This window comes from Salvelinus sp. IW2-2015, linkage group LG5 (assembly GCF_002910315.2).
Source record: "Salvelinus sp. IW2-2015 linkage group LG5, ASM291031v2, whole genome shotgun sequence".
Lineage (NCBI taxonomy): Eukaryota > Metazoa > Chordata > Actinopteri > Salmoniformes > Salmonidae > Salvelinus > Salvelinus sp. IW2-2015.
This window is the reverse complement of record NC_036844.1, coordinates 11,803,659-11,862,562: the sequence shown is the minus strand read 5'-3', so window position 1 is coordinate 11,862,562 and position 58,904 is coordinate 11,803,659. Positions and strand designations below refer to the sequence as shown.

Sequence of the window (58,904 nt, the reverse complement as noted above, 5' to 3'; positions counted from 1 at the left end):
TAAAGACTGTTGACATCTAGTGGAAGTGCAATATGACCCCAAAGACACTGTATATTGGATGGGCAAACCTACAAACCTCAGATTTCCCACTTCCTGGTTGGATTTTMTCTCAGGTTTTTGCCTGCCATATGAGTTCTGTTATACTCACAGACATCATTCAATTTTTTTAGAAACTTCCGAGTGTTTTCTATCCAAATCTACTAATAATATACATATCTTAGCTTCTGGGACTGAGTAGCAGGCAGTTTACTCTGGGCACCTTTTTCATCCAAGCTACTCAATACTGCTCCCAGCCATAAGAAGTTAAGAGAACTACTCTATTGGCGTACTGATCAAGTCACTTGAGCTATTTAGTCAAACAGAGGGTAACACTCTAGTAAACTTCCATTTAATGTATGATCTTATCTTAGTAACAATACTCRTAATACTGAATCATATACAGTGAAATATATGACGTGGTAAAATGACACACATTTCTGTCTATGTTTCCTGTTTGTCAGTGAGGCCCTTCAGTGACTTTTTCAGCCAGCGCATGGGACTGCAGAGCGAGGAAGGAAATGCCTGTCTGAAGCTGATAAGCCAGTCTGAACAAGAGCCTTTCTACTCATATTTGTACATATCTTTACACGTCATCTTCACATATCTTCTGAGGGAACTGTTGCCTACAGAACAAAGTGTTTTGCTAACAAAAAGCCCCCTGCTCTAACTATAGGAGGCAATTAGACAYAACCAATAATGTTTTTACAGATCACCAAAATAGAAATCTAGAATAAGCCCACTGATCTAAAGTGTTGTATTTTTTTTTTTCTTTTGCATTTTTGTTATTTCACTGTGAGTTTCCATCAGGCCCCAGCAGCTCCCAGGTGTGACCCTGTGGCACGTCTTGTTGTTTCTGTGCCTCTGACGCACAGGATGCTAGCTGACAGGAAAGAGATGAGTCTATTCTAATCATGTCTGAATGACCCTACCAGAGAGACCCAAACCACGCTGTCCTATAGACATTTCTGAGACGAATGATTCTCACATGTTACAGACAGGTAATAAATACAATGTTTTGGGTGAATACCGTAGGACATGGGGGTGTAATTGATATATGACTGGATTGGGTGAATACTGTAGGACATGGNGTAGGACATGGGGGTGTAATTGATATATGACTGGATTGGGTGAATACTGTAGGACATGGTGGTGTAATTGATATACTGTATAATTGGCGGACTACAGTGACTCTTAGCGTTTCCCTGACAATAGAGGGTGTAGGGGGTGAGTCCCAAAGACCCTCCCCATTATTGATTAAGGGGACCTTAAGGTTCACATGTTTTGCTGCAGATATTGTCTGATTGCTGATTTCAACAATAAGCCAATGATTGACAAGGAACAAGGAACCTACCCCGACAAGGGCTAGCCATTAACAACACACATGTTTTTAACACCCATGATGGTGCCACGCGTTAAAAACATTAATGCTTTTAGTGCTCTCATAATACAATATAACGTATGATGTTATGTTACAGCAGTGCTGGGCGCACCTGGCCTGGTACGTTCTGTAATACGAACCCGAAGTAAGTAATCAACAAGGATTAAGCAGAAGGATCCACAGGTTCTCTTGTCTCTGCCTTCCTCATTTGACCACTAAGGTCCYTCAGATCAGATTGTATTACAGCCTCTCTGGTCCTGATGACATTCTGCTAGTCTGTATATTACTATTGACTGGGGAGTTTTGCTATTTACCACTTAGTCAGTTATCTGATGTTGATTTASGGTTTTATGTTATTACACAACATGGCATGGATTATGTAGCATTGCTATTCACATCATCAATGCATTGATACGTTCACTGAGGTTTATGAGTGTCTATTGCATTCAMCTGTATATTAATTGGACTGCGTTTTCGTAGAGATATGACTGGGTTTGGCCTGGCTTGATTTTAAGGACAGAGCTAAGTATCTCCAACAGAGGGCAGTGTTGCCCAATTGGCTTTTTATTAAGGCTGACTACAAACTGATAGCTGTTTCAATGATGCACCATCCATGTTGGTCAGCACTGTGTCTCTTTCAGTGGCAGACATAATTGGTCAATTTGGACGTTTTCCCAGTGCTACCCCATTCCTGGTAGTCTAGCTGGTCATTGCGTGCCTGTTATATAAACGTATTTAMATCTGGGCTGCGTCTCAAGCCAGGAGAGTTATCCCCTGGAATGATCCKTAGCCAACTAAAGTATGCCAGGGAGCTAAGCCCTCTGGGATACGTGACAGCATTAGTGCAGAAACAGGTTCTATCACAGCTGTCCAAGTGTCTGAGCTCTGTAGAGGGCAGTGAACAAGGACAGAACCGAGGGAACTATCTATAGGGAACCGCTTTCTGGAATGGAACGCAGCGCTGGCCTCGTGCCATAGAGTTAACCCCTGTGCTCTGTGTTGTCATGGCCAGTTTCCTGCCGTCTCCCGTAGCAAGAATYAGCTGGTGTTAGTGTTGAACCAGTCAGTGGTCTTCTGAGCAATGTGACCCAAACACAGGGTACTGTTTTGAAGTCTAGCTGCACCTTCAGTGGAAAGAACAGAATATGACGTAACACACACATGCAAGCACCACACTCAAACTAAAACCCACAAACTGAATATATAACTTTACTGTGATAAATGCAACACATTTTTGGGGACAGTTCCACCTCAATGAAAATCCTAATGTTATCCCTCAAATGCAGTAAACCATGAGGCCGATTAATGTGAAGAGCTCCACTGCCTAACTGTAGTATTAATGTGACAGAGTCAACTCTAAGCTGTAGTATTAATGTGGAGAGCAACTCTCACAGTACCTGTGAGTATTAATGTGGACAGAGTCAACTCTACAGCTGTAGTATTAATGTTGACAGAGTCAACTCTACAGCTGTAGTATTAATGTGACAGAGTCAACTCTAGCCTGTAGTATTAATGTGACAGAGTCAACTCTACGCTGTAGTATTAATGTGACAGGAGTCACTCTACCTGTAGTATTAATGTGAGAGAGTGTTGCCACTGCTACGTAGTATTAATGTGAGTGAGTGTGCACTGCTACTGTAGTATTAATGTGAGAGAGTGTGCACTGCTACTGTAGTATTAATGTGAGTGAGTGTGTGTGTTCTTGTTTGAACCCAGGGAGTGTGGTTCTGTGTTTTTACGGCCTTCTCACTGCCCCAGGGTAAATGATCCATGCTTCCCCTCTCCCTCCCACACACACTCCTATTCCATCGCCCCACACACACACATATAACCTTTCCCTCAGCCCTCACACAGCACCCATGAATAGTCCCCCATACAGCCAGGCCTAGCTCAACATGATCTGATAGATGAGGATTCACTGATGATTTACTTGCAACATTAAAGTACTGGTGCAGGAAACTGCTTAAACATGTCTCTGTTATTTCAGTTTTTTAGGAGTTTGTAAAGTCTTAATATTTCAATGATTTCACTATAAATTGTACAATTGTACAAGGATTTCTTGAACATATGTCTTTCTATAAGGGCACAAGGCGAGACCCAGATGCAGACACAGGAGGCAGATGGTTGGAGTCTTAGATGTTTACTCATTCAAAAAGGGGTAGGCAGGAGAATGGTCATGTACAGGCAAAAAGTCWAAACCAGTTTTGAGTCCAGTAAGTACCGAAGGGCAGGCAGGCAGAATAGTCAGGCAGGGGGGAATGGAGTCCAGAAAACAGGCAAGGGTCAAAACCTGGGASGACTAGCAAAAGAGAATAGAAAAAGGAGTACAGGGAAAAAAACACGCTGGTTGACTTGATAAACATACAAYACGAACTGCCACAGAGAGACAGGAAACACAGGGATAAATACACTGGGGAAAATAAGCAACACCTGGAGGGATGGAGACAATCACAAGGACAGGTGAAACAGATCAGGTTGTGACACTTTCTCTCTCTCTAATTCTGGATAGCCATCTTTGTGAATATCTGCCTTCCTCTATCATTAGAGGAGTGTTCAGGTCAGATTGCTGTAAACAACTCAGGCCCGATGCAGTGCAGACAGACAGTAGTTGTTCAGTACTGTAACTTCAGCAACATTTTAGGATTGGTTGAACTGGCCTTTACACCTCATTTCCTGTCTCTAGCTGGAACATGTCATGTGATCTCCGGGAAATAGCGGAAACCCAGACCCATGAAACAAAGACAGCCACCCTAAACGCACGCCACGCACGCACGCGCCGCACACACACACACACACACACACACACACACACACACACACACACACACACACACAGAGAGAGAGACAGTGCAGAAAGCTCTGTCTGGACACAATAGCATCATATTTAATCTGCCTCTCTAGACAGGAAGGACATTAACAGATAACACCAGATGGACCCTGGTGCTGCTGTAGGTCAAAGTTTGACTATCCAGCCTCTTCCGTAAAGAACCATGTTTTTCTTACATGTTTACTTTGCAACTGTCTGTCTCCTACTAACTTTTCCCAGCAGTGGTGGCAGTTATCATGAACATGTCAGATCTGAGAATCCTTAACCAAACTAGAAGGCAGAACCCACCTACTGTTACTCAATTATAAGCCATCACTATGAGTTAATTGCAAACCAGATTCCTGGTAGTGTGTCTAGGGTCACAGTTTCGTTCTCGTACAGTGACTTCATTACAAACACTGCTTGATTATTTTCTTGCCTTGTGTGGCTGGGAATGGTTTGATAAATAAAAAAAATAGGACAACTATTTTGTGTATGCCACAGATAATGACCATAAGAAGTAAAATATTTCAACATTGTTGGGCATTTCTGGCCAGTTGCCCTCAAACAGCATTTTTGTTATTTCCATACTATGCTGAGAAATAATAATTTGCTTACATTCTGTTCAATCCTTCAGACTGAAGTTGACAACGAGACTTTCAGTAACACCACAGCGAAAATAAGATTGGCACGGCTTTGTCACACTGAGACAACATCAGACATTCTTATCCAGAGTGCATTCACTTTTATACTGGTCCCCAAGGGACTCGAACCCACAACCCTGGAGTTGCTAGCGCCATGCTCTACCAACTAAGCCACACGGGAGCCATATGAGACATCTTTGTATATTACGTAGAGAAAGGTCAAGGTTAAGGCTTATCCTTACACAGCTACTTCAGTAGTGGACTCAAGCCTTCACGGTCAGACTGTTACGCAACTTTCCCCCCCAAAAAATTAGAAGGAAGGCGAAAGAGAGAGTTGTGGTACTTCATAATCAAAGGCTASGTTCCAATGTACTGTACTAGCATACCACTTTAAGGCATCCCCAGTACATTGCTCCATTTTAAGAGCCAGTAGGTCTACTATGGATATTGGAAAATAGCCTTGCCACGCCTCCAAAGCCGAATAGACTTCTATAAACAACAACAGGGTAACCACTAACCAGTGTCTAAGTAAAAGTTACGCAAGTGACTTAGTCACTTATTAACTCTGATATAATCAATGAAGTCATCTGTGGATGTGGATTAGATGGACTGGATAGAGAGTGGACTCTGACCTATGGATAGAGTGGAGGCTTATGTTACCCTACAAGGAGAATTTAGTCATATCCAGTGCAGGGTGTGCTGCAGCGCCGTCAGATACAGCATCTCAAATAAAGATGTATTCGTCACATACACAGTTTACAGCAGGTATAAGAGGAAATGTGCTAGCTCCCTCAACAACGCAGTAACAATAAAAACAATAACATTAATAAGAAGAGTAAAACATAGCAAGTAATAGAAGTAATAAGAGCGGTAGTATGCATAATAATGGACTGTATTAGCAAACTGATTTGCAATATAAAGTGAGCAGTGACCTTGGTCACGCAGTTGAATAAATAGTATATATAGAACAGCAGCATTGACTGTCTTGTGTGTGTGTGTGTGTGTGTGTGTGTGTGGTGTGTGTGTGTGTGTGTGTGTGTGTGTGTGTGGTGTGTGTGTGTGTGTGTGTGTGTGTGTGTGTGTGTGTGTGTGTGTGTGTGGTGTGTGTGTGTGTGTGTGTGTGTGTGTGTGTGTGTGTGTGTGTGTGTGTTTATGAGTGGTTGTGTGTAAATGTTGGTTGTGTGGGTAGTCAGAACATCATACATTGGCAATTTTGTAGGGCAATATTGCCGAGCAATGTTGCTGGCAACAGAGTGGTGTATGAGACACTGGAGCAATGATGAGCAATGAGCAACATGGACATGAATAATAGATTTCATATGAATCAAATCAAACTTTATTTGTCACATGCGCCGAGTTACTTACAAGCCCTTAAGTAAAAATTGAAAATAAAAGTAAAAAATAATTAAACAGCAGCAGTAAAATATACAATAGTGAGGCTATATACAGGGGGTACCGGTACAGAGTCAATGTGTGGGGGCACCGGTTAGTCGAGGTAATTGAGGTAATATGTACATTTAGGTAGAGGTTAAAGTGACTATGCATAGATAATAAACAGAGAGTAGCAGCAGCATAAAAGATGGGTCTGGGTAGCCATTTGATTAGCTGTTCAGGAGTCATTACGGCTTGGGGGTAGAATCTGTTAAGAAGCCTTTTGGACCTAGACTTGGTGCTCAGTACCGCTTGCTGTGCAGTAGCAGAGAGAACAGTCTATGACTAGGGTGGCAGGAGTCTTTGAAAATGTTTAGGGCCTTCCTCTGACACACCGCCTGGTATACAGGTCCTGGATGGCAGGAAGCTTGTCCCAGTGATGTACTGGGCCGTACGCAATACCCTCTGTTAGTCCCTTGTGGTCGGAGGCCGAGCAGTTGTTATACCAGGCAGTGAGCAACCAGTCAGGATGCTCTCGATGGTGCGGCTGTATAACCTTTTGAGGATCTGAGGACCCATGCAAATCTTTTCATCGTCCCTGAGGGGGAATAGGCTTTGTCCTGCCATCTTCATGACTGTCTAGGGTGTTTGGACCATGATAGTTTGTTGGTGAGCTGGACACCAAGGAACTTGAAGCTCTCAACCTGCTCCACTGCAGCCCCATCGATGAGAATGGGGGCAATGCTCGGTCTTCCTTTTCCTGTAGTCACAAATCATCTCAATTGTCTCGATCCTCGTTGTTGGTGATGAGGCCTACCACTGTTGTGTCATCAGCAAACTTGATGATGGTGTTGGAGTCGAGCTTGGCCATGAGTCATGAGTGAACAGGGAGTCAAGGAGGGGACTGAGCACGCACCCTGAGGGCCCTGTGTTGAGGATCAGCGTGGCGGATGTGTTTGTTACCTACAGTACTCTTACACCTGGGGGCGGCCCGTGAGGAATTCCAGGATCCAGTTGCAGAGGGAGGTGGTTTAGTCCAGGGTCCTTAGCTTAGTGATGAGCTTTTGAGGGCACTAATGGGTATGAACGCTGAGCTGTAGTCAATGAATAGCATTCTCACACAGGTGTTCCTTTGTCCAGGTGGGAACGGGCAGTGTGGAGTGCAAATAGAGATTGCATCAGCTGTGGATCTGTTCGGGCGGTATGCAAATTGGAGTGGGTCTAGGGTTTCTGGATAATGGTGTTGATGTGAATCATGGTCCAGCCTTTCAAAGCACTTCATGGCTACAGACGTGAGTGCTACTGGTCAGTAGTCATTTAAGCAGGTTACCTTAGTGTTCTTGGTCACACGGACTGTGGTGGTCTGCTTGAAACATGTTGGTATTACAGACTCAGTCAGGGACAGGTTGAAAATGTCAGTGAAGACACTTGCCAGTTGGTCAGCGCATGCTCGGAGTACACGTCCTGGTAATCCGTCTGGCCCTGCGGCCTTGTGAATGTTGACCTGTTTAAAGGTCTTACTCACATCGGCTATGGAGAGCGTGATCAGTCTTCCGGAACAGCTGATGCTGTCATGCATGCTTCAGTGTTACTTGCCTCGAAGTGAGTATAGACGTAATTTAGCTCATSTGGTAGGCTCATGMCACTGGGCAGCTCGTGGCTGTGCTCCCCGTTGTAGTCTGTAAAAGTTTGCAAGCCCTGCCACATCTGATGAGCGTCAGAGCCGGTGTAGTACGATTCAATCTTAGTCCTGTATTGACGKTTTTCCTGTTTGATGGTTCGTAGGAGGGKATAGCGGGATTTCTTATCAGCTTCCTGGTTAAAGTCCTGCTCCTTGAAAGCGGCAGCTCTACCCTTTAGCTCAGTGCAGATGTTACCTGTAATCCATGGCTTCTGGTTGGGGTATGTACGTACAGTCACTGTGGGGACGATGTCATCGATGCACTTACTGATGAAGCCAGTGACTGATGTGGTGTACTCCTCAATGCTTTCGGAAGAATCCCGGAACATATTCCGATCTGTMCTAGCAAAACAGTCCTGTAGCTTAGCATGTGCTTCATCTGACCACTTTGTTATTGACCGAGTCACTGGTGCTTCCTACTTTAGTTTTTGCCTGTAAGCAGGAATCAGGAGGATAGAATTATGATCAGATTTGCCAAATGGAAGGCGAGGGAGAGATTTGTACGCGTTTCTGTGTGTGGAGTAAAGTTGGTCTASAGTTTTTCCCCCTCTTGTTGCATATTTAACATGTTGGTAGAAATTAGGTGAAAAGGATTTYAGTTTCCCTGCATTAAAGTCCCCAGCCACTAGGAGCGCCGCCTCTGGATGAGCGTTTTTCTGTTTGCTTATGGGCATATACAGCTCATTGAGTGCGGTCTTAGTGCCAGCATCGGTTTGTGTGGGTAAATAGACAGCTACGAAAAATACAGAGGAAAACTCTCTAAGTAAATAGTTGTATCTACAGCTTATGGTGAGATACTCTACCTCAGGCGAGCAAAACCTTGAGACTTCCTTAGATTTCATGAACCAGCTGTTGTTTACAAATATACATAGACCGTCACCCCTTGTCTTGCCAGAGGCTGCTGTTCTATCCTGCCCAAAAGCTTAAAACCCGCCAGCTGTATGTTATTCATGTCGTCGTTCAGCCACGACTCTGTGAAACATAAGATATMACCATTTTTAATGTCCCGTTGGTAGGATATACGTGATCGTAGTTCGTCTATTTTATTATCGATTGATTGTCCGTTGGCTAATAGGARCGATGGTAAAGGTAGATTACCCTCTCTGCGACGGATCCTTACAAGGCACACGGACCTTCGTCCACGATACCTCCGTCMCTTTCTCCTGTGAATGACGGGGATGAGGGCCTTGTCGGGTGTCTGAAGTAAAAGTATTCCTCCAGGTGAGTAATCACTGTCCTGATATTTAGAAGCTCTTTTTGGTCATAAGACACGGTGCCAGAAACATTATGTACAAAACAAGTTACAAATAAAGCGAAAAAACATACACAATAGCACAATTGGTTACGGGATCGTAAAACGGCAGCCATTTCCTTCCTTCTTTATACAGTGAGTATACGAAACATTAAGACCACCTTCTCTATGATATTGACTGACCAGGCGAATCCATGTGAAAGATATGATCCCTTATTGATGGCACTTGTTAAATCCACTTCAATCAGTGTAGATGAAGGGGAGGAGACAGGTTAAATAAAGACTTTTAAGCCTTGAGACAATTGAGACATGGATTGTGTATGTGTGCCATTCAGAGGGTGAATGGGCAAGACAAAATATTTCATTGCCTTTGAACAGGGTACAGTAGTAGGTGCCAGGCGCACCGGTTTGTGTCAAGAACTGCCACACTGCTGGGTTTTTCACACTCAACAGTTTTCCATGTGTATCAAGAATGGTCCACCACCCAAAGGACAACATGGGCCAACATCCCTGTGGAACGCTTTGATACCTTGTAAAGTCTATGCCCAGACAAATTGAGGCTGTTCTAAGGGCAAAAGCGGGGGTGCAACTAAATATTAAGAAAGTGTTCCTAATGTTTGGTATACTTAGTGTATATCAACTGAAAACTCAATTTCCCCATTTATTTAAGAATATCCCATAGCTTTATGTTGCCTGTTGACTGTCACATCTGTATGGAATTTATCAGCTAACAAACAAGCAACAAACAGGTGTTGCCCCTACCCTGGGGATCCACTCAACCTACTTCCAGTCAAGTCAATGACAACGCAGACATAAGGAAAATTAGATTTTAGGAAGTGTTAATGGTATTCATCAAGCRAGCCCACTAGTAAATCATACAAAAATAAATATAAAACGAGAAACGAAATGTAGCCTGTTTGTCCCATTGACGTAACATGCATGGGTTGCGGTTAGCGTACTAATCGATTGGAATATTTCCAAATATTTTGGAACAGCAGCCTGTTCACATGACCAATATCTGTGCTCTGATTGGAGGATTCCTACAAATTGCCCAATAGGTGGAGCTGCCGATCAAGATTCCCCAGATAATAAAAAGTTGCTCATTTTCAYTAAATGCAACTTGTAGCGCTGAAATTAAAGATCCCAGAATTGTTCTATACACACAAAATTCTTATTTCTCTCAACATGTGTGCACAAATTTGTTTACATCCCTGTTAGTGAACATTTTTCCTTTGCCTAAATAATCCATCCACCTGACAGGAGTGGCATATCAAGAAGCTGATTAAACAGCATTATCATTACACAGGTGCACCTTGTGCTGGAGACAATAAAAGGCCACTCTAAAATGTGCAGTTTTGTACACTGTAATAAAGCCTTTTGTAGGGAAAACTCATTCTAATTGACTGGGCCTAACTCCCCAGTGGGTGGGCCTATGCCCCCCCAGGCCCACCCATGGCTGCGCTTCTGCCCAGTCATGTGAAATGAATAGATTATGGCCTAATYAATTTATATAAATTGACTGATTTCTTTATGTAACTCAATAAATCATTGAAATTGTTGCATGTGCGTTAATTTTTGTTCAGTATAGTTGCCAGTGTTTCATGGCCTTTAGGTACAGATAGTCTCTGTAGATAGTCTCTCTATTCCCACTACGAGAGATGAAGGAGAGTCTGAGGAGCGGAGTGCCGAAAGAGATTTCTACTTTTTAATTCACATTAAATCCTTAACTTTCGTTATGGCTGGCAAAGCAACATTCTTGGTCTCCAGCTCAAATTGATGATAACTTTTACAGTAGACCCTACTAGCCAGTAAGCACAAACTATTTAACAATCCAATAAACTTTTCTTCTAAAACATATTACAATAATGAAACTTTTTCTCATCAATTAATATTAAATTAGCTGACAATACACAGCTAACTCCTTAGCTAGCTAGCTAACAGACAACATGCTTCATGATCAAGTAATGTTAGCATATTAATAATGAACATTGACCTCTCCCATTTCAAATATAAAAGTACAATAACGTTATCATACATTTCCATTCATATTATAATATAGCTAGGCTACACAGCAAAGTAATGTTAGCAAGCTAGCTAGCTAAATAAAACAAAATAATGTCTGCATCTTTCTCACATCAACATACTGGCTGTTAGCTGAATGCTGACATTTAGCTGAACCATAGCTAGATTAGAGCGCTTACGCTTACACTACATTAGAACAAACCTGGCTTTATTTAGTCAATTTCATGGAAGTCATTAGGCCTATATGTAATAGGCTGTTACTACAATTTCAGGTAAAAACGAAATAAAACAAGTATCAAAAATAAGGAAAATGTCTGTACATTTCAGCTGTTTCAAAAACATTGCTCTGTTCTTGCATGTTTTACTGTAGCGTAAGGGTGTTGGSTCAATGAGACAATTTTGTTTACACTGCCCTGCTTAGAGGGGGGTAACTGTCAGGCGAGTGTCCTCCAGAGGCAGTGTCCTCTCCAGTGGTAAACTATGACTATAGGACCTAGGCCTTCAGAGGAACCAAATATATTCCAATATGTTGTACCAAACTAAAAAAATCTATAAATGTTACAGAAAACATAGCTTCACTTAATGCGCCCAACATTATATATTCTGTAGTGGGACCATTCTAGTTCTAGCACAGATAGAACAACAAGACATATTTAACCGGATATATAAATGTGAAGCATCCGGTTGGCATTTCCACGTACTACCAAATATGGTGATGAGGAAGTCCAGTGGCCGACAGTGGGAGAAGATTGAGCGAGATATATTTTGGCCGACATTCTGCTAATTTTCTCATCGATTAAACATTTGCTCTCCATACAGTTTTCTGTTTCCAAAACTAGAATCWGTGACAAACGGAGTGTACTAAGTTTGGTACACTTGACATACCTAATTGTTTATAGAGATGACTTTGTTTAGGACGAGTGCACTAAGTAGTGGGCGTTTCCTAATGAACAATATCATGCATATTCAGTAGGGCACAAATGGTCCTCGTCCTCATCTTGAAGGTAGCTAGCTAACTTGGTGGTAGCTAGCTAGCTTGTCCCCCGTAGATAGAGCAAGCTAGCCCATTCACAACTCACAAAATAAATCATAAAAAAACGTACTTGGCTTAAATAGCTAGGGTTAGTTAAAAAAAATATTTGGTTCTAGTGAAGGAGGAGCAATGCTTTTTGATGACATTATGAATGAATCAAACAGGCCTGGCCGCGCTTCGGCTGCGGTAAACACAGAGACAGAACCACCATGGACACAACATGACACATAGCATAAAATAATGCACTGTTTCCACAACCTATGGTAGCCGATCACCAATAGCGACAACAACAGTGTCACATCAAAGGTGGCAGGCTCATGGTGCTGAAATGACAGTGATCGTAATACCTGTGCACTCCATGGAACTGAAGCAGAGCCCATTTTGGTCAAACACATACGCCTCAATCACACCGACAGCATCATTGCGTTTTAGTACACCAGAAGTACATTCATTTCCAATGAAACGCTGCGTTTGCCTTGCAGCATTGCGTTGTAGAGGCAGTTGCAGTGTGTTCTGTGAGGTGCACACGTTGGATTTATAGAACGCATACGTCAAACTGTATGCGTAGACGGCTTGACAGAAATGGTAGCAGAAGGTGAATGTTGAACTTTTGTTGCACACATATCTAGATGATGCTGRATACCATTTTGCTCAATGACACTGTCGGTGTGATCAAGGCTGATAGACAGGCGACAGCAGTCACACACAGCATCAAGTTCAAGAATAAGCAGCTCATTCACTCCAGTAGGCCCCATGTAATCATAACAATTCAAAAGCACAACAATTTAATTTCCACAATGAAATGAACAAACGAGCTATTACTTCCCATTGCAAAGATATTTGATTACATTTATCACACTAACCGGTGGTCTTAAGTATAAATGCAACAACGTTTCACAGTCATTATTTTCAATGAGATTCCTAACAGCAAGCGAGTTGCAATAAAATACAGTACTACTCAACAGATGATTATCATTTGTAAACAAAGTTTGAAAGTTAATCTTGAAAATGGTAGCAGAAGGTYAAAGTTTAACTTTTGTTGCACATATTTCCAGATGATGCTGCACACCATTTTGTGTCTCGATCGCACCACGCCTCAATCACACCAACAGCGTCTCTGCTCAAAATGACACCAACAGCATCATTGCGCAAAATGGTATGCAGCATCATCTGGATATATGTGCAACAAAAGTTTAACCTACACCTTCTGCTACCATTTCTGTCAAGCCGTCTACGCATACAGTTTGAGGCATAAATTCGATAACTCCAAGGTATGCACCACACAGAACGCACTGCAACTGCCTCTGCAACTCAATGCTGCAAGGAAAATGTAGCATTGGAAATGAATGTACTACTGGTGTACCAAAATGCAATGATTCTGTCGGTGCATGCACCACTAATTATTTTCTCTTGAGCTCTCAATAGTGATTTGTCTAGGTCTAGGACATTTTCTTTTTTTGTGTGAAATTTTCATTGTTGGACATTAAAGACTGTAAAAAAAACACCAGGAATCAGCTCATGTGATTTTAATTTAAGAAATCTGTTCCCAAGTATTCCCACGCATAATAGAGAGGCAAGACGTGATGTCACACCCATCTTCCCCATTATCCCTGGTGCATTTATACCGGGGATAGTTCACCTGGTTTTCTTTTACCATTCTGCCTGACCTGAGCCGTTCTGTACCTCTTGACACTGCCCTGGATTATTGACCCCTGCCTGCCCTGACCCTGCCTGACATTCTGTACCTTACGGACTCTGCCTGCCCTTAACCTGTCGTTTGCCTGCCCCGTTTCGTAAATAAACATTTATTTCAAACTGTCTGCATCTGGGTCTTGTCCTGAGGTCTGATACGTAATCTTAATTGTCCCACCCATTGCAAGTCAAAATGTGATTGGTTCATTCCACTGTCTCTCAAATTCTGCTCTAATGCCATTGAACGGGAGAGGCTTTCTTTCCAGCTTCTTAAGGCCTAGCCAATGGCTGGCTGAGCTAGATTTTTCTACCAAGAGACTAACAAAAAATCCTGATTGGATTTATTTTCTTCATTATTAACCATTCTCTTTTCAACACAAACTGAAGAGGAAATCAGAAAATTATTGTAAAGATGAAATAGAAATTAAAACTGAATTCAATTAAAAATATACATGTTCTTAAATCCTTGGGCCTTCTCTGAAGTGTAAGTGTGAAGACCCTCTAAGGTGCAGGTCTGTGCAGGGAGAACTAGGGTTAGCTGTTCAGCAGTCTGATCACATGGGCGGTATTAGCTGTCTCAGATCCTGTTGGAGGAAGCTGAGCATGCACCCCTAGGTGGCTCCTGTGTTGAGGATCAGGGTGGCAGAGGTGTTTTTGCTTATTGGAGCTAAGGAAGAGTTTTACACATTAATCACAGATCAAAAGTGCAGAGAATTCCAATTTTGTTTGGTCTTTTAATTTTACACCATGTTTTTCACTAGTTCAATCATCTAGAAACAGTGTTCATGATTGATTGAATCTGAACACGTTCTGAAGCTGGATGGGTAGACAGAACATTCGGGGGACTGTTTCTAAACAGCAAGGTCAGTTTACTTTCCCAGGGAAAAGCAGCCTCTGGGAATAGACAGGAAAACAGAGAGGTTTTTAAATGCTTGAGCAAGGTCAACATCAGTACAAATACATTCCTCTTACAGGATTCACACCAAGCTGATATCAGACCTCAGGATAAGACCCAGATGCAGAKAGTTCGAAGTAACAAAAGTGTATTACAAAAACAGGGGGCAGGCAAATGACAGGTCAAGGACAGGCAGAGGTCAGTAATCCAGAGCAGAGTCTGAAAGGTACAGAACGCCAGGCAGAACGGTCAAAACCGGCAAGACTAGCGRGAAAAACAGGAGTACGGGGAAAACTGTTGGTAAGCTTGACAAGACAAACTGGCAACAGACAAACAGAAAACACAGGTATAAATGCACAGGGGAAAATGGGGAACACCTGGAGAGGGGTGGAGAGAAGCACAAGACAGGTGAAACAGATCAGGGTGTGACAGCCGAGACATTTTGACTGGTAAAAAGTATAGCCGATTATAACTTCCATTATGAAGTACATTATATAATAATGTGTTGTCCCACAGTGATTTATTCAGTGTTATACAACGGGTGGGTGAATGCTGATTGGTTAAAACCGCATTCCAGTCTGGGTTTATTCCAAGAGTTACCATTGGCTAAATCTTTGACGTTAAAATGCCTATTTACTCTGTTCCATCTGACTGCGCAATCCACTGTCTCATCAGCCCAGCCAGGCAATTTATAAACTTGATCTCCACTATAAAAAGCATCTAGACATTATCTCACATTTCTTTTAGACTAACATTTAGCTTTCAACAGTTGAGATTTGTCTAAACCTTGCTCTCTGTKTCTCRTACATTTGCAACATTGTTCCAATTTTCAAATTCGATCTCCAGCTGTCCCATCGTAATGAACATGTCGGGATGAGACAGACAGGCAGTCAACTTTTCTCAGCCAGTCGAAATCATGAGTCAGCATAATTTTTGGGATATATACAAAGAACTATCAATAGAAAACAGGTCAAACGAAACGAAGTGCAGCTAGTTGGCTGTSTTTCTAGCTTCAGTTGGAAGTGATTGTGTTAGTTGTGTTGTTGGCTAGCTCCTCTGAATAACAGTGTCCTGACGAGAGAGTTGTAACATCTGCTTCCAACTCACACTCTCAAACACGTAGATCCCCTGAACGCAGCTCACTTTCCAGCTCACACTCTCAAACACATAAATCCCCTGAATGCAGCTCACTCTCCAGATCCTAATCATCTGAATTCTGATCACCTGTTCACACACCTGTAAGTCATTATCACACACTATTTAGTTCAGTTCTTTGCACCCCATCATTGTGAGATATTGTTTGTTTTGTGACACACTTCTATTCGGAGTGCTGGGTTTCCAGGAATTTACCCCTGGACCCAGTTACCGACYTCATCCTTTGGTCCTTTACAATAAACACCTGATGTGCCCTGCGCTTCAAACCAACTCTCTGTCTCCCATCGTGTTCATTACAAGAGCACATTTTCTATGCCAGGTGAAATCGTGCATCATTAGTTCATTGTTATGGATTTTTCAAAATAAATGTCACTYGAGAACAGCTTAAACTAATGGAACTGCAGCCACTTTGCTGTTTTTCTGGCTGACGTGGCTAAGTTAGTCGTAGTTGGCTAGCTAGCAAGCAAGGAATAAGTACGATGCCAGCCGGTATGACAATGGAACATTTAGAACGAACGACTGGGTTCTCCATAGATGGAGAACAAAAAGACTGAACAACTGGGTCACAGCTCTGGCAACCGAACCGATAGAATGAACGACCAGCCGGCTTGGGTAGCAACCCTAGATTTGTGTTGGGACTATATCTTGTGATAGTATGAATAAATTAATAAAAATGTTTRTAATTGAAATGTCAATCATTATTTGAGTATGTTTGTAACCCATTGTATAAAAGTGGTAATGCCCTCGAAGCCGGTGTTTGGGGCCTAACAACACCCATGCCAATATATCCTCCAAACACCGGCTTCTCTGGCATTATCACTTAATTATAAATGTGCTCTGCTGTACCACAGAGACTCAGCTGCAACTGTTGTATCTGCTCTTACAGAAATAAATTCCTTGCCATTCTTACACATCCTCTCTTGCTCACTCTCCCTCTTGAAAAATGGGGAAATTCCTGGAAATTCTGATGCCGACCATTATCAAAATCAGATCTGCACAAAATAGAGGAAATGCATCTTACAGGGGCACAACTTTCACTGGGGGAAATTGCATTTTTGTCCCCCCCAGTTTTATCATTGGAATGTGATACAAACAAGGAAACGGTGTGCTTCAAGACCATGCGGATGCCTCCAAGCGGTCAGGTAGACTGTTTGGAGTGTTTATCTGACATAAATAAATAAATATATATACATACAGTACCAGTCAAAAGTTTGGACACACCTACTCATTCAAGGGTTTATCTTAATRTTACTATTTTCTGCATTGTAGAATAATAGTGAAGACATCAAAAATATTAAATAACACATATGGAATCATGTAACCAAAAAAGTGTGAAACAGATCAAAATATACTTTATATTTGAGATTCTTCAAAGTAGCCACCATTTGCCTTGACAGCTTTGCACACTCTTGGCATTCTCTCAACCAGCTTCATGAGGTAGTCATCTGGAATGCATTTCAATTCACAGGTGTGCCTTGTTAAAAGTTGATTTTTTGAATGTCTTTCCTTCTTAATGCGTTTGAGCCAATCAGTTGTGTTGTGATAAGGTATACAGAAGATAGCCCTATTTGGTAGAATACCAAGTTCATATTATGGCAAGAACAGCTCAAATAACCAAAGAGAAATGACAGTCCATCATTACTTTAAGACATGAAGGTCAATGCAGAACATTTCAAGAACTTTGAAAGTTTCTTCAAGTATAGTCGCAAAAACCATCAAGCGCTACGATGAAACTGCCTCTCATCAGGACCGCCACAGGAAAGGAAGACTCAGAGTTACCTCTGCTGCAGAGGATAACTTCATTAGAGTTACCTGTACCTCAGYTTACAGCCCAAATAAATGCTTCAGAGTTCACGTAACAGACACATCTCAACATCAACTGTTCAGAGGAGACTGCGTGAATCAGGCCTTCATGGTCAAATTGCTGCAAAGAAACCACTACTAAAGGATACGATTTGCATGGGCAAAGAAACATGAACAAGTGCAGTCGCAAAAACCATCAAGTGCTATGAGGAAACTGTCTCTCATGAGGACCGCTACAGGAAAGGAAGACCCAAAGTTACCCCTGCTGCAGAGGATAAGTGCATTAGAGTTACCAGGCTCAGAAATGAACTGCACCTCAGATTGTCCTTTGCAGAGTTCAAGTAACAGACACATCTCAACATCAACTGTTCAGAGGAGACTGCGTGAATCAGGCCTTCGTGGTTAAATTGCTGTAAAGAAACCACTACTAAAGGACACCAATAATAAGAAGAGACTTGCTTGGGCCAGGAAACACGAGCAATGGACATTAGAACGGTGGAAATCTGTCCTTTGGTGTGATGAGTCCAAATTTGAGATTTTTGGTTCCAACCAGCATGTCTTTGTGAGATGCAGAGTAGGTGAATAGATGAMCACTGCATGTGTGGTTCCCATCTTGGAGCATGTAGGAGGAGGTGTGATGGTGTGGGGGTGCTTTGCTGGTGACACTGCCAGTGATTTATTTAGAATTCAAGGCACACTTAACCAGCATGGCTACCACAGCATTCTGCAGCGATACGCCATCCCATCTGGTTTGCGCTTAGTGGGACTATCATTTGTTTTTCAAAACACACCTCCAGGCTGTGTAAGGGCTATTTGACCAAGAAGAKGAGTGAAGGAGTGCTGCATCAGATGACCTGGCCTCTACAATCACCCAACCTCAACCCAATTGAGATGGTTTGGGATGAGTTGGACTGCAGAGTGAAGGAAAAGCAGCCAACAAGTGCTCCGCATATGTGGGAAATCATTCCAGGWGACTACCTCGAAGCTGATTGAGAGAATGCAAAGCTGTCCTCAAGGCAAAGGGTGGCTACTTTTAAGAATATAAAATATATTTTGATTTGTTTAACAGTTTTTRGGTTACTAGATGATTCCACATGTGTTATTTCATAGTTTTGATGTCTTCATTATTATTCTACAATGTAGAAAATAGTAAAAAATTAAGAATAACCCACGAGTAGGTGTGTCCAAACTATTTGACTGGTACTGTATGTCCCCCGACTTCTAAATCCAAAGTTGAGCCCCTGCAGCTTTATATTATCAAAAACAAGCACATACATACTAAACTAAAAAACATCAAACTGACAAAATAGCCATCTTCACATATGACCTCAGTGTTTGAAATTAATGAAATTGTTGAAAAATGTTATTGTCTGCTCTGGTCAAACTTTATGTTGTGGGTCTAGGAAGAAATAACTGGGACTATCAGTGTCAAAAAAGTACATTTTGTTTTCCAAAAATCCATAGGCTAGGTCTATTTAATAACAATTATCCTAACAAGAAAACAGCATCGATCTCCATTCAGTCAAAAATGTCATTCAACATTAAATATTGACCAACGTGAAATCTTTGACATGCAGCTGCATTATTCTTCCGTTCCGATCCTTGATCCRAACTGATGACATCAGAAGAAATGAACGCGCGCCCTGCTGAAAAAAATGCTATAATATGCGTCATGGTGGGACAGGCGACTGTGAGCTGTCTGAAAACGACAGTTTAGTAAAGTTTAGTACAGCAACAGTGAGGAGACAGACCAAACATAGTTTCAAAAACGTTTCCAGGTCTAGCAGGAGCGCTGTAGGCTTTATTAGTAAACCTGTTCATCTTTACGGGACTTCATTGCGGTTCTGGGAGGATGTTGTATAAACGTTTTCTTATCCTGGCAGCCGTGCATGCGGCGTCGTCCGCGGTTTATAACGGTGAGTAGAATTCCCCTTATGTGTGATGAAATGTTTGTTTCCTCATAAACTGTGTCACTTTTACTTAAAGTATTTCATACAAACAACGTGTAGGCGACACTTAGTAGACCCTCTTGATACATGGCCACACATATTATTTTGCAAATGATAACTCATTCTTCTAGGTCGGTGACTTCATTTTTAAGCGCTGAATTATCACAACATAGGCCTAAATGTAGCCAACAAAATCATGCACGTTTTTTTTTTTTTTGTAAATTGTCTCCAAACATTTATAGACAGTCAGGCATACATATTCCTAAATATAAATTACCAAGTCATGGTATATTTTGAATAGGCCTATAGACTATTGTAACCAGAAATAATGAYTTATATTCATTCTCTCACACATTGTGTACTTTACTGATATTCCTTTCATTCATAGGCTGTGATGGATCAAAACACATTAAAATTAATTGCCATGGTCAGGACCCCAGAAGTGTTCTTTTTGAACACATTTAAGTAGTTGGCCATTTTATTGACAGGATCAGCATTTTATTAACATTGTATCCCCTCATATCAGGACATGCCTCATCCCATTTCAAGGAAATCCTATAAAGAAAACCAAACAGTGATTGAGGCTCTCCACACCACTGGGCTCTATGATTGTATTACAATGTAGACTGCAGTGCTCCACACCTATCCTCATGTGTGGCTGACTCACGTCTCTATGTTGTTTTTCTACTCAGGCAGCTCCATCGTTAGGACCTTTGCCAGGAGATTAGTCACGGAATGGCCSCTGGTCACAGACGAGCATATAGATCTGGACCTGCTGGACTACTACCCAAACGAAGACAGAAATGGGCCCGGAGGCAGACTTAACATTGGATCTGCACCAGGACAGAGAGTTGGGTTTATTAACGGGTCCAGACTGGGACAGGTGGAACTGGGCTCGGTCAGGAATGTTACAGGAGTCTGGTCTTACGCTATCTCTGTTACGGCCAACGACTTCCTCACAGGCCGTCTGTCCACCATCTTCATCCCGACGCTTTACAGCGTCGTCTTCCTCATCAGCGTGCCCCTCAACACTGTTGCCATGTTGTCCTTTGCCCGACGGAGCCGGCCCATGAAGCCGGCGGTGATCTACATGRTGAACCTGGCGGCCGCTGACCTCCTGTTCACCCTACTGTTGCCCTTCAAGATCGTCTACCACTACAGTGGCAACGACTGGGGCTTCGGCGAGGGGATGTGCCGCCTGGTCACCGCCGCCTTCTACTGCAACATGTACTCCTCCATCCTCCTTATGACCTGTATCAGCGTGGACCGCCTGCTGGCCGTGGCCTACCCCATCAACTCCCTGGCCTGGAGGAGTCCATGTAACGCAGCCCTGGCCTGCAGCTCCATGTGGGTCCTGGCTGTGGGCGGCTCGCTGCCCCTGGTCCTCTCACAGCAGACGGTCTACTACGACCCACTGGGCATAACCACCTGCCATGACATCCAGGACCTGAAGCTGTTAGAGGGGCGCTACCTCTTCTTCTTCCCCATTCTCTCCTGCACCCTCTACTTCCTGCCGCTGTTCGTCACGGTGACCTGCTACTCCCGGGTGGTGCAGGTGCTCAACAGGGCTCCACGCGGCGTCATAGGTAAACAGAAACCAGACTCATGCACTTCACAAATGATATGCAGCACTGTCATCATGCAGTTTTACTAAGAGGAGCGGTTATCCCAGACCAAGATTTTGGTCTAAAAAGTTGTCTATTTGTATTGATTCTCTTTTCCATGTCTTCTGCACAACAACCTTCCCCATAAGAGGATAACAGCGTTTTCTATTGGCATTTGATCTAGGTCGTTCAAGGCAGAAGGCACGAGCAGTGGTGATGGTGGTCATCGTGCTGGTGGTGTTTGTGATCTGTTTCACGCCCACCAACGCCATCCTCCTGGCTCACTACCTCCAGATTGGTGGGCGGGTGGCGGGGGAGCCGGACGCCACTCACGTGGCCTACCTGGTGTCTCTGTGTGTGGGGAGCATAAGCTGCTGCCTGGACCCCCTGGTCTACTACTTTGGCTCATCCCGGTGCCAGAGGCAGCTTGCGGGGGCTCTGGGGTGCCGGGTGGCAGCAGAGGGAGGGAAGAATCTGGCCTCATCCTCTGGTTCTTCCAGGACCAGCACCAGGATAAGTAAGGTGGATGCCTTCCAGGCCAGCCTCAGCAGCCAGTACAAGAAACTCCTGGTCTGATGGATGGAGATACAGAGAGCTGTTTCTGATTCATTTACTAAAGTGAAGAATATATATTTAATTGACTGAAGTGAAGAATATATATTTAGTATGTACACTGAGTATACCAAACATTCGGAACACCTTCCTAATATTAAGTTGCAATCCCACCCTTTTGCATTTAGAACAGCCTTAATTCATCGGGGCATGGACTCTACAAGGTGTCGAGTCCAAAGCTTCCCACAGTTGTGTCAAGTTGGCTGGATGTCCTTTGAGTGGTGGACTATTCTTGATACACACAGGAAACTGTTGAGTATGAAAAATCCAGCAGCATTGCAGTTCCTAACACAAACCGGTGCKCCTGGCACCTACTACCATACCCTGTTCAAAGGCACTTCAATCTGTTGTCTTGCCCATTCCTCTGAAAGGCACACATACACAATCCATGTTTTAATTGTCTCAAGGCTTTACCTGTCTCCTCCCCTTCAACTACACTGATTGAAGTTGATTTAGCACGTGACATTAATAAGGGATCATAGCTTTCACCTGGTCAGTCAATGTCATGGAAAGAGCAGGGGTTCTTAATGTTTTGTATACTCAGTGTATTTCCCCTTTTTCAGACAGTGTATATATGGTCTTAAAGATAGCCATGGACCAAGCTAGGTTTTTTCTGAGGAGACAGAATGGATTTGGCTCGTACATTGAATTCAGTCAGACATTCATCTGTAGCCTGTGACTCCTGGGCCTGGTTTAGCTATGCCCAACTATATGAAGAAGATACATATTTAATAAAAAATAATTGAACCTTTTATTTAACTAGGCAAGTCAGTTAAGAACAAATTCTTATTTACAAGGACGGCCTACCCCGGCCAAACCAGTGCAAGAGGCTGCTGGTCTGATTGATATGGATCAAAGCTGTTTCTGACCTGAACCCAACCACCAAGAAGGTACATTAGGGTGAGAGGAAAGGAACATTTCCATTTATAAAAATGGAATGCATGATAATGTATAACATCTTAAATTTGTATCTTAAATACATTTCCCATGGAAGTTGAAGTTGCTATTCTTGAAGTAGGTTTATGGTCCCCAAAGCAGTGTCTATGAAGTTTGATGGTTTGTGATAAGGGAATAACAAAGGGGTTATTGTTCAATCATGTATTGTACKATTTCTTAAAAGAACACTGTGGACAATACAAGGAAATGCTTTTATACGCAGGTTTAGTGAGCTCACGTCCATGCCTGTAGTGTAGGATCTGTTTCTGTTCATTTTGTTAACATTTACCATTTTTTCTATGTACAAATATTTACTCAGCAAAGTGAAATGTATAGCCTATGTTGTCGATGTTGCATAGAAATACCATGCACTATATATTATATCGCTACAATAACTTTAGCTCAGACTCATTATTGCAGTAAAWTTCCAATTGTGTGAATATATATAGTGTTTGCAGAAATGGAAAAGCTATTAGACAACTCCAATACACAGCCTAGTGGTGCTAAGTTGGAGTAAGTTGTGCTGTGATGCCCCCTATTGGTCTAAATCATACTTACTTCAAGTCCATTTTATTTCACATTACATCCAGCGGGTGGTGCTTTGTAGCTACTTATACTGAACAAAAATATAAACGCAACARGTAAAGTTTTGGTCCCAAGTTTCATGAGCTGAAATAAGATCCCAGAAATGTTCCATACCCACAAAAAGCTTATTTCCCTAAAATGTTGTGCACAAATCCCTGTTAGTGAGCATTTCTCCTTTGCCAAGATAATCCATCCATCTGCCAGGTGTGGCATATCAAGAAACTGATTAAACAGCATGATCATTACACAGGTYCCTTGTGCTGGGGACAATAAAAGGCCACTCTAAAATGTGCCATTTTGTCACAGATGTCAGAAGTTTTGAGGGAGCGTGCAATTGGCGTGCTGACTGCAGGAATGTCCACCAGAGCTATTGCCAGAGAATTTAATGTTCATTTCTCTACCATATGCCGCCTCCAACGTTGTCTCACAACCACAGACCACGTGTAATCACACCAGCCCAGGATCTCCACATCCGGCTTCTTCACCTGAGGGATTGTCTGAGACCAGCCACCCGGACAACTGATGAAACTGAGGAGTATTTCTGTCTGTAATAAAGCCCTTTTTTCAGGGAAAAACTCATTCTGATTGGCTGGGTGGGCCTATGCCCTCCCAGGCCCACCCATGGCTGCACCCCTGCCCGTTCATGTGAAATCCATAGATTAGGACCTAATGAATTTATTTCAATTGACTGATTTCCATATATGAACCTTAACTCAGTAACATTTTTGAAATTGTTGCATGTTGCATATTTTTGTTCAGTATATAGTTCAAACAAGTACTCAGCTTGCTAATAGAACATATTTGGTTTGAATAAATTAAACATATGCTGAATTTTWATGGTTTTAGGTGCCATAAAGACATTACAAAAAAGCAATGGTAAATATTTCTAATAAAGCATCCTTTCATCTTTAGTATCCTTTCATTTTTTAAATGTTTATTAGGAGGAAGGATTTCAAATAATGGACGCCGGAGGCATTGCGATTTGCTGAAATATTAAGTAATACATTTTAACGCACACACACACATATACACACACTCATGCATGTTGATAATTTTAGGTAGTTGACCAAATTAGTTCTACAATAAACAATACTTTTTCTTCTATTATGATCTTAAGACAAAAGGTCAGATAACATTGTTACTTCCTGTTCTCTCCTCTGTCCTCCCATACCATCCCCAATCACCAGCAATCCTATCCATTCCATTCCTCCTTTCCACCTGAAGAAAGACAAACAGAGCAGGAGAAAAGCACCTGAGAGTCCTCAAGCAACTAGCCTTCTGCATTAAATCACACATTTTATTGGCCAAACAGAGATGCTAGTGACTAAGTCAAACAAAAAGACCAAACCTTTGGAACTTCCACTGAGCCTGCCCTGAGGACACTGAACCTTATGCAACACACACCCCTCTCTCATTCATCTCATAAACCTTTGTTATGTGTTGCAACTGGGAACATAAAGAAGGAGAAGAAAATGGCAGAGGATAATCTATTTGTTATTCTTTAACCGTGAGGAAATATTCTTGATGCACTTTTCTTTTCCACTAAAAGGTTAACCCACTATTTACTAGCCTACCTACTAATCTACTGCCACGCAGTGCTGAGCTGTAATTTTCCTTAGCCCTATGCAGGTGGTATTGAAGTTGCCCCTTGGCACAGCTCTAGGATCAGATTATACCAGGGTTCCCCAACTAGTGGCCAGCTGGACAAATTTGTCCCCCATGTTTTTTGAGCAAAAAATAAATAAATATTCATTGTCGGACATATTTTTTGATACAAACATCAGAAAATCAGCTCCAAGTTATTTTAATTTGGGAAATCTGTTACCAAGTATTTCCACGCATAATTGAGAGACATGTGGTCTTATACAAACGTCAGCAAGGTTTGAAATGATGTTTTAGTCAAATCTGTTTGGGCTTCCTGTGGTCAATTTGCAGTCTACAAATTAGTTGTAATTATTTTCCAGCCCCCGACCATCCACTCAAGAAAAAAATCGGCCCGCGCGCGGCTGAATCTAGTTCATGATCCCTGTCTTATACCTTCCCCAACCCAAATTCCAACTTGAAGCCTTAGTGTAAAAACACAAAARTGACCTTAGATCAGTGTCTGAGGGCGAGATCCTACTAGAGCGAGTCAGCCTGAGGACACAGGTGCGTACGGTCACATGACACCACACAGGTTTTTTTTTCTTCCCACCTGTTATGTGAGGGCGGGATGTGGTACTTCCTCGATAGTGTCATGCAGACAGAAGGAATCCACAAACAAACGCGCCGTCGGCATTCAACACTCTTCATACATCGCAAATAGATTGTTGTTGGATCCTTTTGTGGAAGTTAACATGAGTTTTAAGCCACATTGTTTGAAACTTATATTTTTATTGGCCTGTGCCGAGCACTGTCTGTCTCAGGAAACTGGTAAGAGCTGTTAGCCTTTCCCCTCGTCTAGTTATTGGTGTGTGTTTTTGTTCGTTGTGATATTCTTAAATGTATTTATGGTAAAAGTATTGAGTCGAATCCCCTCTCTGATTCCTAAATTAATACCAAGTTTGTGAAATACTCCTGCTTGTGATGTCGTCGTTCTTACCAACCTTAAGACATCGAAGGGTTCGTTAATGTAGCCCGGCGCCCGTATAGGGGTCTCTTGCACCATCTGAAAGTTGATTGCATTCTTTTTGGAACCGGTGTTGTGCCGAAAATCTCACCACCTGCCAGAATCCCCTCCTTTTAATTTCCTTAATTTTGTGGCTAGCGTCAAATACTTTCTGTGGTACACATCAGAGTCAAATACTTTCAATAGAACCAACTTCAGGTCAGGCAACCGACATTAATAATAAATGTATGTGTGTAATATTAAACATGGAGGGAGTAAAATGTTGGAAAGCAATAAACATTTCAGAACTGGCTAAATTATTATCCTTACACTTTCAAAAATACTAGTCGGAAAAAATACTCGCCCAGGGCGCCATACAAGCTAGAACAGCCACATGCACTTGAAGGGGGGGTTTCGGCACAATACCGGGCAACCCCCTCGGGCGTGAGTCAGGTGCCCGGCTCTGTCCAGCGGCGAAGTCGGCTCCAAACAAAAGTGACTTAGGGCCTAATTACGGATGTGTAGTAACCTAATTTGTAAGATTCGGTTTCCCTATGCAAAAGTGAACGCTTTATCTGCATTCCCAATGATAAGTAATTAGAAAATTCAAACATTTTATTGAATGGAGAAGAGATGTTGTATCACAGAACAATGATACCTATATTTCACTGGATGTATAAATCTGATTGGCGTTTCCACTCACTACCAAATATGGTGATGAGCGGGTGGCCAGTAGTGGGAGAAGATGGCGCAAGATGGATTTTGGCTCTGACAACCGCCTTGGAAACCTACTGTTCAATTTGAGAAGGGCACTCCTCCCTCCCCGCTTTCGCCCGATGACATGACTGGCCTCTGTCCAGTGTAAAATAAGTCCCTCATCAATTAGTATGGTCACATGGTACTTTCAAGACAACTGGGAACTTGGGGGGAAAAACGTGGTCAAACATGACGTTAGTGATTTTCAAGTCGGAGCGCTAGAAAGATGCCCAAATTTTAGAGTTTCCAATTTCCCAGTTAATTTGAACGTGAGCGCATTCCCCTGCTCAGACGTTGCATGCGTCAACCATTGGTTGCGTGCCACATCATCGACTGACATAGCAATCTGTATGTGGTTAGCTGATATGTAAAATACTTATCCAGGCGTTGTAAGATCTGGCAAGGGTAGCAACACCTGGGCAGAGGAACGCGCCCAAAATGTCATTACACATACTAATGACAGACTTTTGARAGTCACGATTTAAGAGAAAATGACCAACTGGAGTTTTATTAGTTGACTTCATATAATTTGTCTTTGTTGGCTCTATATAATTTCAAGTAATAGTTGAAGCATGAACCTGACAGAGAATTAAATCACATGTCTATTGTATTCAAATGGCATACTTTATAACCCCATTGTTTGAATTCCTTAATAGCRCTGTTCCTACTCGCCTTGTTCCTCTTCTCTTTCTCAGAGCAGATCAATGCTGATGCTGAAAACCGAGCCTTCACGGGGACCGAGTCACCGGAAGGAGTGTGGGTCTCCCAGACGGCCCACATGGTRCTGGACAGTCGTCTGACCACGGTGTTCCTCCCCATCGTCTACATAGTGGTGTTTGCTGTGGGGCTGCCTACCAACGCCATGGCCATCTGGGTCTTCCTGTTCAGGACCAAGAAGAAGCACCCTMCCBCCATCTACATGGCCAACCTGGCTCTGTCCGACCTGCTCTTTGTCATCTGGACTCCCCTGAAGATTGCCCTGTCTCTTATACACATCTAGATGTGTATAAGAGACAGCACATGGTCCTGGACAGTCGTCTGACCACGGTGTTCCTCCCCATCGTCTACATAGTGGTGTTTGCTGTGGGGCTGCCTACCAACGCCATGGCCATCTGGGTCTTCCTGTTCAGGACCAAGAAGAAGCACCCTGCCGCCATCTACATGGCCAACCTGGCTCTGTCCGACCTGCTCTTTGTCATCTGGACTCCCCTGAAGATCGCCTACCACTTCAACGGCAACGACTGGATCTATGGCGAGGGGTTATGTAAAGTCCTGGTGGGCTTCTTCTACGGGAACATGTACTGCTCCATCCTCTTCATCACCTGTCTGAGTGTCCAGCGCTACTGGGCCATTGTCAAACCACTCTCCCAGAATAGGAGAAACAACGAGGTAGCCATCGGCGTCTCTGTCACAGTCTGGGTGGGGGTCTGGCTGATGACCACCCCTCTCTACCTCTATGACCAGACGGTCAAAGTGACCAACCTCAACATCATCACATGCCACGACGTCACCCGACCCAGCCAGAATAGCATGGCCGCAGGCTACTTCCTGACCATGGGAATCCTGGGATTTGTAGTTCCCACCGTGGTGTGCGTGGTGGCCTACATTCTGATGCTCAAGTCCCTGAGGAACTCCATGACAGATGCCAGCATCACCAAGAATCGGCACAAGGCGGTGGTGCTAATCATCACTGTGTTGGTCATGTTCCTGGTCTGTTTCACCCCCAGTAACATCATGCTGCTGGTGCACTACTCCCTCCTGCTGGCCGGAGGCGTGAACAACGGCTACGGCTTCTACATCTCCACCCTGTGTCTGGCCGCCCTCAACAGCTGCGTGGATCCATTCATTTACTACTTCATCTCAGAGGAGTTCAGGCAGCATGTGAAGAACACACTGAGATGCCGCAGTGAGAGGACGGTGGAGAGAATGAGGGTCTCGTTCAACGCTCTGAAGTACTCCAAAAAGAGTAGCACCTACACTTCCGACTCTGGGAAAACACAGAGCAGCTCCTGTTAAGGGGGGGTTGTCATGTGGCGATAGTTGGCTGTACTGATGTTTTTCAAAGAACTGGATGAGTGAAAGGGAATACRGGGTTGGTGTCGATTTACCATGGTTCTTTCACCTGACATCTGTTTTCATCAGTATCAATGGAGACGAAGCCATTTTAAATGGAGATACAACCCCAGACTACTTCATATATTATGTGCTTATTACATTGCCTTCACTCTCCTCATACATTTTTTTGTTTTTGTGCAGATTTTGTTGGTTTTATGTAGAGGACAAAATTGATAAGTGTGAAGAGGCATTGTTTTTATTCTGTGTTTCTGATCCATTCCCCACATTTAAATAGTCCGATGTCCATTAAGTTTGTTCCAGCACTGCAGCTCTCTGAAACTGTAAACTTAGTTCGCAGTGCCCTATAGCACTGACCCTTCACTTTTGGTAATGTGCACTGTTCTTTTATCAAATGAGCCATTACTTAACCTAAATCATGACGCGATGATCTTTGTAGCACCTATGCATCCTTGTAAATGCACATCTGATTGACTCAGGTGACATGTATAAATTGTTTATTTATAGTTTTTTTATTTTATTGTGTATATGTTTTCTTTTTCTGCATGTTGTGATAGAAAGTATGTCATGTCTTTTTTTAAATAAAAAATAAATAAATTCTATGGCCTTGGTTTTCAGTCAGCCGAGTGGCATTTAGCATTGGTTCCTTCTGTTGTGAGTTTGCTTGCATGAACAAATAAAAAGGGGAAATTTCATTATCTTGAATGCACAGCATAGCTGCGAGAAGTGGGGTGGGGGTGCTGCGATTTAAATTATCTTCGAAGGGAGTAGTTTGGGGATGGGAACGATTTTTCCTACGCTGCAGACAGCTCTATTTGTCTGTTAATAAAGGTCCAGTGCATTTTATTTGTGATTTTTCATGGGTTGCTGCAGAACCCTCATACCCCTACTTCCTGTTTGTTGATGCACAGTATAGTTTTGTCAGTGACTTTAGCCTACACCCTGAGAGATGTTGCTGAAATGGCACTCTTCAAATTGGTTGACAAATCTATTTAATCAGAATAAAGAAATGGTGGAATGGGTTTACTTCAATGTGGAAAATCACATATCTAAAAAGCATTGCCTCAAAAGTGACCATTGTCCAGGCATACATGAAATGGTGAATACTTTCTTTATTGCAGCAATGCCCAAGAGAACCAATACCAGATTGGCATAGTTCTGATTTATATAGAACTGGGTAAGGGAGACCAGGAATGGTTGTAACACTTCACCGTTTCATCGGTTTCTCAGAGATCGTTTATGGTAGTGTATTCAGAACTTGATACAAACAACCTAAATCTGTCCTTTACAAATTGGTGTGGTTATATGTAAATCAAACTACAGATTAATGTTGTCGTATTAAATACAAGGAGTGAAGTGTTACAACTAAACCAGACCATGGGGTAAATTGTAACAGTGCTTGGGGTGAATTGTAACAGAATTTAAAAAGTACATATCATGACATACATGCAACTAATTAGTGAATGCTTTTGAGACCATGAGCGCAACATTGCCAAGTTTACCTTTTGTTTGGCAGAAATAATACATGTATTATTTTACTCTTCTAAATGGTTCTCAACCAAACAACTAGGCTAAACTAAACACCTGAACGTGTGTGTTTGCGTTCGTGGCTGTGTGTGACAATTTTGGACATGTTCACTTAATCAGATTCACAGTTGTGACAGTAGTATGGCTGTCCTGGGGTACAGGCTTGGTGGGCCCATAATTTGCTTTCCCAGCAACACCCAGACCTCCTTGGACTCATGCACACAATGCAGACGTTTTCTTCATTGGAAGAATCTGAATCTTCTGGTTCAATCTGCTTTGTTTTGGCTTTTTTCTTAGGCAGGACAGTTGTTTGATGTGTTTCAGTGTGGTTTGTCTTGGCTTGCTTCTTTCCAGCAGTTTTTTTAGGCAGGGCAATTACAATCTTTGCCTTCTGAGCACTTGACTTTTTATGCTCTTCCTCCAGTGCCTGCTTGATGGGTGTATCCATCAAAATCACAGTTTCTCCTCTTCCTACCCCTTGTTGCAATTTTCCTGAGTCCTTCTTTTGAGAAGGGGTGTAGATCAACTGGGTTGAAATCGGAAGAGTAATCTGTGCAGAATCTGTACAGCGTCACATAACATATGCTCTACAATTTTGCAACTGACCTGATTGACTTCCCCTGCTCTGCTTTTGACGCTTTGTTCAAAGTGTGGAGAGGTCTGGCTTTCTTTTCCATAATCCAGGAKTGCTGAAAGTAAAATAAAACATTCAGTTTTCTCACAAGTTGTACAACTAACCCTGACCCTTGCAGCCATTAGCTAGCTTAAATTTGAGCTAAATGTTAACTTTAGCATTGCTAATTTGAATCAAATATCTCTACACAGACTGGTTATAAACCTGATAAGTTTGGTGAACAGAACTACAAAGCAGTTTATATGCCATCACAAAAACAAATTTACCTAGAAATCAGATTTCTGTCAATAGAATCTGCAGTTTATTATAGAGACTTGCTTTTTCACATGAGGGTTCAATACTAAACTGAGCATGTGCACAGTGAATCATATAATTCTACKTCGCTCCCGATTGGAGTAATTGCAAGTGTTACAACCATCCCCGGTCTCCCCTATACATCCCTATAAGATTTACATAGAATTAATTGCGATTTGTCTGCGATCCTTAGATATGACCAAACAGGTAAGAGCCGTGTAAAGTATCGCGCTACTCAGCTACGTGATTACCTTCCCTGTTTAGACTCGAGATGTAAAAGCCAAAGGAAACTACTTGTATGCTTAGTGAAGGAGTATAGATTTGTAAGCAGCATACAAATATGGTGTTTCATACATTGTCATCTTTCCTATTGGTTTACTGATTCCTGTTAATCAAAGCACTATGCTCGAGGCAGGTGGAAACTCACAGACACATGGTGTTTCATACATTGTCATCTTTCCTATTGGTTTACTGATTCCTGTTAATCAAAGCACTATGCTCGAGGCAGGTGGAAACTCACAGACACTCGAAACCATGTAACGTGCGTGCAGAGAGAGGGCGCGCGGTGGTTGATTCCGTCAGTCTCTGGTAGTTGTTAGGGTGTGTCTTGTTTAGGGCAGAGGGKGAAAGAAAGGTATATTGGACATCGGAGTGAAGTTAACAACCATTTCGAACTCGGTAGGACTAGATACACAGACCATTCATTCTGTACAAAGTTCACGGACAATGGCCTCATCTCGAATACTTTCCTACTTATTGTTGCTCGGTTGCGCGTGTGCAACAAATCCGTTTCAAGGTAAGATTMACCTTTTGTAAAGTATCTCATGTCTTTTTCAGTAGACCTGTGTTGAGCTTAGCGTACTCGTCGGTTCCAACCTGTGGTTAACCTACTTTTTCAGAGTATCAACAGTTCTTTATTCAAATGCTTTTTCGTGTGCCAGAAATATGTATAGTTTGTTTTTACCCATTTAGTATGGATCGCCTAGAGATGGAACGACCCTATATATTTGAGATATTAAGAAGACTGTGAAAATCGAGTTAATACCTTATCATGTTTGACCTTTTTTAAGAATGTCTTAACAATATAGAGTCTGTCATTCAAATCATTGCTTAATTTAATGATTTGTGTATGTTGTTTAGCCATGTAGTTTTTTCTTACAGTAACGTATTGTATGTTGCGGCTCACCAAAACCGTTCAACATTATAGGTCTTTGTCAGTGATGTTTCTCTCCTGTGCTTCATCAAAAGGTAAAGGACGAGGGTTCATCGGGGTGGTTGACCCTCAGGATGCTGACCGTGTTACAGTGTCCAAGGCGACCGCGGACACGCTGCGGAGCAGTCTGACCACGGTGTTCCTCCCCATCGTCTACATAGTGGTGTTTGCTGTGGGGCTGCCTACCAACGCCATGGCCATCTGGGTCTTCCTGTTCAGGACCAAGAAGAAGCACCCTTCCGCCATCTACATGGCCAACCTGGCTCTGTCCGACCTGCTCTTTGTCATCTGGACTCCCCTGAAGATRGCCTACCACCTCAACGGCAACGACTGGATCTATGGAGAGGGGTTYTGTAAAGTCCTGGTGGGCTTCTTCTACGGGAACATGTACTGCTCCATCCTCTTCATCACCTGTCTGAGTGTCCAGCGCTACTGGGGTGTGGCCCATCCTCTATCTCAGCAGAGGAAGAACAACAAAGTGGCGGTCGCTGTCTCCGTCTCTATCTGGGCCTTCATCTGGCTCACCACCACCCCTCTGTACCTGTACAACCACACGGCCAAGCTCAAGGACCCTAACATCACCACCTGCCATGATGTCAACATCATCCATGACCTGGAGGACCCCTTCCCTGACGTAGCGCTCCCCTACTTCTACTTCGTCCTCATGGCCGGCATCGTGTTCCTGGTCCCCTCGGTGGTCATCATCTTTGCCTACATCCTCCTCCTCAATGCTCTCGGGAACGCCATGGCGGACGGGAGCGCCGGGAAGAACCGTCGGAAAGCCGTGGTGCTGATCGTGACCGTGCTGGTCACCTTCCTGGTGTGTTTCATCCCCAGTAACATCATGCTYGTCGTCCACTACTCCCTCCTCAAAGACGGGGTGGTCAACAACGGCTACGGCTTCTACATCACCACTCTGTGTCTGGCCAGCCTCAACAGCTGCCTGGATCCCTTTATCTACTACTTTGTGTCAGAGGACTTCAGGGACCATGTGAAGAACACACTGCTGTGTAGGAGCAGCAGGACGGTGGAGAGGATGAGGGTCTCCTTCAGCTCCATGAAGTACTCCAGGAAGAGCAAGGCCTACGTGTCTGAGTCTGGGAACACACAGAGCAGTACCTGCTAGTAGTGGATGACTTGGGAAAGACGCTGGCAGAGGGTCGTTGAAAAGGACTGTGATGCACTGGAACTGGCTGTACYCGCCTTGTAAAAATGTAGAGACCTAAAAGGGTCTCCTATAACTGTTGTGAAATAGAATCATTTACAAGAAAGGGATCATGATGGTGTGTTATTGTGTGGGACAGACGCACAACCTGACTTCTCACAGGACCAGGACATCGAGTCCAGAAGAGGAGAAAATGGGTCTCAGCACAGTAAGCAAACCACCCAAAAGAGGAACTATATTACTTATCTGTCTAACAGTGTGTCAGGAGTAAGTTTTAGTAKGTTTTAAATTAGGATTTTGGCCTCCGCTGAGTCGCCTTACAGACTACTAGTGAAAATAGCTGAATATATATAGCCTGGACTTGTTACACTTTTTGTGATTTTCATATGAATGACYTTAGAGGGCAAATGTGAAAGATGTAAATATCTAGTTAGATATTGTCTTAATGTGAAGATCAAGAGGTCAAACAACAATGAATATCGGACATGTTATTGCCTAGCACATGGGGAAACAACATGTCTTATGAAATCCCCAGTTAGTTAATGGAACGTGGTGTCAAATGTCATGCAGTTAGGTGTAAGGTATTGAGTATTATGGTGATGWGTTACCTATATTTTAGAAGGGGCAGTGTTGGGGCCAAACTGGCTTTAAGTCTATAATCTACCTGTCTCCACTGTTCTATGCCTTTATACTGTATATTCGCCTCAGTGAGATCATATAGGCTGTAGGCCAGACACATTAACACTGTGCCTTTTTACTTTTGTGCCATTGTTTTAAGCCATTCAAAGTTTGTTGTTTTTAAGTTTGTTTCTTAAATAAACGTATGACATACAATCAGCTAATGGTGTTAGCTAGTTTCTATAGTTATTATTGTTCTTTTAATGTGTAACTTTGTCTCTGTTGCGTAATCCTTATCACGTTCCAATGCCCTGGTGCTCATGGAAGGGGGTAGACTGACTCACTCCTCTCACATGGTGGCAAATGACTTTACAACAAGAGTCATTGTCTGATTATAGTCTTCTTCATTCACAGGCTGGAATTTGTGAAATGTGTCCTGGTGGCTTTGTGTGACAATCTGAGGACAGATGTTTCTGTGGATCAGTTAACAGCTTTTTATTTTGAGTTTTTTTTCATGAAGGTCAATGTATCAGCACAACTGTGAAACTACAGGGATTTTTAAGGTTCTCATCTATTACAAAAACGTTCTGTCTGTCATTCAGAGGTAGTCTAGGCTGGGGAGTGTTTCAGAGCGAGATGGGACATGTTTCCATGGTGTCAGTGATTTTCCCACAACTATTCTCGAGGAGCCTCTTGAGAGCAGGCAGGAACAACCTCTGATTACTGGTTCGCTGCGATACACTCCTCACCTTTTAATAGGTAGATGTATTGCAGAGATGGGATATTTCAATATAGAGTAAGCTGTGCAATGTTGCGCTGTGGAAACAGGTTTATTCTGTAGAGTTTGTGTAAAACTAAATGTAGTCTACTGGGAAAATATAAGGATCTAGAGAGATGACCATGTTCAGCCCACTCAGCTCACTCCCTAGCTCTGTGTTTATACAGACACCRTAATCTGTCCTGGTATAACTAGACACTACAATATACACTCTTCATAGCTTAAATTCTTTAGGGATCCGTGTATTAGATTGCTGCGTGATATTGCGCACTACAAGTAGCAGAAGGTATGTTTCTGCAGGGATGACCGGAGACAGCCAATTGGCACTCCCCCACGAGCATGCTGGAAGGGTGAACACCAGCCCAGCCGTAATCCTATAAAGGCCACCGTTTTTGAGATTGACCTAGTTTTTTTGTAATGGGGTTTCTCCCTATGCACCTGCCAATGTAAATCCATTGCTCTATAATAGTAACCAGACAGAATATAGTGCTAATGTTTTTCCCATTGATAACCTGAATGACAKAACTTGACTCTCGCCCTGAGAACATTGCAAGGGAAAAGACCCATTTTAAGAGGAAAAACAGYTTTTTACCAGCTTTTTACCAAAAAGAACAAGGTATTCCACAATGTGTCCAAAGCCGAGAAAGAATCTCTTYTGGAACTCAAAAATGACTCGAGTATCATTATCAAYCCTGCCGACGGAGGTGTGGTGGGGATACAAAATGCAGCAGACTATGAAAAGGTCATTCTGAGACAACTCAGTGATGAATTTTACAGAAGACTCTAAGGACCCTACTAATCAATTCAAGTCTCTGATCTGTGATAAATTGTCATAATTTTTTTGAATGAAGTGGAAATGACAAAGACAGAATATGAATATATGAAAGTTGACTGCCCAACCACACCTGTCGTATACGCTCTGTCCAAAATTCACAACAGCATGACACCACCTATACCAGGCAGGCCCATTGTGAGCAGTAATGGATCTCTGACAGAGAATATCTCTACCTTTTGGAGACCATCTTGTGAAACCCTGGGGCCATCTCCCTCTCCACGTATACTAGAGACTTGATTTTATTAATCTTTTGAAATCTGTGGACCGTATATCTGAAAATTCTATTCTGTGTACTTTTGATGTTACTGGTCTTTCTGTGGGTAAAACAAAGCGTGAATTAAAAGTACGTATCTCAGAGCATCGTAGCACCATTAGGTGCAAAAACTTGACCTACCCAGTTGCGGCCCACTTTTTGGAGGCAGGCCACTCGATTTCATCTTTGCGTTATATTGGCATKGAACYTGTCACCCTCCCTAGGAYAGGGGGTGACCTTGATKATTTATTGTTAAGAKGAGAGGCTGCTTGGATATTTAATTTAAAGACCCTTGCTCCCTTCGGTCTTAACGTGGACTTTGATCTGAAGCCATTCTTGTGATTGTTGTGTTTGTTGTGACTTTGCCATTGTGGTTGTTTGTAGMCTTGTGTGGTCTTWAGTGAGTCTATGATCGTATGCTATCCATTTGTATTTATTGTATGTTGCTCTTTRTATGCCATTTTAATATGAGAAATTAACCAATGATATTAGGCCACTCTTGGCCATGATTACAGACACCTGTGTGTCTTGACACTATATATAAACGAGTCATCCCGCAGTGTCTGTGATTGTACCCTGATGAAGACAGCTTGCCTGTCGAAACGTTGGTAGATTAAATATTTTTGCATCTGAGCTCCTAGAGTGTGCGGCTCTCTTTTATTTTCAACTGGTCTTTATACTAACATCGCCCATCAAGGCAGCCTAGAGGCCCTCATGTTCTACCTCATTGAATGTCCCCCTAATGCTCTTCCCAGAACCAACTGTATTGTGGACTTGGCTGAACTGGTACTAACCAACTATTTTCTCTTCAGAGGAGACTTCCTCCAGACCAAAGGGACAGCAATGGGGAGAACTATGGCTCCTAATTATGCTAACCTATATCTAGGAATGTTTGATAAACAGGTGGTGCTGAATCCAGACCTTAACCCTTTTCTCTCCAATATTCTCCTAATTCTGAGATATTTGGATGCCATTTTCGTGATCTATACAGGGACCCAGGAAGAACTCTTGGAATTCCGTGCCTATCTAAATACTATGAATGAACACCTTCGTTTCACCATTAACTATGACCTATCACAAATCAGTTTTCTTGATGTGATGGTTATTATGCACAACACCTCCCCTTACAGATTTCTATAAGAAACCTACGGACAGGAATACCCTCCTTAGAGGTGACAGCTTTCATCCACGTCCACTTATTTAAAGTCTCCCTATAAGTCAATTCAGTCGCATCATAGAATATGCAGCTCTGWTGCTTCTTACCAGAAACGGACCACACACCTCACACAAAGGTTTAAGGAAAGGGGGTACAAAGACAATTGGGTAAAACATGCCAATGATRGTTTTGAAGGACTAACACAGTTGGAAGGCCTTCAAACAAAAGTTAAAGAAAAAGCAGAACATGTCCCCCGTTGGGGAAGGCATTTAAGGACATTATCAGGAAGCACTGGTACAGTATTGATACTGACCTACAATTGAAACCCATCTTTTTTTGTGTGTGTATTTTCACCCCTTTTTTCTCCCCAATTTCATGGTATCCAATTGGTAGTAGTTACAGTCTTGTCTCATCGCTGCAACTCCCGTACGGACTTAGGAGAGGCGAAGGTCGAGAGCCATGCGTCCTCCGAAACACAACTCAACCAAGCCGCACTGCTTCTTGACACAATGCCCATCCAACCCGGAAGCCAGCCGCACCAATGTGTCGGAGGAAACACCGTACACCTGGCGACAGTGTCAGCATGCACTGCGCCCGGCCCGCCACAGGAGTCGCTAATGTGCGATGAAACAAGGATAACCCTGCTGGCCAAACCCTCCCCTAACCCGGACGACACTGGGCCAATAGTGCGCCGCCCCATAGGCCTCCCGCTCGCGGCCGGCTGTGACAGAGCCTGGACTCGAACCCAGAATCTCTAGTGGCACAGCTAGCACTGCGATGCAGTGCCTTAGACCACTSCACCACTCGGGAGGCAATGAAACCCATCTTTAAATATCCCCCACGTATGGTCTTTAAAAGACCCCCAAACATGAGAGACGTGGTTAAATCTGATTATCCACCAGAGAAAAGGGAACATTTCTTAGACGAGGTTCTGGAGGTTAATTACAAATGTGGCTCAATGCAGCTTCACATGCAAATGTAACTAATTTACCCACCCCCACAGAGGATAAAGATCTAAGATCTGATTACCTGCATGTCCACCAATATTATTTACATCTTAATGCCCTTGTGGTCTGTCTCACATAGGGAAAACCCGTAGAACCCTTAAGACACGGATCAGTAAGCACCGCAGCAATATACGGACCGGTGAGACAAAAAATCTGGTTGCTGTTCATTTTGTACAAATCAAATCAAATCAAGTTTATTTTATATAGCTCTTCGTACATCAGCTAATATCTCGAAGTGCTGTACAGAAACACAGCCTAAAACCCCAAACAGCAAGCAATGCAGGTGTAGAAGCACGGCGGCTAGGAGCTGGACATCCTATTAGCTCTCTGAGATACATTGGAATAGAAATGGTCAAGATGTCATGCAGGGGAGGGGACTTTGAGAGGAAACATCTTCAAAGGGAATKTTTCTGGATCCACAGGCTCAACACACTGTCTCCTCTTGGCCTTAACGAGGAGTTTGACTTGAAACCGTTTTTATAGTTTCAAAATGTCAAAATGAATGTTTTTTATCATACTAATTTGAATATTGTACGTGTATATGTTACTGTAAATATTGATCATATATTTAGATACATCGAATGTTAATATTGTGAACCTATGTTATATACTTTTTTACTTCCTGTTTCAGGAAGTAATGTCACTGAGTACTGCCCGTATATATATATATATATATATATTAGGACCTTCCACCCACACCTGGGATATGGATGCCTGATGCAGACCTAAGGATCGAAACATTGTTATAAATAAATATCACCTGGGAGTATGAGCAGCAGTGTGCAGTATTTTCCTTTCTGTTTTTCTTAGAATGTTGCCCTCCCTTAACTATCCACCGTCTTGCATAATACAATTCTGCATCTTACATTTATGACCATTGAAAAGTGCTATTTCCTGCTGATATTTCAATTATCAAGTTAAAGTTAAAATGTTACAATGGAGAATGATAGAAGATAAGGAGGATTGTTTGGTGGCGAGACTGGATCCTGTCTTTTATCTCAAGATAATGATTAGACAAGGTGAACCCAGTCATCTCCTGCAGTCCAACACAATGACCCAAGTGTTACCATTGTGCTATAGAGCCCCACAGTGGAGGTGTCATAATACCCATAAAACCTAGCGGTCAAACAGGGAAATGGTTCCATTTTTTATACACCATYAATTTTTCCCACAGGGGATTTTAGAAARACTTAAAATAAGGGCTGTGTTTTGTGTAGGCTTACCCTGGCATGACGTTTTGATAACCATGTCAATCTCTCTGACAAGGTGACTTTATATTTTTGTTCAGTGCATATTCAATATACCAGGAACAGTGTTATTTGGGTTGTTAATCGGATTCGTTCCGACATTTCTTGATTAGTTTAAAAATAGATGTTTTTGTACGTTTTTGGAGTATTATTTGTGTGCTGTTTGACATTAAACTGCGTTGTTATGAGCTAGTAACATAAGCGTTTCGCTGCGCCAAGCAATAAACATTGATTTCATTTCTGATGTATTCATTGTTTGGTTAAGAGAAAGGCTGTACACAGCAACCTTTGATATAAGAGCAGAGCATTGTGTTTTCAGGGAGGATAGATTACTTCAGGTTCTTTCAGAGATGATATATTGCTGTGGGGGTGTCACCTTCCCCCAGCCTATTGCCACTATTCTCTGTAAGTAAAATATCTGGTTCACACAACTAGGCTGCCACAGACAGGAGCACTTCCTGACTACATTTCCTTCAGACAAACAGGAAGGGTCCCCTTAAAAAGCCTGTCATTATATGCATATTGTATAGTCACAGAGGGCCCCTACGAAACCTGATTGAAGAGAGTAGTGAGGGTGGCTAGTACAGAGGTAATAGGAGTACTGTACACACACTATTACTTTAAACGAGACCTCCTTTCCTTTAAAATACAAGGTAGCTTTTATGTAGATCCGCGTCTGCCGATGACTGATTAGCCCAGGTTGTCCATTGTAGAGCATGATTTCAATATGGCAGATGACTAACTCAGGTAAAACTCTCAGTGAGCATTACGTGTACACAACTCTCTACAAAGGTAGCATGTCAATGAGACATGCTAGGTATGACAGGAATGGGAGAGGATGTTAGTACAGGGGTAGAAAAAGTACCCAATTGTCATACTTGAGTAAAAGGAAAGATACCTTTAATAGAAAAAAAGTCACACAGTAAAATACTGCTTGAGAAATAGTCAAAGTATTTGGTTTAAATATACTTAAGTATCACAATTAAATGTAATTGCTAAAATATACTTAAGTATCAAAAGTAAGTGTAAATATTTTCAAATTCCTTATATTAAGCAACCCAGASAGCATATTTATGGCTAGCCAGGGGCAGACTTCAAAAGCATTTGTGTTTAGTGAGGCAGATCAGAGGCAGTAGAGATGACCAGGAATGTTCTCTTGGTAAGTGTGTGAATTGTACCATTTTGCTGTCCTGCTAAGCATTCAAAATGTAACAAGTACTTTTGGGTGTCAGAGAAAATGTATGGAGTAAAAATAACTTTATTTTCTTTKGGAATGTAGTGAAGTAAAAGTAAAAGTAAAGTAAAATACAGATACCCCCCAGAAATGACTTATGTAGTACTTTGAAGTATTTTAACTTAAGTACTTTACAGCACTGGGTTAGTATATAGTTTGTACAACCAGCAGATTCTACAGATCCATGAAATACCATGAGAAAAGAGAGTACCCATACAGCCAGTTCTGTTGTAGCAGCATTTTGACCACTGTTGTGATATAATTACTCTAAGGACGTTGATTTGTTAAATCAGGTTTGTTATGGTAGGGCTGCAAGGAAAATCCTGTCTCTTCTGTAGATCTCCAAGGAGACGGTTGGGTGTTATTCTGTGTATCAGTCAAATTATCAGTGTGCTGAAACCCTTCGTGTTCACAGGGTAGACCACTGGATTTGCATCACATGAGGGGGAGAGAGGGAGGATTGTTTTACAAGTCACACAGRATCCTCCCAATGATCATGAAATTATTAATTTCCATTTATTGGCAGGTTATGGAACAGTTTGGGACAAGAAMATAGGGATCTATTATGACAGATGGTTTAACAGAAGGGAGGGGGAGGTTAGGGAACAAGACAGAAAGAAAGAAAGGAAGAGAGAGAGGGGGGGGGGGGCAGTAAAATGGTGACTGACAGGTTTTTGCGTCATCCAGATCACGCTGATATCATAAACTTTGTGGACMAGGGCAGGAAGGTATCGTCCTGTCCTGAAGGTGGCCAGGGGAGATACTGCCAAATAGTTCTATCAGTAACGTTTATGACTCACCTATGTGGTTTCGCTTAACTAAATCGCACACTGAGTCTCTGTTTCAACCAGTCCCTCAAGGGCCGCATTTCAAAAATAGGCACATTGTGTTGCAACGCTTGAGTTCCGCTCCATGCCTCGACACACCAAACTTGTTCGGCAAGTACCGTCACTCTATGAATAACAACAAGAAAAGGCACAGTGTGTCGTGACATGTTGTAGGTTTTAACCGCAATTACAATATGACCTATTTGCCTAAAATAACAGAGATTCTATAGTAGCACTATAGGTTAATTCATAGTGATTGAATGTAATGTCAAGTGTGTGTGTGTGTGTGTGTGTGTGTTGAATTATTCAACAGTATCTATTACATTACATGACATAAATATTTGTTGAATATTGAACTTCATGACTGAAACTCCAAATGGCAGATGTTCCAATGAGGGGAAGTAACTGTGGTCTGCTTCAGGTTACAGGAATAAACTATACATGTTATAAAATTAATTATTGTCTGACCTTTTCCTATTTATGGAAGTCCAGGTGTGTCTGTGTCTAATACATACTGTACTTCTCATTTCTTAACCAGGGTATGACGTCTCAAATAGTACTTTATGCTTAGCAGGACCTCTGGTGGATTGTTTGTGAAACTGCATGTATTAGTGAAGAAAGATACTGCATGTGGACACAGCCCAAGATGTACTGAAGGAGTGTAGGCTAGCTAGCCTACTCTTTTAGGGTCAATCGGCAGTTGCTACATCCATCTTTGGACTCATAAATGAATGATATGTACCCATTGATTCTTGAAGAATATAATGTATAAATGCCTCATCATGAGCTTAGTTCAACTGTCATACCCCACCAGAACCCCAAATATAAGCTTGTTTGTAACCAATGTAAACATGGTTAAAACTATAATTTTGATATCATGGAWGGAAATGCAAAGATACACTTAGCCTACTGTACTCTGTTTTTACCAGGGGCGCAACTTTCACTGGGGACATGTCCCCCCCACATTCTGAAATTGCATTTTTGTCCCCCCAGTTTTATCATTGGAATGTGACACAAAACGGGGCAACGGTGTGCTTTAGGACCATGCGGACGCCTCCGAGCGGTCGGGTAGATGGTTTGGAGTGTTGGATCCGACCGGATAAAAAATATATAAAAACATTTAGAAAGAGAGTTATGTCCCCCCCACTAAAACCAAAGTTGCGCCCCTGGTTTTTACACAGTTGCAGCCAACAGTATTTTTCAGTAACAACACTTTACTGGAATAATTCTTCTGTTTCACACAGGTGTTTGYAGACACTAGATTGCTAATTAAAACAGGTTGGCTTCTCTCTCTTCTGTAAACAAGCTGTAACATATGGCCTCGTTGGAATCGTGTCAAAAAAGTTCATAGTAATTGTACCTTTTGTTTTTAGAAAATAATTTCTCAACGATATGAAAGTTCAATTCAAAGGGTTTCAAAACTGTGACACAAGCGAGGATTATTAACGTGTAGATAGAGCACACATCGGCTGTACCGTCATCAATTAATGGAATGAAAATCCAAGAGGGGCCCTTTTGGGTGAACGATAGTTAATGCACACAGAACGAATGAAAAGGATGAAAGGATTCCATCTCACAGCGGATGATGACTTTTAAATGGCAATCAACATTCATATTTCTTTAATATTTCCAAAATTGTAGACACTTTCCCAACAATAGTTTGACAATGTGATTAAAACACAGCTGACATTTCACCCTGCTCTCTAACTCTTCACCGACCCTCTGCTCCAATCATCATCAACAGTACAAATATTCTGCAGTTTCCCATATTAATAATCTATTAGAACACAAACCACACTCTCTAGGAATACCAAGTATTCTTGATGCTCTGCCTACGACATGCTTGAAAGAGYAATAGTTGTGTTTGGTTTTTGTTTAGGCCCCAGGCTGAAGATCATGGATCACAAGGAAGGTATTTTGTCGTGGGAGGGGCAGTGTATAGGTCTCTGCCAAAGAGATTATTGACAGCGTCTGAAAGAGAGGATGATAAATTAGTATTGGCCCCACGCATCGCTCTGGCGGCACACTGGACACCGCTAAAAGACTGCCATTCAGCTTTCTGGTTTGTGTGTGTGTGTTTGTGTGTGTGTGTGCGCGCCCGCATTTCCCTTGTGTTACCCTGCTTGAATTGCTGTGCTGCAATTCTTCAACTGTGTTATTTCAACAAAACACACATTTTCCAAAAATACTACATGAGTTATTAAAATACCTATAAAACATTTGTGCAGTCTTATGTTTACATGTCTCTCATCAACCAACAGACAYTTATGCTATGTCAGGTTATCCATACAGTATGTCATAGGATTTACCCCCAAAGAAATTATTCAAAAAGAGTTCAAAACAGAGAAACATAGGAAAATGTCAATAGCAAACAACTTAGCAAAAATATAAAACTCCATTCAGCATGGATTTTTAGCGGTATTAATATAACACACATTTCAAATGCAGGGAAGTCTGACCTGAGAATGCCATGGAAACCAATGAAAAAAAACACAGAGTAATCCCAAACAAATCAATATCATACAAAACCAGTGATCTGACAGAGTGCTTCAGAGCGCCGTTAGTGTAAAGTCATTACATTTCATGAACACAAAGAAAGATGGAAAAGGGGAAGAGCGAGAGAGAGAGAGAGGTAGACAGAGAGAAAGACAGGAGAGATGGAGTAAGGAAGAGAGAAAGATTGGATGAAATACACACAAAAAGCAGTCAAGGGAGAGAGGGAGGAGAAAAAAAAGCAACACTCAAGCTCCTTTATCCTTCTTCCCTTTCAGACCTTCCTCAACATATTTATCTTTGGAGGGGGTGGGCACCATGTTAGTCCCCCCCAGCCAGTCCCAGTGGGAGAAGAACGGGGCAAAGTTTGTCCCGGGCATCCGGTGGTGAGCGTCGTGTTTGGGGGGTCCGCCCCACAGGCCGAAGGGCACCAGGCGGTGCAGCGACCAAGGGAAGTCGTAGCCACAGTGGTCCTCAGTGGACACACATATGGTGAACACCATGAAGCCCCAAGCGGTCAGGCAGTGGCACTGCAGCAGGAGGGGGTCCACAGTGGTCCAGAAGCCCGAGCTGATCAGCTCCCAGGCGGACACATACTGGGTAACCAGGCTGAAGGGCTGAAGGTACTGGTGGTGCATGGCATGGAAGGTACGGTACAGCCATGGGACTCTGTGGTGTAGAAGATGCCAAAGGTAGAACTGGAAGTCAAAGACCACCATGCACCCCAGGATGCCCAGGAGGAAGCTCATTAGAGTGGGTGCGTCACGGGGGAGCGGGATAGGAGGCCTCCACAGCCACTGGCCCACAGCAGCAGGGAAGATATAGACCAGGTGGTTGTAGGCTGTGAGATACAGGGTGGTCCAGATGTTGTCCCAGGTGACAGGTCTGTCTGGGTGGAGCTTGTAGCTGTTGAGGGCTGGCCAGCTGGGGGCCAGGAGGTCTAGCAGGGTGTAGAGGGTCACCAGAAGAAGGTAGGTAGAGACAGAGATGACCACAGGAAACAGAGGGCTCCGCAGCTCAGCCTGGTGGTGCTGCAGGAGGTAGTCCCACGCCGGCTGGAGGACGGACTGCTCCGGGAGCCCCAGACCCAGGGTCAGGGTCAGGTTAGCCACGGTCAGGTGAGACATCCAGGGGAGAGACACACCACTGAACAAACCGCCTGCACTCATTGTGTCCCAACTAAAGTCTAATAGTCTCAGAGGATTCATTTATATCTGGGTTGGTTGCAACAGACTCCACAAGAATGGCAAAGATACTTCCAGCTGTAATGTAATGTTTGTTTTTCTGCAAAAGGCAAATAATCTGGTGCCGTAGTGCCAAATTAGGTTGGCGGTCGATCTTAGCCTCTTATGTAGATCGAGGCGCCACCTCCTCCTCCCCCCCTCCCCCTCCCACATTTCTGACCCAGATCTGAGAGAGCTGCTTCCCGCTGTTCAGAAGTGACAAAGACAAAGTCAAGTGTGTTTTCTTTACTGGCATTGAGGAGAAACAATACACTGTGGTCAAAGCCAAACATTGGTGCTCATGTATTAATGCAGAAACTTGTGAACTGTCAAATTTGATAATTTTGGTTAAATCAGTTGATTATTAATTAAAAACAACTTTWAAAAAATATATGTTTTCCTATTTTTCGTTTTTTCTTTCTTTCTCTCTCCCTGTCCTCTCTTCCTCTCCCTCTCTTCCCATCTCTCTCTCTCTCTTCCTCTCTCCCTCTCCTCTCTTCCTCTCTCTCTCTCCTCTCTTTCTCTTATGGACTTGTTGTTGTTGGTCAACAGTAATAAATCATAGAAAGCTGTCAAAAGTGACTTTGAGTTCAAAGGCTCCACATTATTCATGCTGCATTACACTTGTGTTTTTGTGTGGTTCGTCTTGCATCATGCTGGTTAGAATAAGGTCTGATGGTTAGAAGTGAAAGGAGGCAAGTGGAGCGGACCACAGAGATGGTTTCTATGGTGGAGCTCAAGTGATCACTCTCTAACTCAAAGGAGGCTTTATATTATTATATTATCTAAATGAACCAAATAAGGTAATGAATTCTGATCCAGGGTTTTGCGATGGTCATGGAGCATTATAGCGTCATGAAACACATGTTGACTGCACAGGCTCTCTGAGAACGCTAGAGGGCAGTCAAGTATCATTGCAAGAAAGACYGTTCTGCTCTGGAACAGAGAAGGTAGTTTCTGAAGTTTTACACTTACACATGTTGGACACAAACTCCCTTCTGAGGGCTGCAACGGAAAATCCCCCTAATGTATAGTTTTTCATGAATGCCTGAAATGGCATGTGAAGTTCTTCGTTTTTCTGTCTAATATTATAACAAGTTGATGTGCGGAGCATATTGTTGGGAAATCAAATTCAATGTGAACTGATGTCACTGTAAACTGTTGTGTAATTGTGCAATCTACAGAATAATTTACAGAATATCGTCATTTAAATTGTGGCGGTGACTCATTCGTCTCGATCCAATGCGAGAGTAATCCGGTTAGGTTTACATATATCCTTTAATTATGACATCTTAGAGTATTGATGTATACACTGTCTAGGTGGCTGAGTACATCAGGAAGTGCATAGAGGATGTTGTTCCCACTGTGACGATTAGAACTTCTCCAAACCAAAATCCGTGGATAGATGGAAGCATTTGCACAAAACTGAAAGTGRGAATGGACGACGCAATCGCCATCGCACTGCACACTGCCCTATCCCATCTGGACAAGAGGAATACCGATGTAAGAAATGCTACTCTTCGACTTACATTTACATTTACATTTAAGTCATTTAGCAGACGCTCTTATCCAGAGCGACTTACAAGTTGGTGCATTTCACCTTATGATGTCCAGTGGAACAACCACTTTACAATAGTGCATCTAACTCTAAGGGGGGGGGGGGTTTAGAAGGATTACTTTATCCTATCCGGTATTTCCTAAAGAGGTGGGGTTTCAGGTGTCTCCGGAAGGTGGTGATTGATTCCGCTGACCTGGCGTCGTGGGGGAGTTTGTTCCACCATTGGGGTGCCAGAGCAGCGAACAGTTTTGACTGGGCTGAGCGGGAGCTGTCCTTCCTCAGAGGTAGGAGGGCGAGTAGGCCAGAGGTGGATGAACGCAGTGCCCTTGTTTGGGTGTAGGGCCTGATCAGAGCCTGAGGTACGGAGGTGCCGTTCCCTCACAGCTCCGTAGGCAAGCACCATGGTCTTGTAGCGGATGCGAGCTTCAACTGGAAGCCAGTGGAGAAAGCGGAGGAGCGGGGTGACGTGAGAGAACTTGGGAAGGTTGAACACCAGACGGGCTGGCGCTTCTGGATGAGTTGTAGGGGTTTAATCGCACAGGCAGGAGCCCAGCCAACAGCGAGTTGCAGTAATCCAGACGGGAGATGACAAGTGCCTGGATTAGGACCTGCGCCGCTTCCTGTGTGAGGCAGGGTCGTACTCTGCGAATGTTGTAGAGCATGAACCTACAGGAACGGGTCACCGCCTTGATGTTGGTTGAGAACGACAGGGTGTTGTCCAGGATCACGCCAAGGTTCTTAGCGCTCTGGGAGGAGGACACAACGGAGTTGTCAAGCGTGATGGCAAGATCATGGAACGGGCAGTCCTTCCCCGGGAGGAAGAGCAGCTCCGTCTTGCCGAGGTTCAGCTTGAGGTGGTGATCCGTCATCCACACTGATATGTCTGCCAGACATGCAGAGATGCGATTCGCCACCTGGTTATCAGAAGGGGAAAGGAGAAGATTAATTGTGTGTCGTCTGCATAGCAATGATAGGAGAGACCATGTGAGGATATGAACGAGCCAAGTGACTTGGTGTATAGCGAGAATAGGAGAGGGCCTAGAACAGAGCCCTGGGGGACACCAGTGGTGAGAGCACGTGGTGCGGAGACAGATTCTCGCCACGCCACCTGGTAGGAGCGACCTGTCAGGTAGGACGCAATCCAAGCGTGGGCCGCGCCGGAGATCCCAACTCGGAGAGGGTGGAGAGGAGGATCTGATGGTTCACAGTATCAAAGGCAGCCGATAGGTCTAGAAGGATGAGAGCAGAGGAGAGAGAGTTAGCTTTAGCAGTGCGGGCGCCTCCGTGACACAGAGAAGAGCAGTCTCAGTTGAATGACTAGTCTTGAAACCTGACTGATTTGGATCAAGAAGGTCATTCTGAGAGAGATAGCAGGAGAGCTGGCCAAGGACGGCACGTTCAAGAGTTTTGGAGAGAAAAGAAGAAGGGATACTGGTCTGTAGTTGTTGACATCAGAGGGATCGAGTGTAGGTTTTTTCAGAAGGGGTGCAACTCTCGCTCTCTTGAAGGCGGAAGGCGTAGCCAGCGGTCAAGGATGAGTTGATGAGCGAGGTGAGGTAGGGGAGAAGGTCTCCGGAAATGGTCGGAGAAGAGAGGAGGGTAGGGTCCGGGCAGGTTGTTGGGCGGCCGCGCGTCACAAGACGCGAGATTCATCTGGAGAGAAGGGGAGAAAGAGGTCAAAGCACAGGGTAGGGCAGTGTGAGCAGAACCAGCGGTGTCGTTTGACTTAGCACCGAGGATCGGATGTCGTCGACTTTTTCAATGGTTGGGTTGGGGGGGGGGGGGGCGAGGAGGGAGGAGGGGAGGGGAGGAGATTCAGGAGGGAGGAGAAGGTGGCAAAGAGCTTCCTAGGGTTAGAGGCAGATGCTTGGAATTTAGAGTGGTAGAAAGGTGCTAGCAGCAGAGACAGAAGAGGAGAATGTAGAGAGGAGGGAGTGAAAGGATGCCAGGTCGCGCAGGGAGGCGAGTTTTCCTCCATTTCGCTCGGCTGCCCGGAGCCCTGTTCTGTGAGCTCGAGCTACGGAGCAGGAGGGGAGGACCGAGCGGCCTGGAGGATAGGGGACATAGAGAGTCAAAGGATGCAGAAAGGGAGGAGAGGAGGGTTGAGGAGGCAGAATCAGGAGATAGGTTGGAGAAGGTTTGAGCAGAGGGAAGAGATGATAGGATGGAAGAGGAGAGATAGTCGGGGGAGAGAGAGAGCGAAGGTTGGGACGGCGCGATACCATCCGAGTAGGGCAGTGTGGGAAGTGTTAGATGAGAGCGAGAGGGAAAGGATACAAGGTGTGGTCGGAGACTTGGAGGGGAGTTGCAATGAGATTAGTGGAAGAACAGCATCTAGTAAAGATGAGGTCAAGCGTATTGCCTGCCTTGTGAGTAGGGGGGGAAGGTGAGAGGGTGAGGTCAAAAGAGGAGAGGAGTGGAAAGAGGAGGCAGAGAGGAATGAGTCAAAGGTAGACGTGGGGAGGTTAAAGTCACCAGAACTGTGAGAGGTGAGCCCACCTCAGGAAAGGAGCTTATCAAGGCGTCAAGCTCATTGATGAACTCTCCAAGGGAACCTGGGGGGCGATAAATGATAAGGATGTTAAGCTTGAAAGGGCTGGTAACTGTGACAGCATGGAATTCAAAGGAGGCGTAATGACAGATGGGTCAGGGGAGAAAGAGAGAATGTCCACTTGGGGGAGATGAGGATCCCAGTGCCCACCACCGCTGACCAGAAGCTCTCGGGGTGTGCGAGAACACGTGGGCAGACGAGGAGAGAGCGGTAGGAGTACAGTGTTATCTGTGGTATCCATGTTTCCGTCAGTGCCAAGAAGTCGAGGGACTGGAGGGAAGCATAGGCTGAGATGAACTCTGCCTTGTTGGCCGCAGATCGGCAGTTCCAGAGGCTGCCGGAGACCTGGAACTCCACGTGGGTCGTGCGCGCTGGGACCACCAGGCAGCGGCCACGCGGTGTGAAGCGTTTGTGTGGTCTGTGCAGAGAGGAGAGAAGAGGGATAGACAGACACATAGTTGACAGGCTACAGAAGAGGCTACGCTAATGCAAAGAGAGATTAGAATGACTACACGTCTCGAATGTTCAGAAAGTTAAACTTACGTTGCAAGAAATCTTATTGACTAAAAAGATACAGTGCTGCTGAAGTAGGCTAGCTAGCAGTGGCTGCGTTGTTGACTTAGTTTGAAAGTGTAGCTGGCTAGGTAGCCTCGGTAACTGGTTAGGTAACCTAGACAATTACTCAAAACTACACAATTAATTGATTAATTAATTAATTAATCAGCCTTCAACTCCAAGCTCATCCTTAGCTCGGAGCCCTGGGTCTGAACCCCGCCCTGTGCAACTGGGTCCTGGACTTCTTGACGGGCCGACCCCAGGTGGTGAAGGTAGGCAACAACTTGACTAAAGGTAAATAATGGTAAAATATAAATAAATAAAAAGACAAACTTCTACAGAGCGCATCCTGTCGGGCTGAATCACCTCCTGGTACGGTCATTTCACCGTCTGCACCTGCAGGGCTCTCCAGAGGGTGGTGCAGGCAGCCCAACGCATCACCGGGAGCACACCGGGCATCTACAGCAGCCGGTGTCACAGGAAGGCCAAGAAGACCATCAAGGACCTCAGCCACCCGAGTCATGGCCTGTTCACCCCGRTACCTTCTAGAAGGTGGAGACAGTACAGGTACATCAAAGCTGGGACAGAGAGACTGTTAAATAGTCACCACCAGCCAGCCTCCACCCAGTACCCTGCCCTGAACTTAMTCACTGTTACTAGCCGGTACTCTACCCTGCACCTTATAGACTGCTGCCCTATGTGCATAGTCATTGAACACTGGTTACTTTAATAATGTTTACATACTGTCTTACCCACTTCATATGTACACTGAGTGTACAAAACTCTTTCCATGACATAGACTGGCCAGGTGACTCCAGGTGAAAGCTATGATCCCTTATTGATGTCACTTGTTGAATTAACTTCAATCAGTGTAGATGAAGGGGAGGAGACAGTTTAAATAAGGATGTTAAAGCCTTGAGACAATTCAGACATGGATTATATACAGTATGTGTGCCCTTCAGAGGGTYAATGGGCCAGACAAGATATGTAAGTGCCTTTGAAAAAGGTTGGTATGGTAGTAGGTGCCAGGCGCACCGGTTTGATTGTGTCAAAAACTGCACCACTGCTGGGTTTTTCACGCTCAACAGTTTCCTGTGTGTATCAAGAATGGTCCGCCACCCAAAGGACATCGAGCCAACTTGACACAACTGTGGAAAGCATTGGAGTCAACATGGGCCAGTAGCCCTGTGGAACGAGTTGGACACCTTGTAGAGTCCATGCCCCGACAAATTGAGGCTGTTCTGAAGGCAAAAGGGGTTGCAACTCAATATTATGAAGGTGTTCCTAATGTTTTGTACACTCAGTGTAAATACTGTATTCTAGTCAAGGCTCATCCTATATAACTAATGCTGTACACACCTTTTCTATTCATATACTGTCTATACTGTCTATATACACCATCATATATACAGTATTTACAGTGGTGTAAAGAACTTAAGTAAAAATACTTTAAAGTACTACTTATCACCATCAAGCCAAGCCGACTTGAAGGTGCTGTGGACGCGCTAGAACAGTTTTCTACACCTACTCCGGGAGCGACGGAGACAAACACAAGTTCAACACGGGAGAGCTGAAACAACTATTGAACAGTGAACTCACTGTCTTCCACACGGTGAAGAAGATGTCCAATATCCATCATTTATCATTTTCAATATATTTTTACAGTATTTTGATATTCTCTTCACTTGACCAGGTTTAACAGTTGAAAGGCTTATCATCGGTATATTTCTGAGGACCTTACATGAATGGGCCTAGGAAAAAATGTCTGACCTCTTATGACACTATTTCACTGTTGTTTTTGTGAAACTGTAAAACGTGAACAGGAAAAAGGAAAACGACTGTGTAKGTTCTATTCGTGTTAAGCTGTTTTTACTTGGCACCACGTAGTAAAAAGTGTCACAAGGTATTGCCCTCTCCTCCTCAAACAGTGACATGTTTTTGAATAGATGTAGCACATTAGCTGTGTGCTGAACCTGAAGTAATATGTTGTCTTGAATTAGAGACATCCTTGTGACAGTTGGAGTAGTGGAACCCACGTATTTAGATTAAATAATAACAACACGTCCGGCTGTCGTTACGTCGACAACATGTTCATTATTGGAAATGCTTTGGTTTAGTGGAGCGTGAACTTTTCAACTTGTTTTCTTTCCTTCCGTTGATTTCATGGTGATCAACAGTGAGGATTATGCGGACTCGTGGATATGTTCGGGGGCTTCTTAATCCTACTTGATTACCCATTGAGACTTGAAAGATGAACAAGACAACTAAGTGCATATTGAATTTGCAAATGTCCAGTGTTTAAAAAAAACACACTCACTCAACTCGTTGTTGTACAAATTCATGTCGTCTGTTATGTTAATTTTGTTCTAATTTTAGACCTAGGCCTACGACACACAATTTACATGATTCTCAAAGTTGTGAAGAGTGACAATTTCGTTTTTATGTTCTTCAATATACCTCAGTGGCTACAATTTGATCACTCTTTTGTCGCCGAGAATTTTCCTGCACAGCAGGAAATGCAAACTTGTAGTGTATTCAAGGTTTAAAAAGGTTTCTAAAGTTTGTCATTTCCAKTTTAAAATGTCAGACTTGAGTTGCCCTAARGAAAAATGTATCAACCCCTACAAAATGTATCCATGAATTATAATCCACATAATAATTCACATTTTCTGTTGCTGCAGGAATATTTTCCTGCTGTAGAAAACTGGCTTGTATTAAGATCCTAGTCTTACATCTACAGAAAGCATACAACTAGAACACAGTTGATTAAGAGAATGGTAGAGTTATCCACTTGTCCAAAAAGGAAAGCAAGAAAGAAACACTAATGCATAGGGCAATTATTTGATATTCTCCTTCTACATTATGCTGGATTAGTTTCCTTGCTGTGAAGTTTTGAGTTCTGGTTAAGTTGAGTATAACTTCATTATTTTGTTACTCTCCACTGCCCTCTGTGAGTGAGGGGTTGAAGAGACAAATCTCTCCTCCTTCCCTTTTCCTCTCCCCCTCTATTCCCTCGTGTTTTCTCACTACCTCTCCTCCCTCACTCTGATGGAAGGAAGCCTCAGGTGTCAACGCATCATCAGCAGTGGCCCACATCACCTCCAAATCTAGACTTAGACTACTCCCTTCTGATGTCACTAGTCTCCACCCACTGACGTACCTCTGACAAGTATAGAGACGGTGTCCTGGTACCAGTCTTGCACACATTTAGGACGCGTCACAAAAGTATTCCTAGTCCCTATAAACGAATTGTCAAAAGTAATCCTAGTCCCAATAAACTACTTGTCAAAGTAATCCTATTCCCGATAAACTACTTGTCAAAAGTAATCCTATTCCCGATAAACTACTTGTCAAAAGTAATCCTATTCCCTATAAACTACTTGTCAAAAGTAATCCTATTGCCGATAAACTCCTTGTCACAAGTAATGCACTATGTAGTGAATATGTGGCCATGTGGGATGCAGACACATACTGTAGCTTCATATCCTAGGGTCAACATTGAGCTAATTAGTGATTAAAACTTTTAAAATTCATAACCTATCACTGAGTAATTCTGTCATTGATCAATCACACTGTATGCTGAGGCGATAGATACTGCTTACTGTTGAATTAGATCCAACGTTGTTACCTTGGGCCAAAAAGTAACTTTTCAAGTAAATGTCAATGAAGATTTGCACATATCCAATCAAACTATCAAATCAGGATATGGCCCCCTGAGCTGTGTGTTTGTGTGTGTGTGTGTTTGTGTGTGTTACCATACCTCCATTAGCTCCATATCACCACAGCCTGATGTCACCACAGGGCTCTGTATCCCAGACTGGCTTTGGCTTGACTGAAAGAAGCCATCCAACGGTCACCAACTCACACACACGGGCACAAACACACACACACACACACACCACACACACACACACACACACACACACACACACACACACACACACACACACACACACACACACACACACACACACACACACACACCACACACACACACACACACCACACACACACACACACACACACACACACACACACACACACACACACACCTACCTCTGATAGGTCTCAGCTCATATGTCATTGATTATTACCACTGTCACACTAGCTTCCAGTGGACATTGGCTGTGTGGTGAGGTGCTGTGCCAGTCAGTGCCTTAGGTGGTAATATCCTATCCTTCTAATATCCTGGATGGTACTTCAGCACCATGAATCCAATGACTCAGAGCCTGAGGCGTCTCTCCTCAGATCTCCATCTCAGATCTCATGCTGGGAGATTGACACAGGGCKTAATTGCAGTCTGTTGTCCGGAGGGAACTTATTTATTGGCCAGGCAGCTGAATCCAGACCGGTCAATAGGCGATATAAGACCTATCAAGATTCAGGACGGTCCATTTCCTGGTAGTGCTGTGTGGAGTAGTAGAGTAAGTCAGAGACCTGTGCGTGTCCTGACGTCAACTGGAATAAGCCCAGGGGAACAGAACACTAGAGTTACAGTCTGGAAGATTTGCAGCTGTTCAATGGTTGTTTCATTTATGAGATATGCCTATATCTTTGTAAAGACTTTATAGACTCAAAACGATGTTGATCTCATTGACTTTCAACCCTTGCATAATGGCTGTGCCTATGAATTTGAGCGTGGTTACATTCTCCCAGCCCCATCCCTTACATTATCAAATTTACTTAATCAGGMTTTGAAAATATTGATTGGTGGATAGATCTTTGATAGATTGATTAATTGTTCTTTCTTTTCATTTCCAGTCTCAGAAAGATCCCATGCTGCTGGAGAAGATCATGAATGTTCTGGACTCCAACAAAGACAACGAGGTGGACTTCAATGAGTTTGTGGTTCTGGTGMCGACCCTGACCGTAGCCTGCAATGACTTCTTCTAGGAGCAGCAGAAGAAGAAAGCCAACGAACGGTTGAGWCCTAAATGACTTCCTATTGCTTATATATGCACTATTATTTGCCAACCCTCATAGTGCTATGACRGGTCTATTAATGGTTCTGGCTAAAAGTAGTGCATTGCATAGGGAATAGGGAACCATTTCAGATTGCCCTGTGGATCAAAATAGAATTAGAAACCAACCACACCCCTCACGCTGAACATTGATTTACATTATGATTTCAGTGCTACTAAAAGCCTCACACTAAATATGTTGTTGTTTTTTGCATCAAGAATGTCAACAGCAGAAGTGCACTAGACTAAAGTAGAAAGCATCKATTGACATACTCTTGCTAGAGATAGGATCCCTCTGTGCCTCCGACGCGTCAAAAACAGATMATTTCAAACATATGTTAGCACGTTGTCACACTAGCCTAAGTGCCAGACTGTTCCTGTTCTCAACAACACTTCCTGCCAGAGAAGATAACCATAAAAGATCTGTCTCGACCAAAACAGACCGGCACCCAAACAATCATTTTCCTCTGATGCTTGGTTAGTTGATTGATTGATTCTGTCATTCATCCMCCGGTTGGTTCATAGATTTTTTGTAATGTAACTCTGAATTTGTCAGAAATGTCAATCCGAAATGTACTTGAGAATGTTCTTGTCGTTGTAGAATTAASTCGTGTCACATAAACTGTGCGTCACGTAATGAGACATTTAAATCCAATGTTACAGTTGCATGAGCSTGTTTCTTATTCGTGCTGAACTTATTCATTTGCCATCACATGTAAATGATTTTGACAGCATGACATTGTCAAGCAAAGTGATTAGCTTGACAATGATGTTCTTATATTGTGACAGTAACACAGCATAATACTGTTCTGATACCCAAMACCTTGAGTGTGTGTGTTTTAGAGTTTATGTTAGTGTGCGTGCGTGTGTGCACTGTAAAAAAAGCGTTTTTTTAAATAGCCGATTTAAGCAATTGCTTAATCCAGCGTTATTCTGTGAGTTGAATGGACTTGTAAAAAAAAAAGTAAAACAATTTCAGCTACTGTTTTACATTTTGTTACTCAATATACTCTGCTCAAAGTGAGACGAATTTGAATAAGCTTGTTGAGTAAAATTTCAGATTCATGTTTGCTAAAWAATCACTCAAAACACGCCRATCATTATCATATTTCCCAGCATTCATTCTCGCAGGTTTATTTTCAGAATTGTTTGTTGCAATACCTYTGTTTATGCATATCATTTGATTGGTTGATTAATCTGATGCTACACAAACATAAATAACATACATGTTTCTAAACTAATCCAATATYTTAATASTTGGACTTAATTGCACCCGTTATTGAGATGGCTGTTCCAGTTGATATGATTAAGGTCGGCTCAATATSAACTTTTCCTTATCCTGGCAGTCATTCTCAATGTAGGTTGTGGGTCATTAAACGTTCCAATTGTTGMATCTCCTCATTCTGTCTGGATTCCAATAGGAATTKCATGTCACTTTGCAAGCCAGCATTATGTGATTTGCAAGCCTGATGTGACCTGTAACCAAGGAGTTACAGGTCACATCACTGTGTTAGTGTGTATTTGTAATGTATTGTTTAAAGTGTTTAATTGAAGATAAAATATTCACTTAGACACTTACTTGGTGAAGGCTACAGGACTGAAAGCCATTGAATACAACAACCATGTCTCTGTCACTAACAAATACAGCCATTGGTGGTAACTACACTTCACACAAAAGGCACACTGGGAAATATGCAAAAAGGTAGACTACATTCTCAAATTGAATTGTAGGTTRCCTCAACCTCAAAAAGTTGAGTGAACAAACGTTCTAAGGTTGAATTGTATTTTGGTTCAGCCAGTGGTGGAAAAAGMACCCAATTGTCATACTTGAGTAAAAGTAAAGATACCTTAATCGAAAATGACTCAAGTAAAAGTGAAAGCCACCCAGTAAAATTCTGCTTGAGTAAAAGTATTTGGTGTTAAATATACTTAAGTATCAAAGTATAAATAATTTCACATTTCTTATATAAAGCAAACCAGACAGCATACTTTTCTTGTTTTTTGTATTTACGGATAGCCAGGGGCATGCTCCAACACTCAGACATCATTAACAAACAAAGCACGTGTTTAGTGAGTCCGCCGGATCAGAGGCAGTAGAAATGACCAGGGATGTTCTRTTGATAAGTGTGTGATTAGACAATTTTCCTGTCCTGCTAAGCATTCAAAATGTAACGAGTACTTTTGGGTGTCAGGGAAAATGTATGGTGTAAAAGGAAGTAAAAGTTGTCAAAAATATAAATAGTAAAGTACGGATACCCCAAAAAACTACTTAAGTCGTACTTTCAAGTATTTATACGTAATTACTTTACACCACTGGGTTCAGCTATATGCCCAAATGTTGAGCAACTCACAATCCAATTGCAGCTGGTTACCTTGCAATTGTACGTTGAATCAATATATTTTTTCTACAGCGTCTGTGTGTGCCTGTCCTGTGTGTCCTTCCCCATCACTCCTCTTGGAGGGTTCAGAACATTTCTCAAGGAGAGGTTGCGCTGTGCTTTTGGGAGGTCTCTATATAACGCGCCTGGTGATGRATTCGATGATGCATGATGATGACGATCCACATTAACCAGCTGGCCCCTCCACCACCTGTCAATCAAAGTGACACATGACATCCCTCCTTCAGCAGCAATCAGTGGCGTTTCTCCTTGCGATTCATAAAGTAGGCCCATGCTAGAAAGGGCAGAAGAATAAAATGTTTAATTTACAAATGTGATTTTTAACCCCTAACCTAACCCTTACAGAAAAAATTGCCATGATTTCACATGTGAAATTTTCACACATTTTGCTAAATTTTCCGAACACTTCACATGGATTTTTTACAAGTTACCTACATAACCTTTCCAAGGTGAAATCATGTGGTTTTGGAACACTTCCCATGATGATATTTCACATAAAGTTTCACATGTGCATTCACATTTTTACATGATTCCCCGCAAACAAAAATGAGTCATTAGGATGTCTCTGAAAACCTCCAAATTGCTGAAATAAGTGAATAGAATCAATGATTAACTGATAACTAAAATGGCACTGGTTATGAGTTCAAAACCCAGGTGGGGTCATATTGAAARGTCTGTASTAAATGAACATGTSAAATGTAATCATATTGTCATTGATTCAATATTTGAACACAACTTTTTCTGAACAGTGTACCACTTACCTTAAAACCCCCATACCATTTCATTACTTCCCTTWKAAAAAAAACACGTGAAATGTATAYAAGTTTTCACATGTTGAGCTAACATTTTCACATGTGAAAACAAGAGCCACGTGAGGTCAGTTGTTCACATGTGAAACCATATGTTCACATGAGTTCAATATAGAGTTCACATGTTAACACCACCTTTTCACATCTGAAGAGAATAACATGTTTATACCTTGCATGTGAATTGCAGATTCACTTGTTGAATTTACAGTTTCACGTGTAAAAAAACTTCCACATGAAAATTGAATTTTCACATGTGGAATTGCATTTTCACGAGTGAAAAACAAATTTGCACTGTCACGTGAAAAACGTTCAACTGTTGTCACGTGTAGTTGTGCATCCCCATATCACATMTATTTCACATGTGTGGTTTCACATTATCACGCTGGTTTTACACAGGGGTGCAACTTTCCCTGTGGACATGGTACCCCCCACATTCTGAAATTACATTCCCCCCCCCCCCAGTTTTAAGCATTGGAATGTGATTACAAAAAGAGGCAACGTCGTGATTTTAGGACCATGCGGAAGCCTACGAGCGGTTGGGTAGGCTGTTTGGAAAGTTTATCCGACTGAAATAAAATTCTAATCATAATTATGCCCCCCCCCCCTTCCAAAACCAAAGTTGCGCCCCTGGTTTTACATGTCACGTTATCACATTTACTTCACATGTGATCACCTGAAATGGATGTGGGTTTTT

The 58,904-nt window shown here is 42.9% G+C and overlaps 4 protein-coding genes across 7 annotated transcripts; 3 read left to right on the top strand and 1 right to left on the bottom strand.

Annotated features, from left to right (window-relative positions):
• Positions 1 to 19,422: 19,422 nt before the first annotated feature.
• LOC111963916 (proteinase-activated receptor 1) lies at positions 19,423 to 24,368 on the top strand. Its single transcript, XM_023987497.2, has 3 exons — positions 19,423 to 19,687; positions 20,413 to 21,306; positions 21,509 to 24,368. The coding sequence occupies exons 1-3, from the start codon at positions 19,624 to 19,626 to the stop codon at positions 21,898 to 21,900; spliced, it is 1,350 nt and encodes a 449-aa protein (XP_023843265.1). The 5' UTR covers positions 19,423 to 19,623; the 3' UTR covers positions 21,901 to 24,368.
• A 710-nt stretch (positions 24,369 to 25,078) lies between these two features.
• LOC111963915 (proteinase-activated receptor 2) lies at positions 25,079 to 29,475 on the top strand. Of its 4 annotated transcripts, XM_023987490.2 has the most exons (3): positions 25,615 to 25,869; positions 27,496 to 27,578; positions 27,821 to 29,475. In XM_023987490.2, the coding sequence occupies exons 1-3, from the start codon at positions 25,620 to 25,622 to the stop codon at positions 28,814 to 28,816; spliced, it is 1,329 nt and encodes a 442-aa protein (XP_023843258.1). In that variant the 5' UTR covers positions 25,615 to 25,619; the 3' UTR covers positions 28,817 to 29,475. The 4 variants fall into 4 exon arrangements, 1 of the variants encoding a protein (XP_023843258.1); XR_011479868.1 differs by lacking the exons at positions 25,615 to 25,869; positions 27,821 to 29,475 and adding an exon at positions 25,079 to 25,605 and having other exon boundaries at positions 27,501 to 27,587; XR_011479866.1 differs by lacking the exons at positions 25,615 to 25,869; positions 27,821 to 29,475 and adding an exon at positions 25,079 to 25,605 and having other exon boundaries at positions 27,496 to 27,582.
• A 2,316-nt stretch (positions 29,476 to 31,791) lies between these two features.
• LOC139022482 (proteinase-activated receptor 2-like) lies at positions 31,792 to 34,325 on the top strand. The gene is made up of 2 exons (XM_023987493.2): positions 31,792 to 32,124; positions 32,577 to 34,325. Exons 1-2 carry the CDS (start codon positions 32,055 to 32,057, stop codon positions 33,665 to 33,667), a joined length of 1,161 nt encoding a protein of 386 aa, XP_023843261.1. The 5' UTR covers positions 31,792 to 32,054; the 3' UTR covers positions 33,668 to 34,325.
• A 9,000-nt stretch (positions 34,326 to 43,325) lies between these two features.
• Positions 43,326 to 45,450, bottom strand: LOC111963625 (cholesterol 25-hydroxylase-like protein 2). Its single transcript, XM_023987142.1, has one exon. The coding sequence runs from the start codon at positions 45,360 to 45,362 to the stop codon at positions 44,403 to 44,405; it is 960 nt and encodes a 319-aa protein (XP_023842910.1). The 5' UTR covers positions 45,363 to 45,450; the 3' UTR covers positions 43,326 to 44,402.
• Between the last annotated feature and the right edge of the window lie 13,454 nt (positions 45,451 to 58,904).

Coding starts and splice junctions, on each gene's coding strand:
- LOC111963915 (XM_023987490.2), top strand. CDS start 25,620: ATGACACCACACAGGTTTTTTTTTCTTCCCACCTGTTATGTGAGGGCG. Junction 25,870..27,495: donor CTGTCTGTCTCAGGAAACTG/GTAAGAGCTGTT, acceptor TCTCTTTCTCAG/AGCAGATCAATGCTGATGCT.
- LOC111963625 (XM_023987142.1), bottom strand. CDS start 45,362: ATGAATCCTCTGAGACTATTAGACTTTAGTTGGGACACAATGAGTGCA.